The 72,089-nt window shown below is 41.6% G+C and overlaps 2 protein-coding genes, 1 long non-coding RNA gene, 1 other non-coding gene and 1 pseudogene across 4 annotated transcripts; 4 read left to right on the top strand and 1 right to left on the bottom strand.

Moving 5' to 3' along the window:
- Window positions 1-1,107: 1,107 nt before the first annotated feature.
- On the top strand, window positions 1,108-1,960 carry LOC148690538 (uncharacterized). The gene is made up of 2 exons (XR_015956297.1): window positions 1,108-1,189; window positions 1,280-1,960. It is a non-coding gene; the product is annotated as an uncharacterized LOC148690538 (long non-coding RNA).
- Window positions 1,961-4,572: 2,612 nt separating this feature from the next.
- LOC148690537 (uncharacterized) lies at window positions 4,573-5,592 on the top strand (annotated as a pseudogene).
- Window positions 5,593-39,043: 33,451 nt separating this feature from the next.
- LOC148690536 (uncharacterized) lies at window positions 39,044-47,595 on the bottom strand. Its single transcript, XM_088684939.1, has 4 exons — window positions 47,144-47,595; window positions 46,671-46,768; window positions 45,583-46,550; window positions 39,044-39,160 (listed from the first exon to the last, which is right to left on the bottom strand). Exons 1-4 carry the CDS (start codon window positions 47,593-47,595, stop codon window positions 39,044-39,046), a joined length of 1,635 nt encoding a protein of 544 aa, XP_088541065.1.
- Window positions 47,596-50,257: 2,662 nt separating this feature from the next.
- On the top strand, window positions 50,258-50,368 carry LOC148690535 (small nucleolar RNA R71). Its single transcript, XR_015957395.1, has one exon. It is a non-coding gene; the product is annotated as a small nucleolar RNA R71 (small nucleolar RNA).
- Window positions 50,369-65,343: 14,975 nt separating this feature from the next.
- Window positions 65,344-68,440, top strand: LOC137732684 (citrate-binding protein-like). The gene is made up of 2 exons (XM_068471981.2): window positions 65,344-65,613; window positions 68,051-68,440. The coding sequence occupies exons 1-2, from the start codon at window positions 65,344-65,346 to the stop codon at window positions 68,438-68,440; spliced, it is 660 nt and encodes a 219-aa protein (XP_068328082.2).
- Window positions 68,441-72,089: the final 3,649 nt, after the last annotated feature.

The following is a 72,089-nucleotide window of genomic DNA, read 5'->3' as shown; positions in this document are numbered from 1 at the left end:
GGAAATGAAAGGGAAAGCTAGAAATGTTAGGGAATGTGCACGGCAATGATGTTGGGAAATGAATGATTAAATGTGCATGTGGGTGAAAGTGAAGAGAATGCATGTGTTTGATGAAATTGCATTTGAAAAGGTTGGAAAGTGGAAGGGAAAGGCACGGCAACAAGGAAGTGTTTGGTGATGAATGCAATGATGAAGAGTGAATAAAAAATGCATGTAGGGTTAGCTAGGTTGGCTTTGTTTGGGTGCATGTGTGTTAATGGTGGTTTTGCATGTGAATTGATGGATTGTTTTTGATGGAATGGATGGTTCTTTGCATGGCTATAAGGGAGAGAATAAGAGAGAATGGGCTAGGCCCTTTGTTTTATGTCCAAAGTGAAAATAAGGCCTTCAAATTCGTCCAAACTTTGGCTCCATGGATAAGCTATCCAATCCATGCCCAAAAATGCTCCAAATGGCCTCAAAATGCACTTTCTTGCTCCCTAAGCCCTTAGAACCTGAAAACACACAAAAGAAGCATAAAGAACTAAAATAACTAAAGAAACATAACGTAAATGTACGAGAACAAGCCATTTAAGTTGCATGAATATGCTCCTATCAAGGACCTTGATGCCAATCAAGCCAAGTACATCCAAGAACTTTTCACTGGTCGATTCACTTAGTGGAAGAGCTACCTCTACAAGTATTTCGAGAGATTAGACGATTTGGCTGACGCTCTAGCACACGGGTGCTCCTTGAAGTTGGTGAAGCGCCTTAAAAATTGGGCCTGGCTCTGCACCAATTTTCAGGACGAAAAATACTTTAAGTGAATTATATAATTATTATAGATTAATAATATTTCATTAATACTTCAATTCCGTTTATTAATTTATTTTAATACTTTATAATTAATATTGGCACTAATACGATTTGTTTCTTTTTAATAAAAAAGAGCCAAGGCCAACACAATAAATAGGTTGAAGAAGAAGCTTCTCCACCATTGCAGCTCCTGACGCTTTTCATATGGGATGGAGAAGCGATGTCGGGTAACCACATTTGTTCCAAAAAAAAGTTGTTAGTCTTACTATAAATTACACAACTAATAACTAATTTTTATTATTTTTTAATGTAGGCGAGGTCGAAGTTTTTGAAGATTGACATGTTCAAGAAAGTGTACGTACAGCCTGAGGATGAGTTCATAGAGGGGTTCCATGTAAGTTTTTGTAATTTTTAAATTTATAACTCTTATTCATTTTAAATAAATGTTATATAAATATTAATTAACTTGCTTTTATAATTATAGGCTACTATGGTGGATTGGAACCAGGTTGTCCTTGAGGAAATGGCTTTCCAGCTTCCATTTGACACCCCGATAGAGGAGGTGCCCCCTTCCCCCTCCTCCCCTAAGGATGCAGGTATCCCCATATCATGATGGACACCCTCGACCAGGGACTCGGTCCTAGGCCAGGGAAGGTGTATCGGGGTGGAAAAATCCCGCCATCATGAGATAGGAGCCATCTCTTCCACCTCTACCTCGGGACAAGTCGCATCATTGACGAAGAAAGTAGCAGAACTCGAGCATCAAATGGCGGTCCAACATAAGCACATTGCAACGCAATTTGCCCATATCGCCACCCAGGAAGCTCATATTATTGACCAAGAGTCTAAGATAACCCAGATCATCACAGGGCTTTAGCTGCCCGCTGCTACACCTCATCCTTCTACTTCAACATCCCAAGCCCCCGACCCAGCACAGCCGAACGCAAAAGTTGACTTTGATGACTTTTTATTGTAGTTTTTTTTTTCTTTTTAATTAAACATTCATACATTTAAAAAATTTCCCTCTAGTACATACATTTTCCATATTTATTTTAAATTAATATTCTTCTTTATCAATTAATGTTCTTAATTAAATTTAACCAAACAAAATTATTTTGTTTTGAAATTCAGATTATAAACAATTAAAAAAAAATGATTTGCGCAACGCAATAATTCGTCATCACTATTAACTAGAGTGATGTTAGAGTTAAATCTTACGATAAAGAAACATTTGTCCCTTAAAACTTTATGCAACAAATGATCTCTTCGTCGCTTTGTTCTTGCGGCACGAACCCTTTGTCCCTCTAATATTCATGCGACCAGTCCTGTTTCATCGCGAATATAGATATACGATGAATAATCTTCATCCCTATTCGTTTTACGCTACGACCTCGTTCTTCATTGCGTAAGAAACCTTTGTCCCTTAAAACTTTACATGACAAAGAATCTCTTCGTCGCTTCGGCCTTGCGCCACGAAACCCTTTGTCTCTCTAATCTTCATGCGACGAGTTTAGTTTCATCACACCCACAACTATATGCGACGAATTGTCTTCGCCCCTATTAATTTGAAGTGACGACATAATTTTTCATCGTGTATAACTGTTTGCGCGACGAAGTGTTTTCTTTTCGTCATGCAATACCTTTCTTTACGAGCCTTGCGCAGAATAAAGAAACCCCTCAAAAATTAAAGTTAGATAAAGAAAACCAACTTGGGGAGACGAAGTTTTCGTCATTTATAATTTTATGCGACAAATTTCTTATTTACGTGACGATTTCTTGTTTGTCGTAATAACTATTTTATGTAGTAGTGGATCCCATCATCTCATTCTAAACTAACACCATCTTATCCTCTTGCCAATTTTCTTTCTCATCGACTTCTCTTTGTTCCTTACTTATTTCCCGAAGAGTTTTCTCAATTTCAGGTTCAAACTCAAGTAGTACACAATTCGACGAACGCATTCTAAGCATTCACTTTCAAGAAACAATTAAAAAGAGTGAGAACGCACCAAAAGAATTTAAACAAAAAATAATAAAAATATCACAAAAGCAAATTAAATTAAACTCGATCCTCGACAACAGCGCCAAAAACTTTGCGTGATAATTGCAAGCGCACAATATCATTCAAGTAATATAGTAATAAGTAAGTGTTGTTCCAACAAGGATCGGATCAAACTAAATTTAAAATTACGATAGATTCAAATTAAAAATAAATAACATGAGAATTATTATGGCAAAACTAAATATGTGAAGGTCTAAATGCACTTAATAATAACAGATGGAATAACAAGTAAAAAGTGTATTAATTATGAAAGATTAATGTTGGAAACACTAGGACATCAGGTCCCTTTTCCTTAATCCCATCTAATCCCGTATTCATATTAACAATCAACGTCTGAATTAGAAAACAATTAAGTAAGATTACACTATAATCGTCAAAGTTTTTAGTCTGTGAATACATGTGGTAAGGTTATAATCAATATAACAGAAAATTTCTAAAATTGACCTTTGCATTGGATGTCATATTACATTTTTAAGGTAAAATATTATGTGTGAATGTAATTACATTACAATTATCCTTAAAATTAAAGAGTATTTGCGCCCATTTTTTCTTTTAATAAAGGGTATGATTGTAAACATCGAAATTTCGGTGAAATAAATGTTGACCAATAATTAAAATTTCAACGCTTACATGTCACATAAATTTTACACGTAGCAGGTGATTCAATGAAAAATCGAAATAAATTAGAAAAGTCATCAAATATGACATGTGTCAACACCTGGTAGAAATGATTTATATTATCTGAATATTATATTTAAAATTAGGCCTTGAAAAAGTCTATAAATAGAAGCCAATTTCATTCATTCCACTTCACCAATTCACATCACACCAAAATCTTGAAGCTTTGAAACTCTAAAACTCTCAAGCAAATCCCGAAGGATCAAGAAAGCCCTCTTCGTTCTTCGTCAAATCCTCCTTCAAGATCAAGCCCCGACAGCCCTTGAAGAAACTTCCCTCAACCTTCAAGATCAAGCCTGGACAGCCCTTAAAGAAAGCGTTCATCGTTCATCATCTGTTCATCCTAAGATCAAATCCCAATGGCTCTTTGGATCAACAACGTCCACAAATTCACACACCAATTCTTCAAGATCAAGCCCAAACGCCCTTCAAGATCCGTTCATCCTAAGATCAAACCTTGTCAAGTCTCGATGGCCCTTTGGATCAACAACATTAATAAATCCACACAACTGTTCATCCTTAGATCAAGCCCCGATGGCCCTTTGGATGAACAACTCATTCACAAATCTGCACCTTACAAAGATAGAATCAGAGGATCAAATTGTAAAAGAGATTGTAACCCCAAAATCAATACAAAATATTATTTTGTACACGTGTTCTTGTTTCAGGAAAATTCGTGTTTACAAATTTGGCACGCCTAGTGGGACTATCTCTACCTCTCATCTCTATCTTCAAATCCACAAAAAGCACAAATGATATCAAGAAAGGATCAAGTTGTTCCCGCAATCAAAGCGAAGAATAAGAACATCCTCGCCGCAAGTGGTGATATTTTGGGCATCACAACCTGAAGCAAGGCAATAGCTCTTTTTGCCGCGGCTTCCGGCCTTGCATTAACTCTATTGAAGGAACAAAAGTACCTAAGGCACGAGCCTGTGATCACCCTAGCCTCGCTAAGGGCGCCAAGAGAAGAGAGCCCGAGGAAATATTCAGAGTCCCTACTCTTTGATGCCAACTCGAGTGGCAACACAAACATGCAAGTCATGACCACCAGAGCAACTTCAATTGAGAAGTAGCTAGCTCAAATAAATGAAGCAATCACAAAACTCACACGAACTGTGGAGGAAAAAGACTTGCAAATCGTTGCACTCGTCAACCAACTAGATACGCAGCTCAACGTGAAAGTCGACCCAAAAGTTGGTCCATTAAAGAAAGAAGTCGATGAAGAAGAAGAGCCTCCAGGGGAGAAAGTCGAAGAGAAGCTGAGGCCAGACCAAGCAACGATGTTCATGGGATCTTTCTTTATCCAGCATCTACAGGAGATGATCGCAAGCACCATCAAAACGCAGTACGAAGGAAGTTCACATGACTCCGTACTATACTCAAAGCCCTACTCCAAGAAAATTGATGCTTTAAAGATGCCAAGGGGTTATCAGCCACCAAAATTCATGCAGTTTGATGGAAAGGGAAACCCAAAGCAACATGTCGCCCATTTCATTAAAACTTGCAACAATGCTGGGACAGAGGGAGACTACCTTATCAAACAGTTCGTGCGCTCGCTGAAAGGTAACGCTTTTGACTGTTACACTGACCTTGAGCCCGAGTCTATCAACAGTTAGGATCAGCTAGAAAGGGAATTCCTCAATCGCTTCTACAGCACTTGCTGCACTGTAAACATGTTAGAGCTGAGGAGTACGAAATAGTGGAAGGATGAACCTGTCGTTGACTACATCAATAGATGGCGTTCCTTAAGTCTAGATTGCAAAGATCGGCTTTCTGAAACCTACGCCATTGAGATATGCGTTCAAGGCATGCGATGGGGGTTACATTACATCCTTCAAGGCATAAAACCAAGAACATTTGAGGAGCTGGCAACTCGTTCCCATGACATGGAGCTGAGTATCGCCAATCATGGGAAGAAGGAACCAATCATTAACTTCCAGAAGGCTAAGGTGTTCGCCCTAAATGTAGACAAGACTGGGAAGAAGCCCGCCAAGGAAACTTTTACTATCAACACTACCCCTATCAAGACCTCCTACGAGCCCATCAAGATCTCCTCCTAGAGCAAAAGAAAAGGAGATAAAGAAAGGTAAGCCTTCTCGCACCCAAGACAAGTACAAAAACACCTTGAGGGAACTGGAGTAGAATACGTTCCCTTTTCCTGAGTCTGACATGGCTGGAATGCTAGATGACTTGCTGGAAAATAAGGTGATTGAGCTACCCAAATGCAAGGGCCCTAAAGAGATGAATCGCGTAAACCATCTTAGGTACTGCAAGTACCATCGTATTGTGAACCATCATGTTGGCAAGTGCTTCGTCCTCAAAGAACTCATCATGAAGCTAGCACAATAAAAGCAATTCGAGCTCGACCTTGCAGACGCAACTGCAACGCATATTACTACAATTGCGTTTAGATAGTTCGATCCCGTACCTCTCCAAGTAACACTTGACCGTTCCCGTCAATGCTCAAGTTGTACAACACCTTTTATACAACCATCACTGGGGGTAAGCGACCAAGATGCACATACCGATGATGCAGAAAGATGGACATTGGTGACCTACAAAAAGACAAGGAAGCCAAAACCACGAGCCATACAGCCAAATGTGGAACAAAGAGGAAATCACCACCGCCATAACAATAGGAAACCTAAAAGAAACATAATGACTGATAAGCTAACATATGTTGGGGAACCTATGAAGCAAGAGCCACGCATTCCCGTTTCTTTGCATGAGTATTTTCCGAATGACTTTTTCCAACAGTGCACTACTGTCGCCTATCACATGGTTAAAGTAGAAATGGAAGAGCCCTCAAAAGGCAAAGCTATCACCACTGAGGGAGAAAAGACCCATACAGGCAAAGAAGGTCTGCCAACATACTTTAGCATCGATGAAGTGCTACGATTGCCAAAGAAGATGTGAAGAGCACTAACAGTGGTCTTGGCAAGTCTTGACCACAAAGTGTAAGAAAGCAACGACGAAGGCCTGAAGCTTCGGCCACAAAAATGTGCCACATGTTGTGTTGCCCATGACGCAATCAACTTCACTGACGAAGACTTACTGCTGGGATCAAAGCCTCACAACCGTCATCTCTTCGTCTCGGGGTACGTAAGGGAGCACAAAGTCAACCGCATGCTTGTAGACGGTAGGTTGGCCATAAACATTGGATCAACTTGGCGTCTGCAAAGTGTGATTCGGCTTCGATGAATGGCTTAGTATCACCTTGGATCACCTTTACTCATTCCCAGTAGAATTTTAAGCATTGGTGGAGGATGGATGGCACTACTCCATTCCCGTGGATCCAAGGTCTTCCCAAGAGCAAGCTATAGGAAATTCTTGCATCAATCACGTGGAATATCGTGCTTGATTTGAGTTTACCAATGGTCATCTCCACTCAGATCATACCCATCGCCCTTTGTCCTCCTTGGTTAAAACCCTGGATCAGCAGACAGCTTAGGGACAGTTCATCCACCTTGATGCCGAATCACACTTTGCAGATCCACGGGCAAAGCAGCACCTAAAAAGCAGGAATGGCAAGCCATGCCCAAGAAGCAAGAAGGGCAAGCTGTGTCATCTTCAAGCAAAAACGATGACGAGCTTGCTAAACCTGCAACAACCAAAGGGAGTAGGACGCCTTCAAAAAGACCGAACAAACCCATATTCCTATACATCCCGATGTCAAGAAGAAAGAATGGTCAATCCCTGTTTGAAATTAGAGCAAGAAAAGCCAATACACAATGGTACAAGGATAATGTGAAGTTGCTTAAAACGAATGCGATTTTGCCTCTGACACAGCTAGGCGACGATAAGGTTGCAAGACTACCACAAGGCTTCATAAAAGCTCTGCCAAATGAGCTGGAATCGAGCTTTCTTCCAACCAAGAGGATCGAGGAAGGTTTTCATCCAAACGCCTACAAGTTCATGTCGAATGCTAGGTACGACTTTGCTTCCTCTTCGAATCCTGGAAAGAAGGTTTCAAATACTGTAAACGACAAAGAACATAACCTTACCAAGACTCAAAAGAAGTTGAAGGAGCATGGTTACAGAGTTGACAACAACAAAGCTGGACTTGGCTTCACACCAAACGAAGCCGGATGATTGTCACGAACATGATGCGAAGGGTTCAAGATAAGAATCCTTAATGTGCACACCTTCTTCTCTGTATTTGGTCGAACAGAGTCTACCAGCTTCCAAGATACTTCAGAAGACCACAACTTAATATGCATGAAGTTGACTTTTGCGGGAAAAGCAAGCGTCTTAGGACCAGTCAGTGGCACGTAAAGCTTCAACGTCGTTCCCCTATCTTGCGAATCTAAAACACTTAAAAAATACTATGACTGCAACAAAAAAAAATAAAAATCAGCCACAAAACTTGAGCAACACGGCAAAAAGGGCAGCTATAAGACGGTCCTTCAAAGCACGTTACAGTAGCAAAGAAACCAAAATGCCACGCAATCTCACTACGCAACCTCGCATTAATTACGCGAGCAATTTCTTGCACCGCACATCGACGTCACCACCAAGAGAAAATTGTGACCAAAATGCATTACACAGCAAAGCCCCACTGCAGTCTCTTATACAACACCACACGGCAGCGCACCACCGAGGGAAAACTATGATCAAAAGGCACTACACAGCAGAACCCCATTGCAGTCTCTTGCACAAACACTAGGCAACATAAATCACATATACACACAAATCCTGCTCACTCCGCCACCAACTACCACATCTCTGAATAGCTTCATGAGGATCTGTTGACTCTAAAAATTACAAAACCTACGTGGCGCGCAGGCCGAGCAACTAATAAGCTAACTACATCCTTCGGTCGAATGCAGGGCGTGCCAACTCGTCGGCCGAGCTTGGCTGAGGAGTAAAATTTGTTGATGTAGCTTTGAGCGCGTCGTTGACTTCTTTATCTTACGATTGCGACCGAGGAAGGAACACTCTCGGTCTTTGGGTTCTACAGCCTAAAGACAAGGCTACTAATTCTGCGGAGTTCACAAATCGTCGGAGCCCGATTCGGTCATTGTGATTATATTCGTAAGAGTATAAGCACGTCGAATCGAGACCAAACTATATGGGCACAGGTACTCAAACGTGATGTATGTCCTGATGGTGAATGTAGTTCGGCCGTCGGAATGCTGAACCCTGAAACTTACTTGCGAGTATCTAATCATAAAACCACTCGGCGTCCAGTACGCCGAGTAATACAATTCATAACACCTAACTATGCCGAGAAGGCTAGTAAGGTGACCTCTGCCAACAAAGGTTCGAAAACCCTTCTCGATCGAGACTTAGATAGATAACCGGTCGACCTCGACGGAGTGCTGTTTATCCAAACTGAAGGTGCTTCTCGGTCGGCTGATTCTACGGCAGCAGTGCTGTTTATCCAAACTAAAGGTGCACGCCGGGTGCTTCCACAGTGCTGTTTGTCCAAACTGAAGGTGTGTCGGCAGGAAAAGAAAGGGAAAAATCTCAAGGTGTTTGAGAGGTTTTGCGCAGGGCAATTGTATGCTGATTTGAAGGGGGCTTTCTGTTGCATGATTTCTTGTATTTATAGTACCCCATTCCTTGAAACCAATTCTGATTTGGATTGGGAGTCCTTGTCCTATTTCGACTCTAACTCGAACAAACCTACTCGCACTGGGATTCTGAATTTTCCTTCTTTTCGAGACTCCATTCCTTGCCGGTCGAGAATCCTCGACCTTTTCTATTCATCTGGACTACTTAGGATAGGATTTGGCCGACCCTGCCATCTGGCCCAGGATTTATTATTCGGCCCATAGTATTTGTCATCACCTTGGGCCGAGCACATCCTGCTGCTCGGCCCAAAAATAGTATTTTGGGCCCAAACAGGATCTCAACATCCTGCTCTACTTTCTCAAAATTAAGGATTCCTAGCATTACAACAAAAAATCCATCAGTGGGGTATAGTGATGAAGGAATGCAACTAGTCTGGTGGATCCAATCGCGGCCAAGTAATGCGTTATAGTCGGTCTTGGAATCAATAATAAAGAATGTCGTCATGTGTTGACGCCCGGCAATGCTCACTTCCAATGGGAGCACTCCTTTGGTCTGAGATTTGTCACCAACGAAGCTGCTCATAGTGATCCCTGACGAAATGAGTTCATTATCAAAACGGCGTAAAGCCTTCATGACGGATATTGGCATAATGTTGACTGTGGCTCCACAATCGACAAACACTTTAGAAATGGGAAATCCTTCGATGTGAGCCGTGCCATACAACAGCTTCAGGTGTTGGAGATTAACCGAGGGGGAGCGGGGAAACAGCTCGGCCAAAGCTGCCTTAAGGTTGTCCTCGCTTCGGTTTTCTCTGTCGTCGTCGTTTGCGACGAAGTCTACTTGTGTTGCTTCCTCGGCAACTACGTCCCCGTCCAAGAAATTCGACTGGTGGGCACTTGGCTGGAATTCAGCTGGTAGGACGTGGACCATGCTGATCTCCATATGTTCGAGGACCGAGGGGCCCATTGGATCGTGGTCGTCGTCTTCTGCAGAACTAACCATCGTAGCAGTCGACGGAACATCCTCGATCAAACTTTTGAGTTCCTTGGTAAGAACCAGTATCTGAGACGTGGGAACCAAATCGAGTGCGGGTGGGCTATTTTCCTCGACGATGTTGACTGCCGAAGACTTACGTTGGTCATTTGTTACACGGGCTCGTTCTTCATAGGCTATACGGGCGTTCCTCGTGTCTAGATATGTATCCAACCGTGCTATCCGTTTTTCCTCGTCGGCTGTGAGGCCGAAGAGCGATACACCCGAGAAAACTTCGAAATGATAGCGCAAATGCTGGAGGTCTTTAAGCGAAAAGGGTAATTCGGCGGCGTCGATGTCTGTATAGGGATTGACCTCAAAACCAAGAACCCGAGCCTCCCGTATATATTGGAACCTAGATTTAATTGCTGGGTCGGAAGTTTTCTGGATAATTTGCTCGGCATCAGGGCAAGTTAAAGCTAAGTCGAGAGCTTTCTGACATGCCTTTGGTAGTCCGTACAAGTCATTGGCGAAGTATTTCTTATGAAACTCTCGCATGTATTCCAGGGATTCATCGAGGAATAGAGGGTGTAAGTTGCGCTGTATTTTAATAAACGGCTCGCGCGATGGTAATGGAGAAAGTTTCCTTTCGGCCTCTTGTCTAAAGTACTCTAGACGAGCTCTCGTTTCCCCAGGCCAGAGAAGGATCTTAATACGTTTCTCAGATTCCTCAATGGTGGTTTCGAAATCGGTCGCTGCTACTTTCTTCCCTTCGGCTAACTCGGTCATGATAGTCGGGGTTGGCCGTTCGCTAATGTCTTCCACGGCCTTCTTTGGTTGCCACTGGTTGGCCGGGCTGGCCTGCGCTTCTCGTCGCCGAGCCATGCAATCTATCCGTTGACGACGACGTTTTTGGGATTTGGACAGCGCCGTATATAAGCCAGTCAGAGAATTGTAACTGTACCAGCGTTGATCTGATGTCCTGGGTGGTTTGAAAGTTTTGCGATCGGCTGGTGAGCCCGAACTATTGGTATTGCGCGAGTAATAATCCTCATTGTAGAAAGGTGCGTCGAAATCCAGACGCCGCCTGATCGAGGTCTGGTCTTTCGGCCGTACTTGTGGGCCGAGTCGATCAAACACTTGATGTCGTGGACCGTTACCAAGTCCCTTCGGTGATGTTACAGGGGCCGTGAGGGGTGTTGAAGATGTTTTCTTCCCAGGTTCAACTGGTGTTTTACAATGATCACATAAAACTTTTGATTCATGAGTTCCGTCGGGACTTGATCTCGTCATAGGCTCATCGACGGGTGGCCCTGATTGTTCCGCAGGTGGTGCATTTGAAAACAAATCAAGCTTTAGTCTTGTTCGACCATTCCGTTGATGGATATGCTGCACCGGGACGTATTCGGCCTTCCCTTTGTTTTTAGGAATATGAGCATCCACCATACCAATTGTTGTTGTAGGGAAGGGATTAACGTTGACCGCCATCTGCTTTTCAGGAAATTTCAACTTTCCTTTCTCGATCCAACTTTGAATTGTGTCTCGGAACACGACATAATTATTGGTTGCATGCTTATTAGAATTATGAAACTTGCAGTGTATCTTTCCCTTTAATTCATCGGCCTTAGGGATAGTATGTCTCGGCCGAAGCTTGATGATTTTTGCTGCCAATAATTGATCGAAAATTGCATCAGCTTTGGTGATATCAAAAGTGTATACTTTCGATGACTTACTCATTTCCTCAGTGGCCGAACGGGTTTTGGTGTCTTTGGAACTCACTTGTGCCAAAGCCTTGCAAACATAGGGTTTGTCTATTACTATCTCGGCCCCATCCACACTAGCATACTAAGGGTCTTCACTTTCGGCCGATGCATAGCTAACCGTGGGATTCTTATACAACGTTCCCCGGGATGGTGACTTTGATATCTTTTCTTCTCGGAGCAGATAATCATATTGTTCAACGTGTTGAGCAAGTTCGTACATATCTCGGATATTTGCCCCCAGGAACTTCTTTTTGTACTCCACGTCTAATCCGTTGAGGGCGATCCTGACGAATTCCACTTCGGGGAGTGGTACTTGGCACCAATTCCTGGCCAACTTAAACCTTGTTAGGTATTCCATTAGAGATTCGTCGGATGCTTGAGCCATCCTGGCCAACGATGATACGGACATCTCCATCCCTGGCCGATAGAATTGTTCATGGAACTTTTCGACCAACTCTTCCCAACTCTGCACGGAGTTGGGTGGAAGATTAATATACCAGGTGAAAGCTGAGCCTGTCAGTGAAAAGTTAAACAGCCGTAATTTGTAGAAGTCGCTATTGACGTCTCCACACTGCGTTGTGAACCGAGCCACATGTTCTAATGAGGATAAAGACGATTCCCCGGCGAAAAGGCTGAAATCAGGGATCTTAAATCCTCGTGGGTATTCAAACCTTTCTACATAAGCCGGGTATGGATGGATGAATTTTGGAAACTTCGGCCCTTTCTTCAGGGCCGAATCAATCATTCTCTGGACTTCGGTCATGTTCACGGAAGTGGCTTCTTCTCCCTAGCTTGGTCCCTCGGATCTACTTCCTGGTCCACCTCTTCTTTCTAAGGTGATTGGTTGCGGCCAGGCAGACCCTCTCTCGGCTGGTGTTGGCACATTCGTCGAAAGCTGCCGAGGTGGGCCGACCTGGCCATCTTCGAAGGCTTTGCTAACCAATAGTTCAAGCATTCTGGTCTGTGTATCGTTATTACTTCGTATTGCTTCTAGCAAATCATTCATCTTTTGACCAATCGACTGCTCGACCTGACGATATTGTTCATCCAGTCGTCTTCGAAGGAATGTCCTAGTTGGTGGATCGGAACCTTCCCCACCATCGTCGTCGCAATCTTCCACGATCCCTTCTACGAACATGCCCGCCGTTTGATTCGGGATCGCTGAGTTGTGAGGTTGTCCGCCGAGACAAATTTCATTTTCTCGACGTGTCACACTTGTGGCCTCGGGCGGCGCAACAATGTTGACTCTAAAAATTACAAAACCTACGTGGCGCGCAGGCCGAGCAACTAATAAGCTAACTACGTCATTCGGTCGAATGTGGGGCGTGCCAACTCGTCGGCCAAGCTTGGCCGAGGAGTAAAATTTGTTGATGTAGCTTTGAGCGCGTCGTTGACTTCTTTATCTTGCGATTGCGACCGAGGAAGGAACACTCTCGGTCTCTGGGTTCTACAGCCTGAAGACAAGGCTAATAATTCTACGGAGTTCACAAATCGTCGGAGCCCGATTCTGTCATTGTGATTATATTCGTAAGAGTATAAGCACGTCGAATCGAGACCAAACTATATGGGCACAGGTACTCAAACGTGATGTATGTCCTGATGGTGAACGTAGTTCGGCCGTCGGAATGCCGAACCCTGAAACTTACTTGCGAGCATCCAATCATAAAATCACTCGGCGTCCAGTACGTCGAGTAATGCAATTCGTAACACCTAACTATGCCGAGAAGGCTAGTAAGGTGACCTCTGCCAACAAAGGTTCGAAAACCCTTCTCGACCGAGACTTAGATAGATAACCGGTCGACCTCGACGTAGTGCTGTTTATCCAAACTGAAGGTGCTTCTCGGTCGGCTGATTCTACGGCAGCAGTGCTGTTTATCCAAACTGAAAGTGCACGCCGGGTGCTTCCACAGTGCTGTTTGTCCAAACTGAAGGTGTGTCGGGAGGAAAAGAAAGGGAAAAATCTCAAGGTGTTTGAGAGGTTTTGCGCAGGGCAATTGTATGCTGATTTGAAGGGGGCTTTCTGTTGCATGATTTCTTGTATTTATAGTACCCCATTCCTTGAAACCAATTCTGATTTGGATTGGGAGTCCTTGTCCTATTTCGACTCTAACTCGAACAAACCTACTCGCACTGGGATTCTGAATTTTCCTTCTTTTCGAGACTCCATTCCTTGCCGGTCGAGAATCCTGGTTGCACCAGGATTTCCTCGACCTTTTCTATTCATCTGGACTACTTAGGATAGGATTTGGCCGACCCTGCCATCTGGCCCAGGATTTATTATTCGGCCCATAGTATTTGTCATCACCTTGGGCCGAGCACATCCTGCTGCTTGGCCCAACAATAGTATTTTGGGCCCAAACATTGCCCCTTCGCTTCTGAGGTCGCCGACTGTTAACTCTTGGTCGGGCCTCGGCCTTGAAGAAGCGAAAACGTTTATTGCTTATTGGGTTTTACTTCCTTAATGACCATTATTCCAGCACATTTATGAGACATGATTGCACTTTCCTCGTTGCCCCCAACGCGTGGCCACGTGTCGATTCTCCGCCGCTCTTAAAAGCTTTCAATCATGGGCCTCGAAACCGTGCACTAACTGAAACGTCTTATCCTCATTAATGCATTAAAACTGGCGCCGCACGCATTCGTGCGTCCTGGATTTTTGACTCCTCGAAACCATCTTCGCAGGTTCCCAAAATATCTGAAATGATTGGAACCTTTCCCGGTTAAATTTCCCCCCAATTTGAACCAGTGCTTTTCGAATTCCACTACTTTTCGAGTTCCAGACGTTTGATCTTCATTCTGAAAAGCCTATAAATACCCATACTTCTGTCATTCGCATCTTACGCTTTCAGAAATTCCAAAATCCTAATTTCATCATTCCTGTTCGTTCAAGCAAAAACCTTCCAGTTCTTCCTTCTGCAATTTCTCCTTCTTCCAAACCATCTCCTCTCATCTCTATCAATGGCCTCCTTTATTTCGAAGCTCTCTGACGAGATCAACAAATGCAAAGATTTCATCGATCGGAACGCGATCAAAACACTACGCTTCGAGAATGACATGGCCACCACTTTTCAGATTCTGGGCCCCCTCTTCAAGGATGCAATGCCGTCGTGCATCACCAATCTTCTCAAGGAGCAGTGCCTAACACCCCTGCTTCAAGGGTTCGACTGGTCGAAATGGTGCTTGGCTCGGCCTCAAGGAGCTTGGCCCGGCCTCAAGGAGCTTGGCCCTCGACCACCACAGCCTGGGTCGCCTGGGTGGATCGAATGAGATCATTCTTCGGCGAGGAGTGGAAAGCCCTTGGTATCTATGATGCCATCCTGCTCTCGACCATGGAGATTACCATGGACAAGGAGCTGCTTATGGCGGCCTTGACTCTATGGTGTTCGGCCACCAACACCATGGTCCTTCCATTCGGCCCTCTCGGCCCTACAATCCTCGACATCTCGGCTATTCTTGGGACTCCACCATCCGGCCTCCCAATCGACGCCGCTTTTTCTGGATGCCCCTCCCTCCTTGACCTGAAGGCGCTTTTCGACGAGCGGGCTGTCGAAACGCTCAGCCGAGGTGATCGAGAGCCTTCAAGAGAAGAAGTTCAGAAGCTTCATAAGAACTTCTTCAACTATAATACTCTGATTCTCCACTTTGCCGGCCGAGGCGAGGAGAGTCTCAGGAAGGGAGAACATGAAGCCTTCCTCTTCTATTGGTACAACAAATTTATTTGTTGTACCAGGTCGAACAAGTGCTTGGTCGAGAATATGCCGATGGCCCAGGCCCTGGCTAGTGGTCACTCTCTGGCGCTCAGCCCGGCTATTCTTGCCAACCTCTTTCGTTGCTTGGCCGAGACGACCATCAACAAGATTGACCCGTACCAGAACGGGCCCCTCTAGGTTTTCCAACTCTGGCTGCAGGTCTATTTCTCCACTCTTCGGCCTGAGGTCCCCGCTGTCTAGCGCTCGGCCGCCCTCGGCCCCCAACTGGCCTCTCGACCGGCTCTTCCTCACCGGGCTGACGAGGTCCTTAAGCACTTTTTCAGTCTCAACGTTCTTTCGGACGACGAGTTCCTGGTGTGCCGGCGCCAGGAGTACCCTGCTTCGATCGGGCTCCCGACGGCAGCTTAGGCCGAGGCCGAGGATGCGGGCCTCCGGCAGTCCTAGGGGTCAATCGTACTGGTTTGCGGCCTTCCCCTTGGTTGCGATGCCCGCCGAGCCAGTTGGGAGGTCTACCATCCCCACTTTGTTGCCCGGCAGCTCGGCTACCTCCAAGGTTGCCCCGTACCCCTGATCGTCTCTCGTTCCCTCCTGAGCCGGGGACGCCTTTCTGGTTCTTCCGAGAGGGAGTGCCGGACGACGGAGCAAGAGTTTCAGGATCGGTGCAAGAAGTTCCGTCTTCGGCCAACCATTCCGGAATCCTTGGGCACCGACACTTTTGGGGACTGGTGGGACGAAGAGGACCCTCGTCACCGAGCGGTCGGTCTCTGCCAAACGCCCCCACCGAAGGGCCGAGCCGGAGGATGACGCCTATCGCCGTTCTAAACACGTCTAGAAATTAGCGAAGAAGGGCGACCGGGAGATTCATGTCGTCCCCAGTGATACTACTGTGACGCCTGCTCCTGCCGGCTCTCCTTCGGTGCCGGCTGTCCCGGCATCTCCAACCCCGATTCCTCCAGCCACTCTTCCTGAGACCACGGCCGATCCCATCGCCGCACCAGCTCCAGCCTCGGAGCCGGTCGTGGCGCCTGCAGTGAGGAAGTCGGCTGTACCTGTCGAAGCACCCTCGACTCCAACGGTCATTCTGGAGGTATAACTCTACTTCCACTCTTTTCTCTTTGGGTTTCTTAGTCGTAATGCAAAATGTTTTTCTTTTTGTTCAGGATGTCGAGAGCGAGAGCGACGAAGTCCCGCTGGAACGCCGTCGTCGACCAGTCAACTCTCCTCCCGTCCATCCTCCTCCGGTCGTCGAGGCGACCGCTCGACCGTGTCCTGCGGCGGATCGCGGCAAGAGACCTATGGCCGATCCTGAGGCCACGGTCGAAACGCCGATCCACCCGCAGGATGAAGACCCTCCCATTCCTCCGCAGGAAGTCTCTTCGGCCTTTGTAAGTCTTGTTTCTTTTGTGTTGATTTTTTCGTGACATATGTTTTTAAAAGACTATTAAATGTCAGGTGCCCGAACGTTCATTTCACCGGCAATTTTATGCGCCGAGGGGCGTTGTCTATATTTCTTGGCCACCGTCGTGGCCATCAAATGTAGATGACCTCCATCGGCCGCGTGAATTGCAAAACGGTCTAAGGCACTGGGCTCGGCCATTAAGTTCTCTGGGTTCGAGCAATGACCTAGAGGGCATGGCCGAAGTCTCCTATCGACAGGTCTAAAACAAACCCTTTTTTGTCATGCACTGTATCACGATGTCTTTCTTTCCTTCACAAAGTTTTCCTTTCATGTGCAGCCATCGTGGCAAGTGGAGCTCGACGCTCTTCTTCAGAGCACGACCGGTGAGGCCGGTTCTTCTGCTGCTCCCGCTAAACCAGCGGGCGCCGTGCCCGAGGCCGAAGTCTTCGTGAAGCTGCACGAAGTCCTGTCTCTTAATGCCTCCCAAGCTCTCCGATGCAAGGGCCTTGACTCTGTTGGAGAGTGTCTCAATGACCTCGCCAGCGGTGGTCACCTGAGCCCGGAGGGTATCTCTTTCCTCACCGATCTCCTGGAGCGGACTCGGCAACACTTTCTTATCTTCGAGCGAGCCTTACAAGCCGAGGACAACTTGAAGGTGGCCAAGGTCGCGCATGAGGCTGGCCGAGTAGAGATAGAGGCAATCAAGGCGAAGAAAGCAAAGTTGACCGAGTTTGATCGTCAGATCTCTGACCTCCAACGTCAAATTTCTGACCTTCAACGGTAAAGGTCGGCTGCTGCTTCCGAACTTGAGAAGGACTTTGAGGCCAACAAGGCTCGGCTGACGGCCTTCGCTGCCAGCGCATGGCGTATCCAGCAACTGCAGTGCAACAAGAAGACAAGGCAGGCTGAGATTATTTTGAGCGAAGCGAAGTGGCTGGAGCTAAAAGCTGCCCTCGAGACTTTCCTCCCCTCGACCCCTTAGGAATCTATCATTATATTTGTATTTGTTCTTCTTGTAATGATTCTTTTGACATCAATACAATGGTCTTTTTGCTATCAATACAATGGTCGTCTTGATATCAATACAATGGTCTTACTCTTGCATTTCCCATGTAATTGGATAGTACTTCTTTAAAAATTTTCCATTAATCGGCAATTTGTGAACTGAACCCGTCCGATCTCTTAGATGATATGTTCCCTTGCCGAGGACTTTGTGAACGATGAATGGCCCTTCCCAATTCGGCGACCACTTACCAAATCTGGGGTCTTTAATCCCAACAGGCAACACAGTTTGCCAAACCAATTCTCCTTCGCCGAACGTTTTTTGTCTTACAGGCTGGTTATGAAGGAAAATTTGTGAAAAACAAGTTCATTTGAGCAACATCAACAACATGCAATTAACAATTAAAAGGCGGAATCATGTTTATATGCACTAAAAAACAAAACTTAACCCATGAACTTCAAAGCCTAGTAGATAGGTGAACCAAGACTCAACTCAAAACAAAGTGAGTTGAGAAATCAATACCTTTGTAGATTCCTCTTTGCATAAGCAAAGGCTAATCACCCAAAGAGAGGGCCTTCATTCCTTGCATCTTAGATCCATGGATTTGGATGGATGAAAAGGTTTCTCCAAGTTCCCAAAATTGAAAACCTCTAAGTCTCCACACCAAGGCATATTGTAAAAGAAATGAGTGACCTTGGAGGAGTTTGATTGCTAGATGATCCCTCCAAGGTGGCTGAAATTTTAGAGAGAAAGGAGAGCTTGTCTTCTCATCCTTTCCCCAAAAACAACCCTTAATGAATTTTGGCTATAAAGTCATACTTATTCCTTAATTCATTTGAGTGGCAAACTTGTAAATAAGTCCAAAACCACTCCTTCTTTAACATGGGATTTATTGGGCTATTTGGGCCTTTGTGAATCATTATTCATTAAGTTGTCACACAACTTAAGTCAATGGACTTGACGTTCGAAGCCCATTGGGCCTTAAGGTCCAAAACTATCCCGAGGTCTTTTAACGAACTTATTCGTTTGATTAATAATCATATTAATTAATCCTTGCCATAAATAATTAAACCATTTAATTATTCTTACTCATCTCCGTTGAATCTTCAATCTCTACCTTACACGGTGTACGATCCATTAGGTTCCTTTTAGCGAGGCAGTGGGCGATTAAAACTCTTTCTAATCGATTGTGAATTGAAACTTACTTTCAATTCTCCCGTTAGTGATAATACACTTTTAGGGCTTCCACAAACCATGGTTGACGCCTAGCAGCATGTCATGGTTACCCAAGCTAATCAGAAGAGGTGGAGAACCTATTCAGTTTTAGGATTACAAATGCAATACGGTCTTTCTCTAATACAATACTCTTGACCACATTGTTTGGTTTGATAGTTTATTCATGTCTACTATCCAATGTGAGTCTTGTGCTTATATGATTACCTTGAATGTGATTTGGAACACATTCCTAAATCTCATTCATACTCTGGCCAGAGATTCTAAATCATATCATAGAGTATTCTCCCTCAAACAGTTTGAAGGTTAGAGATTCCTTGTTGCGCATTCACTTGTCTCCATGGCTAAGTGGCTTAACCCCAACGATGCCGTGGACACCCTCCTGATGGAGTGACTTTGACATAATCAAAGATTAAGGACCTAACCACAAGGCAACTGTGATGCCTCAGGTCAAAAGACTAATTTGCATTATCCCAACCATGAGTTCTCATGTGACATGAATATGAGAACTCTTCGTTGATCGTGTTCAGTGAACTCATTCTCTATTGAGCACCTACGTACTTGTCTTGATGTCACACACACCAATGACTCGAGACTAGTCACTCTCCCTGAGAGAAGACATAGCACGTACTGATCTTAACGGACTGTCAATGCCCAATTGACAATCCTATGATCAGGAACGTTTAGGATGTGTCAACGAAAGAATGGTCTCATGAATCTAACTTCTTTAGATCGCATTCTTCCAATCACATATTCCTTGGACTTATCGTTTAAGCATATAACATTTATATGAGACGGCTCAAACAATAATCTTTGCCCTTTACATTAAACTAGATTAGTTTAACATGTGAAATGTCCATAAAGTATCATCATATGATTGGTTTTAGGGCACATTTCCAACAATCTCCCACTTGCACTAGAGCCAATCAGCTTAGTCATCAGTGATGATACCTCTTCTGTAGTCATTTCATAAATGGCTGAGTAGTAGGCCTAGACAATGGATATCTATATGTTATCCATAGAAGCAACCTTGAGAATAACGACGTCACCATTATACATGATTCTCAATCATGTGGGTCAGTCTCTCATTTGAGTTCGGACCATGATGAGACCTTGATTCCCTGGCTTGAGCTATCGCTGATGCGAGATTTACTTGACACTCAAATTAAACCCTCGTTTGACAATTGTAGTAGAATGGATAAGTGAGGGATCGTTCTAGACCGGGGATTAGGAGGGCTTGCTAAAACCTTCTAAATTGACTTAAAAACATAAAAACTAAATTAAAATACTCTTAACAAGACTACTATGACTCAGAATGGCTTTGAAAAACTCAAATTGTCTAAAACAATCAAATTGACTCAAATAGAAGCTAGAACTTGATTTAGACGAATTTGCAAGTGTTTATGACTCCAAAAGCTTAAAGATACAAAAATAAAACAAATACGAATGATTAAGACTTAACAAAATAGGGGGGGGGAATTGTGGTTGGACGATATTAAATTAAATGGACAGAATATAATTAAAGGCAAAATGTAAATATGAATGTGATGAAAAATATGGATGATGGAATAGCTAAGGGGTTTTTCTCCACACATGTTACACTTGCATACAAGATTGATTTTCGGTTGGTCTTTCGATAAATTATGAAACTCAATGCTCCAAGTTAATTAGGTCCGCTTACATTAACTTTCAGATTTCCCTAGATTCGTTGGATTGAATGGAATACGCATTACAACCAATTTATTCTTAATCAAAGTCCCTAACTATGGAATACGCATGATAGAGACATTCAACAAAGATCATTAAGTTCAACGGAAATCATAAACATTGACGAGGCATTCGTTACTATGGAATACGCATGAAACTTATGCCAAGAATTCGTTTAACGCGATTGTTTATAAGCAACCTCCACTACTTGTGAATATAAGTTCGTAACTAATAGGTGAAACTCACTTATATTCTAGCATCATATTCATTCAAACGGTTAAACAAATTGAATCCACAACTTATGAAATTCCAACCAAAAGTAATCAATTCATATTGCAAGCATAAACATGTATTTTGAATCACCCCCTAGCTAAAGGGGGTTTAGTTCCTCATAACTTTGAAATCAAAGAAACACCTAAACATTCCAACAACTCAAACGTGAATTGTATGAACGTTTAGGCACTCTTCTCTTCCATTCTTATACGTACAAAACAAAGAGAATTAAATTTAAACTTTGAAATCAAAGAAACACCTAAACATTCCAACAACTCAAACTTGAATTGTATGAACGTTTAGGCACTCTTTTCTTCCTCGTTGTTGTAGCACAAGGTCTAAGGTGAGCTTTGGGGATTATGTGAAGTGTTTTGGAGGGATGGGAAGTGGTTGGATAGTGGCTGCAATGAAGGAGAAAAACTGCACAGAAAATGGAAGGGGAATTGCGGCAATGGATGTGTATTTGTGTTGTGTGAAGTGTTGTGAATGGAAATATGAGATATGAATTGAATGGGGAGTGAATGAATGAATGCTAGGGTATTTATAGGGGTAGTGGAGGGAACATATGGCTGTTTGTTTAAGCTTAAGTGTGGAGGAATGATGGAAAAACAGCTAGGACACATGTGAAAACTGGAATTGCACAAGGGGAGCAAAGGGAACCCACGGCAATTAGAGTTTGTTTGATGATGATGCATGTGATAGGTGGGAACAAAGGGTGAAACATGGCACAAGGGGGCTTGAATGAATGATTGAATGTGCATGTGGATTTAAAGAATGAGTGGTGGTGTAATGATGAAGTGAATGCATGTGGAATTAAAAGGAGGAAAGCTGAAATTGTGAAGGGAAGGCACGGCAATGTGTTTTGTAAAAGGGAAGATGGTGTGTGAATGCATGTGAAGATGCTAATAAATAATGCATGTAGGGTTAGGAAATAAAATCATAATTTAAAGGGGAATGATTAAAGGGTTTTGAAAGGTTTTGCATGGCTTTGAAGTGAATGTGGATTGGGCTAGAGTTTAAGTACATGAAATGGACCCAAATTGCTCCCCCTTGCATGGCAAGGAATGGTGTTTGTGTTAAGCCCAAGGCAAGGTGAATGTGATTGGGTTAGGGCCATTGTTTTGTGTCTTCAAGTGCATACAAGGCCTTCAAATTCGTCCATCCTCTTGGCTTCATGGATAAGCTATCCAATCCATGCCCAAAAATGCTCCAAATGGCCTCAAAATGCACTTTCTTGCTCCCTAGACCCTTAGAACCTGAAAACACACAAAAGAAGCATAAAGGACTAAAATAACGAGAGAAACATAACGTAAATGCACGAGAACGAGCCATTTAAGTCGCATGAATATGCTCCTATCAATCGCCCCATTAGTGTCATACACTTTCTGGTTGGAACCGAATGGAGAGTTCATAAATGAACTTTCCCATCCAAACAACAATGTTGTAAGCTTCTATATGGCAATATATTTTGCATACATGATGGAACACATTAAAGTCATTACTTTTAACGTTTCCACCCAAATATCTCTTTAGTCATAATAAAGAGATATCTCATTATCACTTCATTCATAATGAAGAGATATTCTATGATGGATTAGATTCATAATCTAATACATTTACGCTTCCATTACGTTACTCTAATTCTTCCTCATTCTTGAGGAATCCATCCTTAGTATTTCTTAAATACCTAATGATTCACTTGACAGTTGCCATGGTTCTGATCCTGGGCTTGCACTGATATCATCTTGTACCGTTCTAGGTACAACTTATATCAATGTTTTCATACAATATGAAATACATAAATCACCTTTCTGCGTATGCATAAAGGATTCTATTTACGCATTATTTCTTTGGGAGTCAAAGGGTACATTCCCTTTGAGAAGAACAACTTCCTAGTCTCACTAGAATTGTCATTCTAATTGAAGTTTATCATCATATGAGAAACTTCCTAGCATCTCTTGTCTATTTTAGGGATTGATATAATCCAATTATATCTTGAAATATATCATTATAGATTTCCATCCCATAGACTATATCTCCCATATACATTCTATCATTATAGAATGTTTAAAGTCATAACTTTAACGATGAAGAATTCCTTTCAATTTCAAAATTAATATATATCATGTATATATATTCAAATTTAGGAATATGATTAACTCCCACTAATCTTTTGTAAACCTAGTAAACAAAAGATTCATTTACATCTTTATGAGAAATCAAACGATTTGATCCTTTTTCTCATAAGATGCTTATAGCTCCCACTAAGTGTAGTCATAAGGATTTTCATTCTTATTTCTTTCGAATTAAGAGGTGTAACTCTATGACATAGTCATAAAGTTCAAACCATTTAACTGAGACGGTTTATAAATCCTTCTGGACTACCTTGGAGCTTGTGGTATAGGAACTAGGTTGTCTTAGAAGTATATATCATATATATATGGGTAATTGATAATGTCCAACGAACTAAATCTTATTCATGTTCATTCTTCTCCTAATAGAGAAATTCATTATCTTACTATGCTACCTTCCTTGATATCTTTCAAGGAAATTAATCTAATGTGTTACTTTTTCCTTGGATCAAATCTAAGGAGGTAAATACTTTAGACGTCTTACTCATCTACTTACATTTCTTGAATTCTTTGAAACCTTTTGCAAAGTATTCGGACTTGTGTTTATTCAAAATAAACTATAGTCCAACCGAGAGTGATCTTCGGTGAATGTCATACAACATGAGTAGTATTATGTTGTGGACAAGTGCCACTAACATCTAAGTGAATTAACCTCAACAACTTTGTGATTCTTTCTTCTTTCCAAAAGAATAAAGATTCGAACATTTCGCCTCTATACAATTTTAACAAGAAGGTATTGGATCCGGATCTAACGATCCAAAGCATCCATCTATGACCAACTCGTAACTTATGTTTTAGAGGTATCACAACTCAGTTGGGATTAGTCACTACCTTGCAACCTTTTGGGTTTTAAGCATCATCGTATTCTAAACAGTTAAACTACCACATCATCTCTACTATAGAGACAACCAATTAAATTACAATAATCTAATTATTGATTAATAAGGAACAATGTTTTGTCAAACAAAACATTTATCCATCTCTACTATAGTGACGGATTTAAGTTCCTTAAAATTGGAATGTAAAGACAATCTTTAGTATTTTCCAATTTCTTTGGTAGTTCATATGAGGAAGTAAGTACAATCCATTTTCGCAGAGATCTATATTTTATTCACTTTCCGAATGTGAAGTACTTTCTCTTCTCTCATTAATCTTCTACTTTTTATTAGCACACTTTTACAACAATTGTAAAACATAGTTACTAATACGGAATCAAGCATTCAAGTAGAAGAACCAACTGTTTTGAACTATTTCAAGAACATATTACAACACCTTCGAAAGATGTGTTCTTGACACTTGCAAGACATTTCTTGCAAATACCCCTTCCAATGTCCATCCTTTCATAAAGAAAGTTTGTTCCCTTGGAGTTATCTTGCCTTCTTCATTTGACTTCTCCTTTGACTACAATAGTCATGGTCCCTAAACTCCCACTATCTCTTTTGAAACTTATTTCAATTGTGTTATACACATCAAACAATTTGGAGAGCGTGTGGTTATCGTTCATTATATAGTTTACAATAAACTTAGTGAACCATTAGGATAGGGACACAAAGGTGAAGTCATTGCCTAGTTTCCGTCTCGTTAAGTGGTTTAACACTTCAACACTCAATGATTCAAAATCATTATAAGTCCATGTTGATGGACTATTTTTGTCAACCAACCATTATGTTCTAAACACAATTACAAACTTTCAAGAGTTGTTCAAGGCAACTCTCATTTCTTCATACAACAATTTGTAAGTGAAGAATCATGGCACATAAAGTGTCCATGCCCTTATGCTTACTTCAAAAGTTCCTTGTTTATGTAACAAAGAAACAAGCACTAATGTTTGCATTGATTAAGGGTTGTTCAAAGCAACTCTTATTTCTTCATACAACAATTTGTATTTGAAGAATTATGACATTAAAAGTGTTGTCCTCTTTATGATAGACATATCTAACATATTCTTCCAATGATACATTATTAATAGGAAGATTGTGAGGATGAGACTACTTAGTTACATCTACAAGCCATTAAAGACAATCTATGGGATTGTAGAACTAAGTCCGGAAATTAAAGCATTCGGCTTTTCTTTGTCAAGTTTTGGATAGTGTTTGCAAATATATTGGTAAACAATTACATAACGAATATAAATTGATTGATTTTAAGCCATTTGATTCGGGTCTTTAAATCAAATAGCACCACCCACTATTTTTGGCAAATTCCATATCCCTCATCGGAATTCGAGAGTTATATTGAACTCTTAGCGAGGCATGGGAGACTCACCATTACCAAGCCCACCTCAGAATTATATCATGTTGGTTAGCAAAAATAATGATGAGAGAATAACACTTTAGTCATTTACAACTCTTGTAATTACCCATCTAGTTTGGCCTCTAGAGAATGAATGCCTCAGAATTATATCATGTTGGCACCATTGCACTTAGTTAAGTTATTCCCACCATGCTTAGTTTATGTAGAGGTTCAAGCACAACCTCAGAATTATATCATGTTGGTCATACTCGTTGTCTACACTCACCTCATCATATGTTTATGGACTCCTCCTAGATGTAAGCACATACTTTGTACTTCCCCATTATAGGGTGAAGCCGGTGCATGAGTCACAAACGATTGGAGCCCACCACGGTGGAAGGCCTACGAAGAAATGTTCAAAACATCTCTCGTTTATCAACTTAATAATGGTTTGTTGAGGGTTTTAGGTCTCATCACATATAAACATACATTTTAATCCAATTAAAACATTTTGGTCCTATTACAACTATTGGTCCATATGATTGATTTAGTAGTATATAATACTCCCACTATGCTTTTAAAACGGTTTTTAAAGCAAGACTATATGGTACTACTAACATAAGATTTGCATTCATTGATGGACTATATAGTTGCCTTAGGGCCTTAGGATGACTATGAACCTTTGATTCGATTCAACACGAGCCTAGTGTTGAATCTCGGTCTAGGGATGGTGATTGATTTTAGTTACGCGTTTAATCACATTAAGGCGTGTTGTCTTATTGGGCGTTGGACCCAACTACTCCAATTTCATGCATATCGAATAAAACAAGAAATGAGTACTTCAAAGTAAATAAGAGCTTATGCTCTTTTACAACAATTGATCAAATCAAATTACTTTAAAGTAAAGAAGAGCTTATGCTCTTTTACAACAATTGATCATATCAAATTACAACCAAAATTTAATCTACACATTCCCATGGTTCAAACAAATTTGAAACGGCCTTTCACATAGCTCAATTATAGTAGGCTTAGGTTCATAATCACCCTTTCTTTAATTAATTAACGCTTTAACTAATTAAACTTGAATGCAACATTTTCATTTGGTTTTTGTATCCATAGAATTGATTTAAATGGAGCTAAATGAAATGAAAATCCAATTCTCATTTAAAGAGACAAAACAATTTTGTTCTCTACCTAATTTGGGCCATTTTGCAAAAACTTAAACTTTTGGGGTCACTTTGTAAAAAACACAAAAGTCCACTACTTCATGTAATTACAACTAGAACCCAAAAATTTCCACAAAAGCTAAAACTTCATTAAAGGAGCAAAACAATTTGTCCTTTTAGTGATTTTGGACCTTTACGTAAAAACGTAAACTTTTGGGTCAAAGTACAAATACACAAAAGTATCAAAACTTTATGTAATTGCATAAAAGCCCCACAAGGACCCTAATTGAGTAGGGTGGCTGGTTTTGAAGCAAAGTAATAAAAAAAATTTCAAAGTTTTTGTAAGTGGGGTGGGTGAAATGGAATAAATCATTACACACCCACCCACTAAAATTTCTTTAATTTTTCAAAATAAATATCTAATATATTTAAACATAAGAAATATTTCAAAACAAAAACTTTATGAAATAAATCAAAACTTTGAATCAAAACACCAAACCTTTTGTTCTTGGCAAGAACATATCAAGAACAATGAAGAACATCCATGAAAACCCATAAGAGCTCCATGAACATTCTTCACCCAAAAACATACCAAAACCACTCAAACTTAAGGGAAATAACATACAACCATACTAGGGTACATAGGGGTTCCAAAAGTCACTTTAAAACACTTTTAACAAGTCAAACAAGAACCCAAAAATCCACCCTTTGGATTTGGCCGAATTTCCCCAAAAACATGGCACCAAAATTTAGCTCCAAAATTCATGCTCATATGAACTACATCTACAACATTTGAGATGGCAAATTTTCTAACAAAATTTACATTCAAAAAAGCAAGAATAAAGCTTGTAACAATTACAACATTCAAATCACAAACTATGAACTACAAAACCCAAAAGGATTCACCAACTACTAGACTTAGGCTCTTGATACCACTTGAAGGAAAATTTGTGAAAAACAAGTTCATTTGAGCAACATCAACAACATGCAATTAACAATTAAAAGGCGGAATCATGTTTATATGCACTAAAAAACAAAACTTAACCCATGAACTTCAAAGCCTAGTAGATAGGTGAACCAAGACTCAACTCAAAACAAAGTGAGTTGAGAAATCAATACCTTTGTAGATTCCTCTTTGCATAAGCAAAGGCTAATCACCCAAAGAGAGGGCCTTCATTCCTTGCATCTTAGATCCATGGATTTGGATGGATGAAAAGGTTTCTCCAAGTTCCCAAAATTGAAAACCTCTAAGTCTCCACACCAAGGCATATTGTAGAAGAAATGAGTGACCTTGGAGGAGTTTGATTGCTAGATGATCCCTCCAAGGTGGCTGAAATTTTAGAGAGAAAGGAGAGCTTGTCTTCTCATCCTTTCCCCAAAAACAACCCTTAATGAATTTTGGCTATAAAGTCATACTTATTCCTTAATTCATTTGAGTGGCAAACTTGTAAATAAGTCCAAAACCACTCCTTCTTTAACATGGGATTTATTGGGCTATTTGGGCCTTTGTGAATCATTATTCATTAAGTTGTCACACAACTTAAGTCAATGGACTTGACGTTCGAAGCCCATTGGGCCTTAAGGTCCAAAACTATCCCGAGGTCTTTTAACGAACTTATTCGTTTGATTAATAATCATATTAATTAATCCTTGCCATAAATAATTAAACCATTTAATTATTCTTACTCATCTCCGTTGAATCTTCAATCTCTACCTTACACGGTGTACGATCCATTAGGTTCCTTTTAGCGAGGCAGTGGGCGATTAAAACTCTTTCTAATCGATTGTGAATTGAAACTTACTTTCAATTCTCCCGTTAGTGATAATACACTTTTAGGGCTTCCACAAACCATGGTTGACGCCTAGCAGCATGTCATGGTTACCCAAGCTAATCAGAAGAGGTGGAGAACCTATTCAGTTTTAGGATTACAAATGCAATACGGTCTTTCTCTAATACAATACTCTTGACCACATTGTTTGGTTTGATAGTTTATTCATGTCTACTATCCAATGTGAGTCTTGTGCTTATATGATTACCTTGAATGTGATTTGGAACACATTCCTAAATCTCATTCATACTCTGGCCAGAGATTCTAAATCATATCATAGAGTATTCTCCCTCAAACAGTTTGAAGGTTAGAGATCCCTTGTTGCGCATTCACTTGTCTCCATGGCTAAGTGGCTTAACCCCAACGATGCCGTGGACACCCTCCTGATGGAGTGACTTTGACATAATCAAAGATTAAGGACCTAACCACAAGGCAACTGTGATGCCTCAGGTCAAAAGACTAATTTGCATTATCCCAACCATGAGTTCTCATGTGACATGAATATGAGAACTCTTCGTTGATCGTGTTCAGTGAACTCATTCTCTATTGAGCACCTACGTACTTGTCTTGATGTCGCACACACCAATGACTCGAGACTAGTCACTCTCCCTGAGAGAAGACATAGCACGTACTGATCTTAACGGACTGTCAATGCCCAATTGACAATCCTATGATCAGGAACGTTTAGGATGTGTCAACGAAAGAATGGTCTCATGAATCTAACTTCTTTAGATCGCATTCTTCCAATCACATATTCCTTGGACTTATCGTTTAAGCATATAACATTTATATGAGACGGCTCAAACAATAATCTTTGCCCTTTACATTAAACTAGATTAGTTTAACATGTGAAATGTCCATAAAGTATCATCATATGATTGGTTTTAGGGCACATTTCCAACAGGTTATACGCTCGCTCGGCAATTTTCTTTTGTGCAATCAATAAGTTACCCGCGTCGATTCGACTTTCTTCTAAGTCTTCTAATTCTTGTCGCATCGCTTGACTATATTCAATACTGAACAAATTACTCTGCTCGATTACTCGTAACGAGCTTATACTCAATTCGACTGATAACATAGCGTCGTGTCCATAAGTTAACGCGTAAGGAGTGGTTCCAGTGGCCGACCGGGGTGAAGTTCGGTATGCCCATAATGCTTCATTTAACTTCAAATGCCACAACCCGGGTTTCTCTTTTACCATTTTTTCAAGGATGCCGATCAACACTTTATTGCTTGCCTCGGCCTGCCCGTTTGCCTGTGGGTAGTACGGCGTAGATTGCTCGAGTCGGATATTCAAACCTGCCGCGTAATCCTTAAACCTATCGGCCGTGAATATAGTGCCATTATCAGTTATGATCGTTTCTGGCACGCCGAATCTGGTCACAATATTCTCCTCTACGAATTTGCATACCTCTTTAGCAATTAATTCGGCGTATGATCTTGCCTCGACCCACTTAGTGAAATAGTCAGTTGCTACAATTATCCACGCGTGTTTCGCTGCCCCCGATGACGGCGTGATCTTGCCAATTACGTCCATTGCCCAACCCCTGAACGCCCATGGTTTAGTAACCGAGTGTAGTAATTCGGCCGGGGCTCTCTGCACGGGTCCATGAATTTGGCATGGTACGCATCTCCGTGCATATTCGATGCAATCCTTTAATATATTGGGCCAAAAATAACCGTGTCGTCGGAGCAACCAGCTCATCTTTCGTCCGGACTGGTGTGCCCCACAAATTCCTTCATGTACCTCGGCCATTGCTTGGGCAGCTTTATGTGGGTCGAGGCACAATAGTAGTAACCCGTCCTCGCCCTTGCGATATAATTCATTTTGATACGACACGTAATTCGTGGCGAGCACCTTCGTTCTCCAGTCGTGTTTCCCATTGGGGTTATCGAGGTATCGTAACATCGTCCTTCTCCAATCATCTGGTTCTACTTCGACGGCACATACTTCTACGGGATCTCCTCGTTCTAGTAGGGATGGGAGAGACATTACCCTTGTACGTATTACATGTGCGCACTGGAAAGTTTGCTAATTGATCAAGGCGGGGTACGAGCTTTGACCCGTGGTTACAATTCCCACAATTCGACCTAGTTTGCCCCCCGTGAGTTGTGCTCCGGAGGCGATCTGGGCGAGTTCGTCGGCGTTTGTGTTCTGGCTACGTGAAATGTGTTCAAATGTAATCCATTCGAACGACTCGGCCAGGTAGGTAGTGACCATGTGATAGGGAGCTAAAGTACAACTCATGCAACGAAACACGCCGTTCAGTTGGTTAATCACAAGTTCGGAATCACCAAGGACGAGAACGCGGGGGGCCCGCAGATCGTGTACAACATGGAGACCGATAATGAGGGCTTCATATTCGGCCTGATTATTGGTACAGCTGAAATCTAACTTGAGAGATAAATACCATCGGCAGTGGTCAAGTGACTGAATAGCGATACCGATACCCGCCGAGGTCGAGGTACTGGAACCATCAAAATGCATAGTCCAATGGCTATCGCGTGTGGTGACTAAACCGATGTCAACGTCGCCTCCCTCAGAACTATAAGGGGAAGGGTGTTGGGCCAAGAAATCGGCGAGAGCTTGCCCCTTGACGGCCTTTTGGGGTACATACTGAAAGCTGAACTCAGATAAAGCGAGCGTCCATTTCCCTATTCGGCCTTTGACAATGGGCCGAGTGAGCATGTATCGAATTACATCCGTTTGGGCGATGACCTGCGTGACTGATGGGAGCATGTAATGCCGAAGCTTGGATGCGGCAAAAAACAAAGCTAAACAAAGTTTTTCGACAGGGGAGTAATTGACCTCTGGTGGATTCAGATTTCGGCTAAGATAAAAGATCGCTTGCTCACGCCCTACATTGTTATCTTGCGCGAGGAGACAACCAATGGATTCAGCAGTTGCCGAAATGTATAATTTAAGGGGTTTGTTGCGACAGGGTGGAACTAGCACGGGTGGGGTGGAAAGGGCCACCTTGATTTGCGTAAATGCAGTTTGATGCTCTTCGCGCCATTCAAATTTGTCGGTATCCTTAAGTTTTAGGAGCGTAGAGAATGCCTTCATCTTACCGGCCGAATTGGCGATGAAACGACGGAGGAAATTTATCTGTCCGAGTAACGACTGGAGCTGTTTCTTTGTCGTCGGAGGTGGGGCGCTAAGGATGGCGCGGGCTTTATTTTCGTCGACCTCGATGCCGCGGTGGTGTACCAAAAATCCTAGGAAATTACCGGTCGAAACACCAAAAGCATATTTGGCCGGGTTCATTTTGAGGTTGTTCTGGCGCATGCGAAGGAACGCTCGCCACAGATCGTCCAGGTGCGTTTGACGGCGTTTAGATTTTACGACCACATCATCGATATAAACTTCGACGATTGTACCGATTAAGTCGTGGAATATCATATTCATGGCTCGTTGGTAAGTGGCGCCGGCATTCTTGAGGCCGAATGGCATGACTACCCATTCGTAAGTACCAAGTGCCCCAGGGCAACGGAAAGCCGTCTTGTGGACGTCGGCTTCGGCGATGAAAATTTGGTTGTAACCCGCATGGCCGTCCATAAAAGATAGCAGCTCATGATTAGCTGCGGCATCAATTAATAAATCTGAGATAGGCATTGTATATTCGTCCTTAGGAGTAGCCAGATTTAGATTACGGAAATCGATGCAAATGCGAAGTGCACCGTTTTTCTTCAAAACTGGGACGATATTGGCCAACCATTCGACGTACCGGGCGGTCCTAATAAACCCAGCCTTTAGAAGCCGAACTAATTCGTCTTTAATGCCGAGTTGTACTTCGGTCGAAAATCGGCGAGGGGGTTGTCGAAAAGGCTTACATCCTTCCTTGATGCGTAGCTCATGTTCCACAAGTTTTCGGTCCAGGCCTGGCATTTCATGATAGCTCCACGCGAAGCAATCTTTAAATTCGTGGAGTAACTTCCGAAGTTCGACCTTCATGGACGGTGGGAGTAACGCGCTAATAAACAATGTTCAAGGATCATCGGCCGTGCCTACGTCAACTTCTTCTAGCGGGTCCTTGACTTGAGGCCGATGGTCTTTGAGTTCGGCCGGCGCAGCCTGAACTTTATCGAAAGATAGAACGGGGCCGTTATCTGCTTCGGCCAGAAATTCGATTAAATTGATGCCAGAATGTGGTTGCTTGGTAATGGCGTACCAATGGGCCAGCAGACGTTCCATTGTAGATGAAACCGCGGCCTGACGCCGTTCTTGCGTGGTGTGCTCAATCATCAGCATTGATGACTAAATCTGCCAGGCCAAGTCTCGCCAAATCCTGTTGGACAGTCTCGGCGCCGACCTCAATCACTTTCTGTACCGAAATTCTCGTCGGCCGCCCATCCTCGTTAAGGCCTTGGAGGGTGATGTAGCCGACGTGATCATCGTAATAGCGAGCCTGAATCATGTTGGTTTCAAATGGTTGGTTATCGGCTGGGTGGACTACGACCGATTTGCCATCCTAAAAGATGAGGACTTGGTATAGTGATGAAGGAATGCAACTAGTCTGGTGGATCCAATCGCGGCCAAGTAATGCGTTATAGTCGGTCTTGCAATCAATAATAAAGAATGTCGTCATGTGTTGACGCCCGGCAATGCTCACTTCCAACGGGAGCACTCCTTTGGTCTGAGATTTGTCACCAACGAAGCTGCTCATAGTGATCCCTGATGAAATGAGTTCATTATCAAAACGGCGTAAAGCCTTCATGACGGATATTGGCATAATGTTGACTGTGGCTCCACAATCGACAAACACTTTAGAAATGGGAAATCCTTCGATGTGAGCCGTGACATACAACGGCTTCAGGTGTTGGAGATTAACCGAGGGGGAGCGGGGAAATAGCTCGGCCAAAGCTGCCTTAAAGTTGTCCCCGCTTCGGTTTTCTCTGTCGTCGTCGTTTGCGACGAAGTCTACTTGTGTTGCTTCCTCGGCAACTACGTCCCCGTCCAAGAAATTCGACTGGTGGGCACTTGGCTGGAATTCAGCTGGTAGGACGTGGACCATGCTGATCTCCATATGTTCGAGGACCGAGGGGCCCATTGGATCGTGGTCGTCGTCTTCTGCAGAACTAACCATCGTAGCAGTCGACGGAACATCCTCGATCAAACTTTTGAGTTCCTTGGTAAGAACCAGTATCTGAGACGTGGGAACCAAATCGAGTGCGGGTGGGCTATTTTCCTCGACGATGTTGACTGCCGAAGACTTACGTTGGTCCTTTGTTACACGGGCTCGTTCTTCATAGGCTATACGGGCGTTCCTCGTGTCTAGATATGTATCCAACCGTGCTATCCGTTTTTCCTCGTCGGCTGTGAGGCCGAAGAGCGATACAGCCGAGAAAACTTCGAAATGATAGCGCAAATGCTGGAGGTCTTTAAGCGAAAAGGGTAATTCAGCGGCGTCGATGTCTGTATAGGGATCGACCTCAAAACCAAGAACCCGAGCCTCCCGTATATGTTGGAACCTAGCTTTAATTGCTGGGTCGGAAGTTTTCTGGATAATTTGCTCGGCATCAGGGCAAGTTAAAGCTAAGTCGAGAGCTTCCTGACATGCCTTGGGTAGTCCGTACAAGTCATTGGCGAAGTATTTCTTATGAAACTCTCGCATGTATTCCAGGGATTCATCGAGGAATGGAGGGTGTAAGTTGCACCGTATTTTAATAAACGGCTCGCGCGATGGTAACGGAGAAAGTTTCCTTTCGGCCTCTTGTCTAAAGTACTCTAGACGAGCTCTCGTTTCCCCAGGCCAGAGAAGGATCTTAATACGTTTCTCAGATTCCTCAATGGTGGTTTCGAAATCGGTCGCTGCTACTTTCTTCCCTTCGGCTAACTCGGTCATGATAGTCAGGGTTGGCCGTTCGCTAATGTCTTCCACGGCCTTCTTTGGTTGCCACTGGTTGGCCGGGCTGGCCTGCGCTTCTCGTCGCCGAGCCATGCAATCTATCTGTTAACGACGACGTTTTTGGGATTTGGACAGCTCCGTATATAAGCCAGTCGGAGAATTGTAACTGTACCAGCGTTGATCCGATGTCCTGGGTGGTTTGAAAGTTTTGCGATCGGCTGGTGAGCCCGAACTGTTGGTATTGCGCGAGTAATAATCCTCATTGTAGAAAGGTGCGTCGAAATCCAGACGCCGCCTGATCGAGGTCTGGTCTTTCGGCCGTACTTGTGGGCTGAGTCGATCAAACACTTGATGTCGTGGACCGTTACCAAGTCCCTTCGGTGATGTTACAGGGGCCGTGGGGGGTGTTGAAGATGTCATCTTCCCAGGTTCAACTGGTGTTTTACAATGATCACATAAAACTTTTTATTCATGAGTTCCGTCGGGACTTGATCTCGTCATAGGCTCATCGACGGGTGGCCTTGATTGTTCCGCAGGTGGTGCATTTGAAAACAAATCAAGCTTTAGTCTTGTTCGACCATTCCGTTGATGGATATGCTGCACCGGGACGTATTCGGCCTTCCCTTTGTTTTTAGGAATATGAGCATCCACCATACCAATTGTTGTTGTAGGGAAGGGATTAACGTCGACCGCCATCTGCTTTTCAGGAAATTTCAACTTTCCTTTCTCGATCCAACTTTGAATTGTGTCTCGGAACACGACATAATTATTGGTTGCATGCTTATTAGAATTATGAAACTTGCAGTGTATCTTTCCCTTTAATTCATCGGCCTTAGGGATAGTATGTCTCGGCCGAAGCTTGATGATTTTTGCTGCCAATAATTGATCGAAAATTGCATCAGCTTTGGTGATATCAAAAGTGTATACTTTCGATGACTTACTCATTTCCTCAGCGGCCGAACGGGTTTTGGTGTCTTTGGAACTCACTTGTGCCAAAGCCTTGCAAACGTAGGGTTTGTCTATTACTATCTCGGCCGCATCCACACTACCATACTAAGGGTCTTCACTTTCGGCCGATGCATAGCTAACCGTGGGATTCTTATACAACGTTCCCCGGGATGGTGACTTTGATATCTTTTCTTCTCGGAGCAGATAATCATATTGTTCAACGTGTTGAGCAAGTTCGTACATATCTCGGATATTTGCCCCCAGGAACTTCTTTTTGTACTCCACGTCTAATCCGTTGAGGGCGATCCTGACGAATTCCACTTCGGGGAGTGGTACTCGGCACCAATTCCTGGGCGACTTAAACCTTGTTAGGTATTCCATTGGAGATTCGTCGGATGCTTGAGCCATCCTGGCCAACGATGATACGGACATCTCCATCCCTGGCCGATAGAATTGTTCATGGAACTTTTCGACCAACTCTTCCCAACTCTGCACGGAGTTGGGTGGAAGATTAATATACCAGGTGAAAGCTGAGCCTGTCAGTGAAAAGTTAAATAGCCGTAATTTGTAGAAGTCGCTATTGACGTCTCCACACTGCGTTGTGAACCGAGCCACATGTTCTAATGAGGATAAAGACGATTCCCCGGCGAAAAGGCTGAAATCAGGGATCTTAAATTCTCGTGGGTATTCAAACCTTTCTACATAAGCCGGGTATGGATGGATGAATTTTGGAAACTTCGGCCCTTTCTTTAGGGCCGAATCAATCATTCTCTGGACTTCGGTCATGTTCACGGAAGCGGCTTCTTCTCCCTAGCTTGGTCCCTCGGATCTACTTCCTGGTCCACCTCTTCTTTCTAAGGTGATTGGTTGTGGCCAGGCAAACCCTCTCTCGGCTGGTGTTGGCACATTCGTCGAAAGCTGCCGAGGTGGGCCGACCTGGCCATCTTCGAAGGCTTTACTAACCAATAGTTCAAGCATTCTGGTCTGTGTATCGTTATTACTTCGTATTGCTTCTAGCAAATCATTCATCTTTTGACCAATCGACTGCTCGACCTGACGATATTGTTCATCCAGTCGTCTTCGAAGGAATGTCCTAGTTGGTGGATCGGAACCTTCCCCACCATCGTCGTCGCAATCTTCCACGATCCCTTCTACGAACATGCCCGCCGTTTGATTCGGGATGACTGAGTTGTGAGGTTGTCCGCTGAGACAAATTTCATTTTCTCGACGTGTCACACTTGTGGCCTCGGGCGGCGCAACAATGATCGGGTTTTTTGTAGGGTGCAAATCCTGCCCAAGGCCTTGCACTGGTAAGTCAGTTGTTGACTTTCCCATGGTTGTTTTCTTCTTTGTAGACCGTGTTTCAACGGTCATGAACTCCGAAGGTTTAGCACAAATGTCCCACTGGGCGTGCCAAAATGTTGACTCTAAAAATTACAAAACTTACGTGGCGCGCAGGCCGAGCAACTAATAAGCTAACTACGTCATTCGGTCGAATGGCGTGCCAACTCGTCGGCCGAGCTTGGCCGAGGAGTAAAATTTGTTGATGTAGCTTTGAGCGCGTCGTTGACTTCTTTATCTTGCGATTGCGACCGAGGAAGGAACACTCTCGGTCTCTGGGTTCTACAGCCTGAAGACAAGGCTAATAATTCTGCGGAGTTCACAAATCGTCGGAGCCCGATTCGGTCATTGTGATTATATTCGTAAGAGTATAAGCACGTCGAATCGAGACCAAACTATATGGGCACAGGTACTCAAACGTGATGTATGTCCTGATGGTGAACGTAGTCCGGCCGTCGGAATGCCGAACCCTGAAACTTACTTGCGAGCATCCAATCATAAAACCACTCGGCGTCCAGTACGCCGAGTAATGCAATTCGTAACACCTAACTATGCCGAGAAGGCTAGTAAGGTGACCTCTGCCAACAAAGGTTCGAAAACCCTTCTCGACCGAGACTTAGATAGATAACCGGTCAACCTCGACGCAGTGCTGTTTATCCAAACTGAAGGTGCTTCTCGGTCGACCTCGACGCAGTGCTGTTTATCCAAACTGAAAGTGCACGCCGGGTGCTTCCACAGTGCTGTTTGTCCAAACTGAAGGTGTGTCGGGAGGAAAAGAAAGGGAAAAATCTCAAGGTGTTTGAGAGGTTTTGCGCAGGGCAATTGTATGCTGATTTGAAGGGGGCTTTCTGTTGCATGATTTCTTGTATTTATAGTACCCCATTCCTTGAAACCAATTCTGATTTGGATTGGGAGTCCTTGTCCTATTTCGACTCTAACTCGAACAAACCTACTCCCACTGGGATTCTGAATTTTCCTTCTTTTCGAGACTTCATTCCTTGCCGGTCGAGAATCCTGGTTGCACCAGGATTTCCTCGACCTTTTCTATTCATCTGGATTACTTAGGATAGGATTTGGCCGACCCTGCCATCTGGCCCAGGATTTATTATTCGGCCCATAGTATTTGTCATCACCTTGGGCCGAGCACATCCTGCTGCTCGGCCCAACAATAGTATTTTGGGCCCAAACAGGATCTCAACATCCTGCTCTACTTTCTCAAAATTAAGGATTCCTAGCATTACAACAAAAAATCCATCAGTGGGGTATATGAATGTATGCGACCCCAGAATATCAAAGTCATCCTCGGCTTAAAGAAAATAAGCCTCGCTGCATAAAGGCTTCACAAAGGAATTTGTTGGCGACTGCCTTCGTTTCTTCCTCAACCGCAACCTTCAAACCTGTACTTGCAACCACTCTTTTTTGTCCAGCACCGAGTTCAGCAGGTAGCAAACGTGAAGAATGCAGTGCAGTGAGGAAACAGTGCACACAGTCGTGATTACAGTCAACAGTAGCGCAGGATTGCAAGATAAGGCAATCAGGATGCAAGACAACAAGCAATGCAGTGGCTATGCAATGGTTGTGCAGTGACGGTTCGATCCCATATATGTACATTATATATATATATATAGCAGAATCTGTAGAAGCAAAAGAAGTGCAGACTATGCAAATAATGGTGCGATAACTATGCAAACAGCAATCCCTATGCAGTGAAGAATGTAATAAGATAACTGTGCAAATAATGGTGCGATGACTGTGCAAACAATAATCCGCATGCAGTGAAGCATGTAATAAGGTGACTTTGCAAGTAAAAAGATGGTCCGCATGCGAGAAGAATGCAGTGCAGCGAGGAAGGCCACCAAGGAACCTAGCAATGTCAATCTATCATACTCATCATCAGAACATGTACACGAACACAAAAAGAAGGTGCAAGTTACTGTTAGCAAGTCAAGAAGGAAAAGGAAAATAGGTGGTGGCGACAAAATTATTGAAAAGAAGAAATTAGGGGAAGGATGGTGCACGGCACCACCTTGGAAAAGTATGATTAAATAAAATAAAATAAAATAAAATAAAAAAGGAAAGATAGAGAAGCCTTCCCAAAGGTTGTTCACGTGCCGCCACAGAATTTAGCGGAACTCCAGGGAGAAGAGGCCCGAGAGGTTGATTATTCGGAGCCTCAATGCTTGGTCGAGCTCCAGATGACAAAGGCAAAAAGTGCCTCTGGAGTACAGCCACAAACCTCTGATAGTCACTTTGAATCCGACCTTCAAAGTCCTGCAGCCGATCAAGCTTCCTCTTCATGCTCGTCGAATAATTATTTGCATGCAGGTGCCAATATCTATTCTCGCGCTTGAGCTGTCTGATCTCTTGTTTAAGATCTGCTATCTCGGCCGTCAATGATTCAATTTGGCGAGTTCGAGAAAGCAGACGTTGGCCCATATTAGACACAGCTCGCGCACTGAACCCTGAAAGCTAAGGAGTCTTGGACAGCTAACTCATCGGTCCGTCTCGAAAGTAGCCTATTATCTTTAGGAGTAAGGAGGTCTCTAGCTACTACCTGAGCCGATGTTGCATCTCTCATCACGGAGTCTTCAACTGTAAGAGGACCATTCAAAGATAAGAAGGATGGACACCATATATTTCCTTGACGCGGCACGCCTGTATCGTGATTGATGTTTTCCTTCTTCGTGCTAGAATATGTTTAGTATAATGGCACAAGTAAGGGTGTCGAATCCACAGGGACTAATTGGACCTATACAACTACTTGTTTTGCAAGAACTCTATAAGAGAAATAAAACTAATCAACTTAGGCAGATTTGTTGTTGTAACTTGAAAGCACAAGAAAATGAAGTAGACACAAATAAATGAATCAACAATTAATAAAATGAGATAGCACAAATGGAGATGAAGCTAGGGATTCGGTTTCACCATTGCTAAGCCAAGTCCATGCTTGTTAAGTCAGATTATACTCATCCATCTACCTATTTCTTGGGTTTGTTTCACTTAGATATGATCAACCATATGATGTGTGGATTTGATCAAATGTTCCTAATCATGAACCTAAGTGTGATGTGCAACTTTGGTCCCTAATCAAGAACATGATACGCACAAGAAACTTTCATAAAACCAAAGGAAACACTCGGCAGGTTGTTTGCAAAGCATTCCCTTCATTCATTCACATATCCACCAAGAGTATGCATGATGTGTGCTTTACTCTTGACTAAACAACCTGTGGTTAAATCAAATGGTGATCAAACATTAAAATCAACACACAAAGTCACAATTAAATCAGAGAATGAAACAAGAAATAGATGGATCAACTGAGCATTCTGAAATAACTACATGGCAATCTTGCAAGGCTACATCGAATCCCTAGAAAGAGATTAGTTACACTTCATGTTTACAGAATGTTTGATATAAAAATATACAACATGAATGAACATAGAATTAAGGAGAAAGAACCCTTGAAGCAAAACTGATGTTGAAATCCCTTAAGAGTTGCCTTCGGTGTTGGTGCTCCAAGTGTGTTGTAAATGAAGGTGGAGCGGCTAAGGTTGAATGGTTTCTGCGAATGGGAGAGTGTATGGAATGGAATGAAGCTGAGAAGAGATTGTGTAGAAATGGAAGGGGATTTGCGGCAAAGGGGATGTGTTTGTGGTATCTTGTGTATGAAAATGAGATGTGTTTAGGTAATGGGAATGCAAGGGTATTTATAGGAGGAGTGGAGGTGTATATGGCTGTTTGTTTAAGGTGTTTGTGTGGAGGAATGATGGAAAAACAGCTAGGACAACATGTGAAAGCTGGAATTGCATGTGAAGATGCTGGAATTTCAATGTGAAGTGCACGGCATGGGTGTTTTGGTGCATGTGTTGGCTGTTTTGTTTGTTGGTTAAAGCTTGTGTTTGCATGTGAATGTTGTTTGTGTGAAGTGTGTGAATGCATGTGGATTAAAGAGTGAATGGTGGCTGAAATAATGATGGAAAACAGCTAGGAGAAGTATGGAATGCATGTGAAATGTAAAGGGAAAATCTGGAAATGGCTAGGAAGGTCACGGCATAGACTTCTTTGGTGCAGAAATGGGTGTAGTTTGCATGTGAATTGAAGTTAGGGTGAATGATGATGAATGGATGTGGATTAAAGAATGAATGGTGGTGTAATGATGAAGTGTGATGGCTGAAAATGGCAAGGGAAATGCATGTGTTTGCACGGCAAAGAGGGAATGTTGGTGTTTTTGTGTTGGTTTGAATGGTTTAATTAATGGGAGTGCATGTTTGAATGATTAAAGTGCATATGGGTGAATATGTGGCTGATTTATGAAAGGAATGCATGTGTTGATGAAGTGGAATGACAACTAGGGTATGAGGGGAATGCATGTGATGCATGGCAAGGTTTTAGAATGGGCTTAAAATAGGGTTGTTTTTTATGGAATGGATGGTTCTTTGCATGGCTATAAGGGAGAGAATAAGAGAGAATGGGCTAGGCCCTTTGTTGTATGTCCTAAATTGCATAAATGGCCTTCAATTTCGTCCATCCTTTTGGCTCCATGGATAAGCTATCCAATCCATGCCCAAAAATGCTCCAAATAGCCTCAAAATGCACTTTCTTGCTCCCTAAGCCCTTAGAACCTGAAAACACACAAAAGAAACATAAAGAACTAAAATAACTAAAGAAACATAACGTAAATGTACGAGAACAAGCCATTTAAGTCGCATGAATATGCTCCTATCAAATACCCCCACACTTAGCTTTTGCTAGTCCTCGAGCAAAATAGAAAAACAAAACAAAACAACAAAAGAACACAAAACTAGACAAAACGAACAAAACACCACCTACACCTTCCAACAATCGTCTCACGGATTTCCAATGCACATGACAAGTTAAAAATCATTATTCCCACAGATTTTGGCCATCTTTACACTTAAGTACATTCTTAATCATAGTCATCACATACTAGTTCACAATTAAGCATTTTAAAACCATGATTTGAATGTAGTAACATGCTTTAGAGAATTTACTCAATTCCTTACTAAAATGCACTCTATTTTCACACAGATTTTCTGACTACACACCCTACACTAGTTATATGTGAGAGATTGATGTAAACATGAAAGACTAGTATCTCACATATGTTATAACAAAGAAAGCATTTTCTGGATTTACGATAATGACATGAATATGATCTCATGAATGGAATGCTACTACTTAGAATGAGAACCAGTGATTCCATAAGCTCATATCAAATCCAAACTCCACATTATTGAACACATAACGATCAAGATAGAAGTCAAAGGGGTGTAACGGGCTAGGGTATTGGCTAACAATGAAAGGTGAAGGATAAACAAACATTCTTAAAGCAATAGTGAGCAAAGTATTGAATTAGGCACTTAGAATTCCCTTAGAGCGCGGAAAACAACTTTTAGACTAATAGGGGAGATTCAAACAACTCTTATTTTTCTTTTCTTTTTCATATTTTTCAAATTTTTTTTTTCTTTTTTTTTTTTTTTAGCCGTGCCTATGGCACAACAACTCTCATCAATAATCCTTCCCCCACACTTATTTTCTGCAACATATTAATCAAAAGGAATTCATTTTCCGTCATGCTTACTATGCTTTAAGAACAAAGGCATGGATGGTCCTATTCTAGGCTAGGTAAGGATAACATGGGTTAACAAAGAACATAGGCTAAACAAGGCTCAAAGGGGTTAAAACTTACAACAAATACGAAATATGGGAAGTAAGGCTATTTGGCTATGGTGGCAACTACACAACTTTATCTTGATATATGTTATGCAATTCAATGCTTTGAATGAAATGGATATAAGTTCTAGCATTTAGTTCTAGCATGATACAATTGCATTCTAAGTAGCAACCAAGCAAGGAATAATGAGATCATGCAACAACTTTAGAAAACAAAGAATCACAGAAAATAACTCTCCAAAGAATGTTTAGGCTCAAGTCTCACAAGGTTGTAGCGTTTGTTTGAGTTCCTTCCTTCAAGCATGTTACAAAAACGAATTTTTCTTTTATGATTGCATGTGAAGTCATACATTATAACCATAACCAAGCATATACCAAGAGTAAATCAAACTTTCATCCATGTTTATAACTCTTTTTAACCGTCATGCAATTACAAACCAAATCCTTATCATTGTGTTGGAAGGTACCCTAAGACACAAACACACAAAAACGACTCAAAACACTCTTTTTAGGCTTTTCAAAACATTTTTTTTCAAATTTTTATGTGATTTTCGGAGTTATAAAACAAAACACACTAAAACACTCTAAAACAATTTAAAAAACACCTTAAAACAGCAAGGAACAACATTTGAAGTTATGGGTGATAAAATCCCACGAATTTGCATTAACAACATTAGTTACCACCCCACACTTAAATCAAACATTGTCCTCAATGTTTTAAGCATAGATTCACACAAAACATAAGTAAACACACAAAAAGCACTTAAACATACTAAACATGGCAAAATGTAATTAACAAAGAGAAGAGTTTAGGGACGCAAATCTGGTTATGGAGTGTAAATTCCCTCTTCTCCTTGGTGATTGCATTGAGGCTTTAATCTTGGTGATTCCACAGGCTTACTCTTGAACTGGTTTCCGCCCATGGTTGATTTTCCTTTGTGCTACTCTTGAACTGGGCAGCAGGATTCTTTTTGTCTTCCCCGAAGGTCTGAGCTTCCTCCTTTTATCTGTTTCTTTGTTCAATCTTCGCAAAAGTGGTCCCTTCTCTGGAACTGTATCAACCGTTGAAGATGACTACTCGAGAGCAACGCTAGGTAAGCAATCAGGAATAGATTCCAGGCAGTTGGCTCCAGAACAGAAGACTGACTCCAAGTGCCGGCTGATTGCTTCTTTCACTTTGCCATGCGAGTAAGAACAAGGACAAAGAAAAAGACAGGGAAAGAGCATGATATGAGATACTTTTGCTTTTGACCTTGATGATATGAGATACCTTTGCTTTTGAAGAAGCGGTGAATGAATCAGCACACTTCAATCCGCCGTTTCCTCCTGGGTCATCTGTACTCCAGGCATCTGGTATCATCTTTGGGGAAGAAGAAAGAATTGAGTATTTCGAAAGGCTTTGCTGGGAGTGCGCCCTCAGAGGTGAGGGAGAGTTGGGCATTTTCTTCAGGTTTTCCTTGCCATAAAAGACGAAGGTCGACATATATAGAGATAATATCAAGTGGTGGTACTGTTCTTTTACCATTGTCGACAAACGTTTTGATCCCGCAAATTCGGCTTTTTGAAATAGCAGGCGCCTCTTCGATTTCTGAACGACGCCCCTTCGATTTCTGAGCAGGCGCCCCTTTGCTTTCTGAACGACACGTAGTAGTGCGGATGCGGCTCCTTTTGACAAAGCTGCACGCGTTTTCTGAAAAGCAGAGAAAGCGTCACCGAACTTTGCGCCTGTCGGCTAAAGATGTGTAGTTGTGATGATGGCCTCCACGTGTTTTCTGAAAAGAAGAAATCTTTTGACAAAGTTGAACACGTCTTCTGAAAAGCCGAGAAAGCGTCGCGAAAATTACGCCGGAAATTCCGGCGTTTTGAATCGGTGGACGCGTCGCCTTGGCTTTTTATAGAGGTATCGATCACCGCCAACAAACACACTCTGAAGGTTTCCCATTCTTGAAAATCGACTCCGGCCCTTTGAAATTTAACTCCATCCCTTCTCTTTGAACACTTTTGAAAAATGGCAAACCCATCGAACCTTAGCTTGGAATTGAGCCTTAGCAGTGATACGGGCGCGCCGCGTCAAGGTAACGTATGGCGCCCTTCTTTCTTATCTTCTAACGGTCTTCTTACAGGTGAAGACTCCGTGATGCAGGACGCCACAACAACTACAATAGTAGCTAGGAACCTCCTCACTCCAAAAGATAGTAGGGTGCTGTCAGGACGGTCCGATGAGTTGGCCGTTCAAGAGTCCCTCGCACTTAGTGTTCAGTGTGCGAGTTCTGTGTCCAACATGGGCCAACGCCTGCTTGCCCGCTCCCGTCAGGTGGAATCATTGATGGTAGAGGTGGAAAGTCTTAAGCAAGAGATCCAGCAGCTTAAGTACGAGAATAGAAGTTTGCATGTGCTTGCAAATAACTATTCGTCGGGCATGAAGAGGAAGCTTGATGAGCTGCAAGAATCTGAGGGTCGAATTCACAGTGACCGTCAAAGGCTTGCGGCTTATCTCCAGAGGCACCTTTTTCCTGGGTCATCCAACGTTTGGCCAAGTATTGAGGCCTGGAATGCTCTAGCTCCGATGCCTCCCGCTTCGATGCCTCCTGCTTCGATGCCTTCCGCTCCGACGCCTTCTGCTCCAACGCCTCGTAGTGGGGCTTCAGGTAAACATCCTTTGTGAAGGCTCCATCTTTTTGCCATGTTTATTTTTATTCTTTTTTTTTTTTTTTTTTTTTTTTTATTCAAATCAAACGGCATGGAATTGATCTTTGAATGGAGGGTGACACTTGAAATGATCCGGTAATGGTTTAAATTCTAGAGTTGATGCCTGAATCATTAACAACATATTAGTATAAAAGAAAATTGAAATTCGGGGAGGCGGCTTACCTTTGTGCTCCGACATGAACTTAAAAATAAACACCCCTTCGAAAGTTATGACACGTCCCGTGTCATAAAACCCTTTTTCATAGCAACCCAATAGTTTGTCTACAAACATAGCCCTCATATACATTCGTATTAGTAAGCAAAAACACACTTAAAACCAAAACTAACACAAAAAAAACACAAACCTTCCATCCCACACCCAAACCTAACCAACGCATTGTCCTCGATGCTTAAAATTGTATGTAATGCAAGTAGGCAAAGAATATGGAATGGTGACAACATAAACACAAAATGAGGAAAGAACACAAACCACACTAGGTTGCCTCCTAGTAAGCGCTTTATTTAATGTCTAGGCAAGACATGGTAGCTTGTTCACGGTGTTGTAAACTCAAGAAAATCTACAACTTGATAAACTTGCTCTTCCTCCACTTTCTCCAAATATGGTTTCAATCGCTGCCCATTGACTTTAAAAGAGGTGCCATTCTTCATGTTCTCTATCTCCACAGCTCCGTGGGGAAATGTTTGCAGCACCTTAAATGGTCCCACCCACCTAGACTTCAATTTACCTGGAAAAAGTCTCAAACGTGAGTCATACAACAGTACTTTCATACCTTGGTGAAACTCCTTCCGTAGGATGGCCTTGTCATGATAGAGCTTAGTCCGTTCCTTGTAGATTTTGGCATTCTCATATGCTTCATTTCTGAGTTCTTCCAACTCATTAAGTTGGAGCTTCCTTGCTATTCCAGCATCTTTGTAATCAAAGTTGAACTTCTTGATGGCCCAATATGCACGGTGTTCAAGCTCTATTGGCAAATGACAAGCTTTCCCAAACACAAGGCGATAAGGACTCATGCCAATGGGGGTCTTATATGCTGTTCTATATGCCCATAGTGCATCATTCAACCTCAGTGACCAATCCTTCCTTGTAGGGCTTACGGTCTTCATCAAAATGTTCTTGATCTCCCTATTGCTAATCTCCACTTGTCCTGAGGTTTGAGGATGGTACGGGGTTGCCACTTTGTGGTTGATGTTGTACTTCTTCATCAAGGATTCAAAGGGTTTGTTGCAGAAATGGCTGCCACCATCACTAATAATAGCTCTTGGGGTTCCAAACCTACAAAAAATCACATCTTTAAGAAAATTCAAAACAACCTTATGATCATTAGTTATTGTAGCAATGGCTTCAACCCATTTGGATACATAATCTACTACCACTAATATGTATAAGTAACCAAAAGAGGATGGAAATGGTCCCATGAAATTGATTCCCCAAACATCAAAGAGCTCCACCACCAAAATGTTGTTCAATGGCATCTCATTTCTTCGGCTAATGTTCCCCATTTTCTGGCACCTATCACACTTAGAACAAAAATCAAAAGCATCTTTGAATAAAGTAGGCCAAAAGAAACCAGATTGTAAAACCTTTAGAGATGTCTTTTTGGCACCAAAATGTCCTCCACATGCCAATGTATGGCTGAACGTTAGAATGCTTTGTTGCTCACTCTTTGGGACACACCTCCTAATGATTTGGTCAGGGCAATATTTAAACAAATATGGTTCGTCCCAAACGTAGTGCTTTACCATGGCAAGGAACTTCTTTCTTTCCTGAAAAGAAAGGTCATTTCTAATTATACCACAAACAAGATAATTAACAAAATCAGCATACCATGGTTCTTTTTCTTGAATAACAAGGAGTTGTTCATCTGGAAATGATTCATTTAGAGGCAAAGGTTGTCCAACTCCATGGTTTTCATTGAGCCGTGACAAATGGTCAGCCACAACATTATCACTTCCCTTCTTATCTCGAATTTCCAAGTCAAACTCTTGTAGTAAGAGTATCCATCTAATTAAGTGTGGCTTAGCATCCTTTTTTGTCATCAAGTACCTAAGGGCTACATGATCAGAAAACACAATAACTTTAGATCCAACAAGATATGACCGAAACTTCTCTAAGGCAAAAACAATAGCAAGCAACTCCTTTTCAGTTGTGGAATAGTTAAGTTGAGCATCATTTAGAGTCCGGCTTGCATAGTAGATCACGTGTGGGAGCTTGTTCACCCTTTGCCCTAAAACTGCACCAATAGCATAGTCAGAGGCATCACACATTAATTCAAAAGGTAAAGACCAATCTGGTGCCATAATAATAGGGGCCGAGGTTAATTCATGTTTCAAAGTATTGAATGCATCCATACAAGCTTTATCAAAATGAAATACAACATCTTTAGCTAACAGATTGCATAATGGACGAGTGATCATTGAAAAGTTCTTAATGAAACGACGATAAAAACCCGCATGTCCCAAAAAACTTCTTACTCCCTTCATGGTTGTGGGAGCTGCCATATTGGTGATGATGTCAATTTTGGCTTTGTCCACCTCCATTCCTTGGCTAGAGATTACATGCCCCAACACAATTCCTTGTTTCACCATAAATTGGCACTTTTCCCAATTGAGAACCAAATTTGTTTCCTGACATCTTTGAAGTACTAAAGAGAGATGGTTAAGACATTCATCAAAAGAGGAACCAAACACTGAAAAGTCATCCATAAATACCTCAATGAATCTTTCTACCATGTCAGAAAAGATTGCCAACATGCATCTTTGGAATGTTGCTGGAGCATTGCAAAGTCCAAAAGGCATTCTCCTATATGCAAATGTGCCAAACGGGCAAGTAAAGGTAGTTTTCTCTTGATCCTCCGGAGCAATTGCAATTTGATTGTAACCTGAGTAACCATCAAGAAAACAATAGTGTGAGTAACCTGCCAATCTCTCAAGCATTTGATCTATGAAAGGCATAGGAAAGTAATCTTTTCTAGTGCTAGAATTCAACTTCCTGTAATCGGTGCAAACACGCCAACTAGCCGTGGGCTTTGTGGGCACAAGCTCTTTGTTTTCATTCTTCATCACCGTGATTCCCACCTTCTTAGGTACCACCTGAATAGCACTCACCCATTTGCTATCAGAAATGGGATATATGATCCCCACATCTAACAACTTCAACACTTCATTCCTCACAACTTCCTTCATGTGTGGATTGAGCCTCCTTTGTGGTTCACGGGTTGACTTTGCTCCTTCTTCCAAAAGAATCCTATGCATGCACATGGTAGGGCTTATTCCCTTGATATCTGCAATAGACCAACCAATAACTGATTTGAACTCTTTTAACACCCTAATTAGTTTATCTTCTTCATTTGGGGTGAGGTCAGAAGTTATGATAACTGGAAGAGTTTCAAATTCAGCTAGATATGCATACTTTAGATGTGGTGGAAGTGGTTTAAGTTCAAGTTTTGGTGCCTTAACAGTGGAAGGGGTTAAATGTGACCTCGATGGTTCTAAAGGCTCTAAAAGAGGTAAAATATTCAAAGGATACGGTGCCAATGCTTCCAAGGCAGCTACCTCTTCCATGAGTGCATCTTCTTCATCAAACTCATCTGGATATTGACTCAAAACAGTTTGTAATGGTTCATTAGATTGTGCCTGCAAGAACTTAGAGAAAACAAGCGAATCAAGCACATCAATGGCATAACAATCAAGAGATGAAGAAGGATGTGAAAGAGACTCAAACACTTTGAATTGAACGGTCTCTCCTAGCACTGTCATAGTGAGGAGTCCATTTTGCACATCAATGATGGTCTTGGCCGTGGCCATAAACGGTCTCCCAAGCAAAATAGGCAATTCTCGGTCATGTATAGGAGCTTCTTCCATGTCCAACACTACAAAATCCGCAGGCAAGATTAGTTTATCAATTTGAACTAGAATATCCTCTACTATACCTCTTGGATATTTCACGGATCTGTCCGCAAGTTGTAATGAGATGGTGGTGGCTTTCAATTCCCCCAAACCTAGTTGAAGGTACACGGAATAAGGCATTAAGTTGATGCTAGCACCTAAGTCAAGCATCGCCTTCTCTACCTTCTTGTCCCCTATGGTGATGTTGATAGAAAAACTTCCTGGATCCTTGAGCTTTGGTGGAAGTTTTCTTTGCAACACGGCACTTACATTCTCGGACACCACTACTTTCTCATGTGGTCCATACTTCCTTTTGTAGTTGTTTAACTCTTTGAAGAACTTCCCATAAGCTGGCATGTTCCTAATGACATCAAGCAAAGGTAAGTTAACATTCACCTTACTTAGAATATCAAAAATCTCCTTAAATGACTTATCCTGCTTGCTCTTGGCAAGTCTTCCAGGGAATGGTATTGGTGGAGTGTAAGGTTTCTCGGCCTTGTGAAGATTTGGTGCTTCAAACGAGGGAGTAGCATGGCTTGGTTCCTCATTTGGTTTCTTATTTTCTCCTTGAGTAACCCCTGCATTCACATGATCAGATTCATTAGTAACTTCATTGCCAACTCTATTATTGATAACCTTACCACTTTTAAGTGTAGTGATTGCTTTGGCTTGCTCTTGGTTCCTTTGGAGTATCACGGGTTGGCTTGGAAACTTTCCAACCTCTCTTTGGCTCAAGGCATCTGCAATCTGCCCCAATTGTGTCTCCATTTTGGTTAGAGCCGCCGAATGTTGTTGGAGAGTGCTATTGGTGGTTTGTTGGAATTGCAAGGTATTTTGGGCTAACAATTTAACCGTATCCTCAAGAGTAGGTTTTGGTTGGAAGTTTTGGAATTGATTGTTGTTCTTCCACGAAAGATTGGGATGATCTCTCCAACTTGGGTTATATGTATTGGAATACACATCATTCATTGGCCTTTGATTGTAAGAATTCATGAGGTTCACTTGCTCTTGGACATACTCAGGGTAAGCCTCCCTAGATGGACATTGATGAGTAAGGTGGCTTGGTATGTTGCAAATGGCACACACTTCACTTGCTTTTGGCACCATGTTGAGCACGGATTCAAGCTTCTTTTCTAGGTTAGCTACCTGCAAAGAAAGATCATGATTAGAGCTTGTTTCATATACTCCAACTCTCTTACCCCTTACATCTTTGTGTTGAGCATTAGATCCCAACATCTCATAAATGTTATATGACTCTTGAGCATTCTTTTTCTTCAAAGCTCCACCTGCTGCATTATCAACAGTTGATTGACATGTTTGGGTTAGTCCATCATAGAAAATTTGCATTTGTAAGTGAAGAGGTAACCCATGGTGTGGACATTGCAACAAAAGGCCTTTAAAGCGCTCCCAACACTCATTGAAAGGTTCTCCATCATCTTGTTTGAAGTTGAAGATTTGTCCCCTTAATGTGGCTGTCTTTTGAGTGGAAAAGAACTTTTCCAAAAACTTCTTAGCCACGGCATCCCATGTGGTGAGTGAACCAGGTACTAGAGTCATCAACCAACCCTTGGCCCTATCTTTCAAGGTGTAAGGGAACACTCTCATCCTCAGATTTGCTTCACTTACTCCCTGTAAAGGTAAACCACTCACAACATTGTAAAATTCTTTAATATGAGCTAAAGGATCTTCATTAGGTAAGCCATAAAAAGAAGGAAACATATGGAAATATGAAGATTTAAGATCATAGTTTCTAGCTTCTGTAGGCAGCAAGATGCATGAAGGTGAATTTGGTATGATTGGTTGAGCAAAATCCTCCAAAGCTCGAAGATCATCTTGGTTGCCCGCCATCTCTTCTTCTCTTTCCCAATTAAAGTGCTCAGATCCTTCACTTGTTGGACTAGACGGTTTCCCTTCCTCTTCTTCACGGACAATGGAGGAACTTGTTGGCACAAAGCTTTCCAAAGTGTTGCCCTTTAACCGTTCAATTCTTTGGCCTAATTCAGCAAGTCTATTTGACATATACTACCTGAAACAAGATAAAACAAGTTTGAATAAAAATCAGAAATCTACTTAAAATGAAAAGAACAATGTTTAATATCAAAACAAGCAATTATAAGGGACTGAAATCAGTCCCCGGCAACGGCGCCATTTTGATTGATGTTTTCCTTCTTCGTGCTAGAATATGTTTAGTATAATGGCACAAGTAAGGGTGTCGAATCCACAGGGACTAATTGGACCTATACAACTACTTGTTTTGCAAGAACTCTATAAGAGAAATAAAACTAATCAACTTAGGCAGATTTGTTGTTGTAACTTGAAAGCACAAGAAAATGAAGTAGACACAAATAAATGAATCAACAATTAATAAAATGAGATAGCACAAATGGAGATGAAGCTAGGGATTCGGTTTCACCATTGCTAAGCCAAGTCCATGCTTGTTAAGTCAGATTATACTCATCCATCTACCTATTTCTTGGGTTTGTTTCACTTAGATATGATCAACCATATGATGTGTGGATTTGATCAAATGTTCCTAATCATGAACCTAAGTGTGATGTGCAACTTTGGTCCCTAATCAAGAACATGATACGCACAAGAAACTTTCATAAAACCAAAGGAAACACTCGGCAGGTTGTTTGCAAAGCATTCCCTTCATTCATTCACATATCCACCAAGAGTATGCATGATGTGTGCTTTACTCTTGACTAAACAACCTGTGGTTAAATCAAATGGTGATCAAACATTAAAATCAACACACAAAGTCACAATTAAATCAGAGAATGAAACAAGAAATAGATGGATCAACTGAGCATTCTGAAATAACTACATGGCAATCTTGCAAGGCTACATCGAATCCCTAGAAAGAGATTAGTTACACTTCATGTTTACAGAATGTTTGATATAAAAATATACAACATGAATGAACATAGAATTAAGAAGAAAGAACCCTTGAAGCAAAACTGATGTCGAAATCCCTTAAGAGTTGCCTTCGGTGTTGGTGCTCCAAGTGTGTTGTAAATGAAGGTGGAGCGGCTAAGGTTGAATGGTTTCTGCGAATGGGAGAGTGTATGGAATGGAATGAAGCCGAGAAGAGATTGTGTAGAAATGGAAGGGGATTTGCGGCAAAGGGGATGTGTTTGTGGTATCTTGTGTATGAAAATGAGATGTGTTTAGGTAATGGGAATGCAAGGGTATTTATAGGAGGAGTGGAGGTGTATATGGCTGTTTGTTTAAGGTGTTTGTGTGGAGGAATGATGGAAAAACAGCTAGGACAACATGTGAAAGCTGGAATTGCATGTGAAGATGCTGGAATTTCAATGTGAAGTGCACGGCATGGGTGTTTTGGTGCATGTGTTGGCTGTTTTGTTTGTTGGTTAAAGCTTGTGTTTGCATGTGAATGTTGTTTGTGTGAAGTGTGTGTGAATGCATGTGGATTAAAGAGTGAATGGTGGCTGAAATAATGATGGAAAACAGCTAGGAGAAGTATGGAATGCATGTGAAATGTAAAGGGAAAAGCTGGAAATGGCTAGGAAAGTCACGGCATAGACTTCTTTGGTGCAGAAATGGGTGTAGTTTGCATGTGAATTGAAGTTAGGGTGAATGATGATGAATGGATGTGGATTAAAGAATGAATGGTGGTGTAATGATGAAGTGTGATGGCTGAAAATGTAAAGGGAAATGCATGTGTTTGCACGGCAAAGAGGGAATGTTGGTGTTTTTGTGTTGGTTTGAATGGTTTAATTAATGGGAGTGCATGTTTGAATGATTAAAGTGCATGTGGGTGAATATGTGGCTGATTTATGAAAGGAATGCATGTGTTGATGAAGTGGAATGACAACTAGGGTATGAGGGGAATGCATGTGATGCATGGCAAGGTTTTAGAATGGGCTTAAAATAGGGTTGTTTTTTATGGAATGGATGGTTCTTTGCATGGCTATAAGGGAGAGAATAAGAGAGAATAGGCTAGGCCCTTTGTTGTATGTCCTAAATTGCATAAATGGCCTTCAATTTCGTCCATCCTTTTGGCTCCATGGATAAGCTATCCAATCCATGCCAAAAAATGCTCCAAATAGCCTCAAAATGCACTTTCTTGCTCCCTAAGCCCTTAGAACCTGAAAACACACAAAAGAAGCATAAAGAACTAAAATAACTAAAGAAACATAACGTAAATGTACGAGAACAAGCCATTTAAGTCGCATGAATATGCTCCTATCATATCGCTCCCGAGACTCAAATCTAAGCAGATGTTAGACGGGTAGGCCATTTTCAAAAAAAAAAAAAAATGGTAAGGGAAAAAGGTTAGATGGAGTAAAATCTCATAAATACACCAGAGACAATTTTCACTAGCAGGCAATCTTCAAAGTGTACATGTTGGATTTGATCAATACCTTTATAAAAGGAGAGGTAATGCAGCAACTAATCCAAAAATCAAAGAGACACTACTATCCGAATTTCAAAAGCCGGATTTTCCTGCATAAAATCCGTCAACACTTTTCAGACGCAACTTCAGCTTGTCAGATAACACGTGCAACTTTGTCAAAGATCTCTGGCAAAGTTGAAAACGCGTGGAGTTCACTATTCCAACTACCACACTTTTGCCGACAAGCGTGGGTGACAAAGCCGTACCCGTACCACTACCTGCTATTAAAATCCCTATATATGTCAACCTTCATCTTCCATGGCAAGGCACACTTCCAAAACACCTGGCTCTTCTTCTTTGCCAGGAATGGATCTACAACCAAACATCTCAACATACTCAGTTTTCTTCCCCCCTTAAAACACCTCTTCAACTAGGTCACACCAGAGCAAAAGTATCTCATAGCATCAGGGTCAAAAGCAAGAGTATCTCATAGCATGCCTTCTCCCTGTCCTTTTCTTTGTTCTTTCTCTTCCCTGCAGGACAAGAAGAAAGAGAGCAATCAGTCAACACTTAGAATCAAGCTACCCGTCAGGAACCGACTACTCCAGGGAGAAGAGGCCCCAGAGCTTGATTGTTCGGAGCCTCAATGCTTGGTCGAGCTCTAGATGACGAAAGAAAAAAGTGCCTCTGGAGTACAGCGACAAACCTCTGATGGTCACTTTGAATCCGACCTTCAAAGTTCTGTAGCTGATCAAGCTTCCTTTTCATGCTTGTCGAATAATTATTTGCAAGCAGGTGCCGATCTCTATTCTCGCGCTTGAGCTATCGTCGAACGTCAATGATTCAACTTGGCGAGTTCGAGAAAGCAGACGTTAGCCCATATTAGACACAGAGCTCGCACACTGAACATTGAAAGCCAGGGAGTCTTGGACAACCAACTCATCGATCTGTCTCAAAAATAGCCTATTATCTCTAGGAGTAAGGAGTTTCCTAGCTACTACCTGAGTCGATGTTGCATCTCTCATCACGGAGTCTTCAACTGTAAGAGGGCCATTTGAAGAAAAGAAGGATGGACACCATATATTTCCCTGACGCAGCACGCCTGTATCGCTCCGGTGACTCAAATTTAAGCAGATGTTAGACGGGTAGGCCATTTTCAAAAAAAAAAATGGTAAAAGAAAAGGGTTAGATGGAGTAAAATCTCATAAATACACCAGAGACAATTTTCACTAGCGGGCAATCTTCAAAGTGTACATGTTGAATGTGATCGATACTTCTATAAAAGGAAAGGCAATGTAGCCACCGATGCAAAAATCAAACAGACACTACTCTCCGAATTTCAAAAGCCGGATTTTCCTACATAAAATCCGTTAACACTTTCCAGACGTAACCTCAGCTTGTCAGATAACATGTGCAACTTTGTTAAAGATCAAAGAGACACTACTCTCCGAATTTCAAAAGCCGGATTTTCCTGCATAAAATCCGTCAACACTTTTCAGATGCAACCTCAGCTTGTCAGATAACACGTGCAACTTTGTCAAAGATCTCTGACAAAGTTGAAAACGTGTGGAGTTCACTATTCCAACTGCCACACTTTTGCCGACAAGTGTGGGTGACAAAGCCGTACCCGCACCACTACCTGCTATTAAAATCCTTATATATGTCAACCTTCATCCTCCATGGCAAGGTACACTTCCAAAACACTTGGCTCTTCTTCTTTGCCAGGAATGCATCTACAACCAAACCTCTCAACATACTCAATTTTCTTCCCCCCTGAAAACACCTCTTTAACTAGGTCACACCAGAGCAAAAGTATCTCATATCATCAGGGTCAAAAACAAGAGTATCTCATAGCATGCCTCCTCCCTGTCCTTTTCTTTGTTCTTGCTCTTCCCTGCAAGACAAGAAGAAAGAGAGCGATCAGTCAGCACTTGGAATCAAGCTACCCGTCAGGAACTGATTACCTGGAATCCCTTCCCTGATTACTTATCTAGCATCGCTCTCGAGTACTCATCTTCAACTGCTAATGTACTTCTAGAGAAGATACCAAATGCTTGGAAAACAGATAAGGCAAGCAAAAAATGATGCATCGAAGCATGTGGAGACAAGTGCAACAAATACATGTGTTGATTCATCCGCTACTTCTTTAAAAGCAAAAGTATCTCATATCATCAGGGTCGAAAGCAAATGTATCTCATATCATGTTTTTTTCCTATCTTTTCTTTTGCCCTTGCTCTTGCCTACAAGACAAGGAGAAAGAAAGCAATCAGTCGGAACCCAAAATCAAACTTCCGATCTGGAATTGATTGCCCGAAACCTTTGCCTGGTTGCTTACCTAGCATTGCTCTCGAGTGCTCGTCTTCAGCTGTTTGTGGGTCTCAAATTTCCTCAGTGAATACCCCAAAGACAATTGATATGATGTTGGCTCTTTACAATGAAGCTGCCAAGCACGGATGAGTTGTTGAAAAGTGATGCTCTGAAAGACCATTTAAATGCAAAAAGTTGCGCACCACTCCTGCTATGCAAAAGAAACAAGGGGAGAAGAATGCAGGATGATGAGCTGTAACAAATCACTATAGCACGATGCCCTTCTTTGTAGAACCGCATAATCCAAATAGAGGAGTCTAAGTCAAATCCAAGCTCGACATCATTACTCTAATCGAAAAGCTCGAGAAGCCTCAATGGCCCTTGAAGAAATCACAAGTCCGATTCAAGATCAAGTCTCCACCACCATTGAAGATCATAACGTTAACCAAACTGTTTAGGTATGAATTGGAAAAATTGAACAAAGAAACAGACCATCACCTTCACCTCGTGCCTGCTTGCCATGTGTCTAAATCCTAAAACCGCTTGTGGTCCTATTTAAATTCAAGATCAAGCCCCAACGGCCCTTGAAGAAATCACAAGTCCGATTCAAAATCAAGTTTCCACCACCCTTGAATCAAATTCAGCTTCACATAAAAGGAGTAAATTCAGACATTTGGTGCAAGTCTGGCAGAAGAAACCCCCCAGCCCAGTTCATGAATAAGCCTGTGGAAAGTCAACAATCGAAGGAAACCAGAAAATCCTCCAACCCAATTTAAGATCAAGCCTCGACGACCCTTGAAGAAATTTCAAACAAAATTCAAGAACAAGCCTCAATGGCGTTTGAAGAAAGCTTTCAGCCCAATTCAAGATCAAGCCTCAGCGGCCCTTGAAGAAATTTCCAGTCTATTTCAAGATCAAGCCTTGAAGGCCATGGAATTGACATCTACATTAAGGGACTTCAAAATGCATCTCCTACACGTGGCAAGCACATGTATACGACGCGCCTTGAAGTGGGAGCATTTGTGGACATCGAAATTCTGGTGAAATAAATGTTGACCAATAATTAAAATTTCAACGCTTACGTGTCACATAAATTGTACACGTAGCAGGTGATTCAATGAAAAATCGAAATAAATCAAAAAAGTCATCAAATATGACATGTGTCAACACCTGGCAGAAATAATTTATTTTATCTGAATATTATATTCAAAATTAAGCCTTGAAAAAGTCTATAAATAGAAGCCAATTCCATTCATTTCACTTCACCAATTCACATCACACCAAAATCTTGAAGCTTTGAAACTCTAAAGCTCTCAAGCAAATCTTGAAGGATCAAGAAAGCCCTCTTCGTTCTTCGTCAAATCCTCCTTCAAGATCAAGCCCCGACAACCCTTGAAGAAACTTCCCTTAATCTTCAAGATCAAGCCCCGACAGCCCTTGAAGAAAATGTTCATCGTTCATCATCCGTTCATCCTAAGATCAAGCCCCAACGGCCCTTTGGATCAACAACATCAACAAATTCACACACCCATTCTTCAAGATCAAGCCCAAAAGCCCTTCAAGATCCGTTCATCCTAAGATCAAGAATCGACGGCCCTTTGGATCAACAACATCAACAAATCCACACAACTGTTCATCCCTAGATCAAGCCCCGACGGCCCTTTAGATCAACAACTCATTCACAAATTTACACCTTACAAAAATAGAATCAATGGATCAAATTGTAAAAGAGATTGTAACCCCAAAATCAATACAAAATATTATTTTGTACACGTGTTCTTGTTTCAGGAAAATTCATGTTTACAATGATACCCTATTTTATTCTTTTATCTCGTGATATAAAAATTAATCAAATAATGAGTTTTTTTTCCTTCTAGGAGCACTGTTCTAAAAAATGCCCTAGGCGGCGCCTTGGAACCGAGGCGATTTTGTGCAAAACGGCTGGAAAAATCAGGATGGCTCTAGGCGGCCCTAGGTGGTGCTAGGCGGTTGGGTGGTTTTTTTATTTTTTTTATTTTTTTTATTTCTTGTTTGAAATTTGTTTAAAGTCTAAGTTCTAATTATACCTTAAAATTTTGTTAATTTTATAGAAAAGGTGTGTTGTGTATCAACTTAAATTCCGGGATCCTAAAAATAAGTATCTTACATTACTAAATTTCCTTATTTTCCTCCTATTTTCCTTTTTATGCTGTTTTAAATTATGAACTTGTGGTACATGTGTCATCCTACAATACTCCTCACTATGGTTATATGGCATATCTGCTTAATGCGTTTTTAAATTTTGGACTTGTTGGATACTCTTTTTACATTTTATCATTCTTTTATTATCTTATCCATGGATTTCATACAAGTATAATTTTTTGTAAGTGTCAATATGCACTTATTTACCAGATATACAAGAAATTTACCTAAATCCGACTAGCGCCTAGCATTTTTAGAACCTTGTCTAAGAGTGTCTTCAATTGTTTTTAAAGAAAACTAATGAAAAATGTTTGAAAACCATGAGTTTAAACGATAAGGAAAAAATAAAGGGTAAAGTGAATAGTACCATGATTGACTTTTTAGTGCAAAAATATAATTTTTCATTAAAGTGAACAGTGTCAAAAGTTTTTCGTTAAAGTTCTCTTGTTTTTATCATAAGATTGAAGGCACTCGCATAAGGAGCGTTCTCTTCTTTTTTTTTCCGGAATCTAGACATGCTTTTATTTTCGTCTCAGACTTAATTGTACTTGTAGTTCCTCCCTTTAATTAATTCAAGCAAATTAGTAAACTATATAAAAGGAGATACAAAGACTTTAATCGACATTTTCTTGTATATTGATGGGATTCAAATATTCAATGATCACAACTTGTTACTTGCTAGTACATTTATTGCCAAAAGCAAAATATTCAATGACATTATCTTGACTTTTGTGTATTTAATCTAACAAAATATATCGTTTCACAGAAAAAAGAAAAAAAAAAAAAAAAGGTTCCTAGTTATAAGAGTAACTATTATAATTAATTTTAGTTTCCCTATTATTCAGGATTATACTGCCTTGTATCGTATAAATATCATCCCCTTGTATTGACTCCGGTTGTTTAGTCTGACGCCTCTGATTTTAATACTGGAGCATTGCTAGATGAACACAACTATGACCTATGTGAACCTCTCGTTGAGATGCACATAGCTAGACCAAAAGAAGATGGGATATATTCGTTGCTCGAGTAAGGCTCCAGCCAAAGACAATCCCAAGTACGATGAATAATACTCCGAGGACTAAAAAGTCAAGAGTTGGTTTCTATCCTCCATGAAGCCAGAACTGATGAAGCGATATATTAGCTTATCGATTGCAACTGACATCTAGAAAGCCTTGTAGACTGCCTTCTTTGATGAGAAGAATGAAGTGTCAGTTTATACCTTGAAAAAGAAGGTGTCACGCCTCCAACAGAATGGGAGGCCTGTGTCTACCAACTTTGGTGAACTCACTAAAATTTTCAAGAGTTAGATCACTTCACTAAGGTAGCCATGAGTTGTGAAAAAGATATTAAGATTTATCAGGCATCACAAGGAGCAGCAGTGAGTTTTCCTTTTCCTGGGAGGCCTTGATGATGAGTTTGAACCAATTCGTGGTGAGGTTCTGCCCAAAGAACCAACCCCGAGCCTTCAAGCATCTTATGACTATGTACGTCGCGAGTCAGACATGAAGGATGTTATGAAGGGCTCGGGGAAGAATGCTAAAACGAAGGTTGTCCGTAACCGTCTCCCTCAGAATCAGTTTAATTCATCTAGTTTAGGTGGCCGGCCTTATACTGCTTCATCCGAAAGCACTGGACATGGCAATTGTGCCCAATGCAATTTTCCTGGTCACTCAAAAGCCAAATGCTACGAGCTAATTGGTTATTATGAAGGGTGGAGAACAAAACGAGATGTTCACAACAGCAAACAACATGCTGCCCTTGCTAAGACGAAGCGTGAACAAGAACTTGTGGCGGAGCAAGCCACAACCTTGATCACTTCTATAGGTAAAATGGGTAAAGCTTTAAAAGTTTCTGATTCTGTTGTAAATAATGCTTGGATAACTAACTCCAATGCTACTGCATATCACTGTTCTAAAAATCCCCATCTAGGCGCTAGGCGGCTCACCACCGTCCCGATTAATGCCTAGGCATCTGAAAATTAAGAAAGGGGGCCTACATCTTTTGAGCCCGCCCAGACCCGCCTTGAGACCCGCTTAGGTTGCAACTCACTTAGACAGAAAATAGATAACTTTTCATTTTGCATTTTTATTTTTTTCAATAAATTGTAAGACTTGTTGCATACTTAAATGAACACACTTATATCCTTGTTCCCCATGTTTTCATTATGTTTTAATACTTCATAATATGTATGTCATTCTATTTGGTAGTTTATGATGCAATTATATATATTTTAAGTATAAGTAGACACTTATTTACATGAAATATAATAGATTTACTTAACTCTGCCTAGTCCGCTTAGGCGCCTGCCTAGGCCCCACCTAGCCACCTAGGCACTAGACCCCAACCCGCCGCCTGACTAGCACCTAACTTCTTTTAGAACCTGGCTACACATATGACATTTGTTTCTAAAGTTGTTGGAAACATAAGACCATCTACTTAGATTGATGTTACCACGTGAATGGTGGTGCCACCCCTGCTCTTGGAAAGGGTATGGCGCCCCTTACTAATAATATTAGACTTGTTACTATTCTTGTGGTTCCGTCACTTCCTTATGATCATTTTTATGTGGCTCAAATAACCATTACCTTACACTGTTGGGTTGTCTTCTTGCCTCATTTTTGTGTGTTTAAAGACATTCAAACTCGGAGGACAATTGGTTATGGAACTAAGAAGGGGAAGTTGTATTAACATGACTTGACATCAGAGAGAAATCGTCACTTAACTCAAGCTTGGTCGGTTGATAGTTCTCAAAGGGAGCCGAAATGTATGTCTGAGATTTGGTTGAGACATCATCGTTTAGGACATGCCTTGTTTGGTTATTTTAGAAACTGTCTTTGAATTTGTTTCCGAAAGTGATGTTTCTAGCTTTAAGTGTGATGTTTGTGAACTGGCTCATGGCCACCGTGTTTCTTTTTAACCCAATTTGAATAAAAGTTCAGTACCATTTATGTTAGTTCATTCTAATTTCTAGGGTCCATCTAAGCTTACAACTTTAGGCGGTGTCCATTGGTCTGTAACTTTTATTATGATTGTACTCGCATTACGTGGGTTGTTTTGATGAAAAACAAGAGTAAGGTATTTTCTGTATTTTATAAATTTCATAAAATGGTGACTGTTCAATATAAAGTACAGGTACAAGTACTTCATAGTGATAATGGCAGAGTATGGATAAATAATGATCTCCGAACTTTTCTCGATGATCATGGTATTGTCCATTAGACTACTTGCTCGTATACACCATAACAGAATGTTGTTGCTGAGTGAAAAAATAAACACCTTCTCAATGTGGTTCAAGCGTCTTTGCTTCATTCAAATGTGCCGTCTCCCACTATTGATTCCAAACTCCACATGATACTCTATAGTCACTTATTGCCGAACCGCCTACACCGAGTATGCCTACCACATGTTTTTGGATATGTTGATTATGTACATTTGAATAAGCAACAACACAGTAAGTTGGAACCTAAAGCTGTGAAATACATCTTTGTAAGGTATACATCCCATTAAAAAGGATACCATCGCTATCATCCTCCCACCAAGAAGACATTTGTCACCATAGATATGTTGTGCATCAATTCTGTTATGTATTATCCAGCACCTGAGTCCTCACTTTAGGGGAAGAGGAAACATGAAGTGCAGACGCTTGACTATAGTGTCATGCCCGATACTGTTGAGAGATGTAATGATGATAAAATAGTTGATATATATAGTGATGATGTAACCTTAGTTACTACTAGCATCGAGCTACCAGCACCTAATAGGGAATCAGTAAGCAGTTCTAAGTTCAACAATTAACATCGAAGTACAAGTAGCTAGCACTAAGCTAGCAGTGCAGCCAGAGACATAGGTACCAACGATTTTCCTTTTGCCTGATCCTTACAGCCACAACCAATCTCCTCCACTACTGTTACCACCACAACGGCTTCCACCAAGAAGTAATTGAGGTATTTGAAAACCCACGTATGAGTCTGATCCTAAATGCAAAGAAAAATACCCGATGATTAATTATGTGTCCACTGATCATTTGTCAAAATCAAATAGAGCATTTGTAAGTCAATTATCCTCTGTATCTATTCCTAACAGTATGTTGGAAGCTTTGGTCGATCCTGAATGGAGTGCCGCGATGGAAGAGGAGTTGAATGCACTGAAGAAGAAAAAATGACAATTGGCGAATTACTGATTTGCCAACTGGCAAGAAGTCGGTAAGATGCAGGTGGATATTTACAATAAAGTATCTGACATATAGATCCATAGATCGATATAAAGCAAGACTAGTGTAGTGACAAAAGCATACTCACAAAAGTATGAGATCGATTGTAACGAGACCTTTGCACCGGTTGTTAAGATTATTTTTGTTCGCGTTTTATTATCTCTTGCAGCAAACCTTGAATGGCCCTTACACTAGTTTAATTTGAAGAACGCATTCCTGCATGGACAGTTAAAAGAAAAAGTCTATATGGATCTTCTTCTTGGATATAGTTTCTAGGTTCTGAAGAAAAGAAGATTTGCAGACTATTGAAGTCCTTGTATGGTCTTAAGCAATCAACTCAAGCATGGTTTGGGAGGTTTACACAGGCTATGAAATAGTTTGGTTATAAACAGAGTAACTCAGACTATACTCTATTTATAAAACGAAAATGAAGAAAAAAAGTTACAGCACTCATAGTTTATGTAGATGATACGGTGGTTACTAGAGACGATGACAAGGAACAATTGACACTTCAGAAATATCTGTCTTCAGAGTTTGTGATGAAGGACCTTGGTCCATTAAAGTACTTCCTACGCATCAAAGTATCTCAGAATAAATCAGGGATTTTTCTTTCTCAAAGGAAATATACTTTAGATTTGTTACAAGGGAACTTGATGTCTGCTTGTCAGCCAATAGCTACACCAGTAGAATAAGGGGCTTAAAACTCACAATAGACCCGAATCACGACAACTAATTAATTTTAATATCCTAATTCAAATATATAAAAAATCCAACCTACGTTACCCACTACTGTCGACTCTTGGTAGGAAGAATTCTAAATTCTAGCACTGGCATTCTTTTTCTAAGGCACGCTAATGGGGTTCGGCGTTGTCCAGTCTTCTTGTCTGGTTCTTCTTGTACCATCGCATTAAGCTTAACCTATTATTTGCTGAAATCACTGAATTAAGACAACACAACTGACTTAACGATTTCAAAATTCGACGTTTTGTTTAATTTTGCAATTTTTGTTTTATTCATTTGTAGGATCAGACAAGATATATATGAAACCCGTGACCCTGAAGTCGAGATAACTTTTGTAACAAAATTAATTAACGTCATTCGCTAAAGAGTTTAAAACACATAAACTGCACATGCATCATCCATCAATCACCATGAAAATAATGGAAATTAAATACGGAAATCAAACGCATGAAGACAAAGTTTAAAAGGAACCAAACTGTTGGAAGTTCTTATTGGGGGTATTAGCTAGCAAAAATTGTGTGTAGTAATATAGAGTTGTTAGGGTAATTTTAATTATAAACGTGCCATTATTTTTTTCATGTTAAAAATATTACAAAGAAAACCATCGTGGGATACCAAGATTCCATCAATTACTTCCAACAGAACCATCAAAATTAAGTTTAAGATATTCAAATTTGGAGGGCTCCAGAATATGTTAGTACTATCTGGGGCTCTTGTTTTTCTGTTTCTTTTTTTGTCCAAAAATCTGAAAGAATATGTTTAATTTGAAAGACCATGTATATTACTTATGTTAGGCTAAATATTATTAAAAAAATAAATTAACCTGATCTCCCATTTTCACTGTAAAAAGTTTTTCTTAATCTCTATTAATTAACGAAACCCTCTTTGTCAACCAAAAGAAGGTAAAAAAACAACTCAGTCTTTTATCACACAAAAAAAAAGGGCAATAATGCAATTTCACATGTTCAAATTTTATTATTTTTTATTAAAGTTTGACCTACCGGTGATGTTAAATATCTCTAATATTTAAAATTAAAATTAATAAAAATAATAAAAAATAAAAACCAAAAACAAAAACCTCTCACTCCTCCCATGTTCTCTCTCTCTCTCTCTCCCTCTCTCCTTCTCATTTTTTGAACACACACAAAGTGTGTAGGCAAATGCTAGTATAATTGAAGAAAAGACAACCATTGAGACAGTATCCACTGGATTAAATTACAATTTAATTTGGTCGTAAGTCCATAAATTGTCCTAAGATCATAACTGTTGAACATTGAAGCGTAACCTTTGACGCTTATTGTGTAACTTTGCATTTCTTGTAATTTAGACGTTTAATGCTAACATCATGTTCATGTTGTAACACTATTACACACAAAAATTGAGTTCAAAATTGAATAAACGACGATGCGTAAATCCATATTGTTTACTAATAATAACATATATTTTAGAGAACTGTCATTTGCATTCCTTATAAGTGTATTTTTCTTTCTAAATAGAAAGTTTAGAGTACAAAATGAGAATTTTGGAATGTCAACAACAATTCTCATACTTTGTCTTGTAATAAGACAAAAGAGATCAATAATTTTTTTGTTGGGTACTATAGAATTTCCTTATTATATTAACTTTTTTTTTCAAGGAATAACCCCACAAGGGAAAGACCACACCATCCATTAATGATCTTGCAATCGTCGGCAAAAACCCCTCTATATGAGTCACCTCCAATGACCGTCGATCTTTCTCTGCATAATCCTTGTCAAGGATACAGGATCACAAAATCACCACCTCAAATTTGAACAACAATTGTCACTATAAGATTCAGGGTTGAACGGAATAAGTTATGACCTACTACAAAAGCTCTCCTCCTCAAAAAGAAAGTGACCACAACCACAACTACAAAAGCTCTCCTTGAAAAAAAGGAGAGAACGACCACTTCTAAAACAGAAAAAGAAAGAAAAGGATCAAGAATGATTGCTGCCGACTCGAAGGTCAAAGACTGAGGTCTGGGACGGCAAGGGTTTTCTTTGGTTTTTTTTTTCCCTTGCATTATATAACTTTAACCATTAGGTAACAAACGAGCTAATAAGTACTTATAGATAGCTGAAAATTGCCGCTTTTTCCCGTCTCTGCAGCTAAAAATTGCCTTTAGAATCTACCAGGACACCAAATTTTATGACATGGCTTATTTGATTGATTCAAAATTATATATTACAAAACATGTATTATTGACGCACATAAACTAAGCTAAGCAACAGTACTTTTTTTGTCAAATGATAGATTTTGTTAGATTAGATGTTAGATTAACCACCCATAAGGTGATCTCACATTTTTATACCAAATTTGTGTATCATATGATGTGGCAAGTGATACGTATGTGCCACGTCAATTAATAAATTTTTCTCATTAGACGTAGAATATATAGACATAACTTCATGTGTATATATGTTAATTCTAAACCACCAACAATAAGCAATTGTAGGTAATAAAAATTTACACAACCCAAGTTTTCCTTTGCCATTGTATTAAAACCAAACAGTGGATAACTACAGCTTTTTTAGACTATAAGGTCTAGGAGAACGGGGCTCTATAAATACATTCTTTCTTCATCATTCAAAGTATCCTATACATCCACTTTCAGTCAAGGGAGAGGGAGATGGGTATTCTTAATCACATTGCTTTGATAAGCGCAGCTTTTGTTATCCTACAAACTCGTTGGTCAAGTAGTTGGCCTATGGATCCAACCCTTGGCTTCCTACGACTCCCACTAAACAAATCCAACTTTCACATCCAAAAACCATATGATTTGAAAGAAAGTGAGCGCTACAGCTTTAAACATGGAGTGCACAAGATGTGGGTATACTTCGCAGACAAGCCCCTCTATCGTAATAGTCCTACCCATCCTCGAACTGAGATCCGAATAACGGTACGTAAGTATTTGACAAGACAAACTAAACTTCTACATGCATCTTCATAAATTCTTTTTAAACCTCCCTTTACTATGTGTCATATATTTTCTGGTCGTAATTTGATTTAATCGTGTGCTTCTGCGAATATATTATGCAACCACAATTAATTTTGTAAGGAAATCTATTGCGCCATGACGGTGGGGATAGGTTTGGATTGGACTACCCCCTACATTCATGAAGGAGATCGATGCTCACCACACCCTATTATTTATCGTTAGATAAGTTATATGTGTTTATCTATTATACAAATTTTGAAATTTAATTTTCTACTTTTGTCGAGATTTTCTTCTCTTAATTCATCCAAGCTAATCATAAACACCAAACATGCAAGACCTCTTACGCTTAGGAAATCAATTCGATTTTGAGCGCTTCTTTCTCCCGGATACCTCAGTAAAGCAATGATGAGTGCACGAGTTACCCCAAGTAATAAGGTTGGAATGATGAGGTTAAGTTCATGACAGGCCGAATATTCTATCACTTCTGCACTTCTCCAGTGAAGTAACGATCGAGGTATGGGGTTGTATGCATGCAGTGATAAAATGAGAGTACTAAAATCTTATGGGATATTACTAAAATTATAAATAGATTTAAACTTCATGAGAATATCATTTCGTAGTTAAGGGGATTAGAAGTATGTTAAACCTTAAGCCGTCTTACTTTACAGTTAAAAACATCAAGGGATTCTGTTACACAAATAAAGATTAGGAGATTGTGTAAAGACAAGATAAACCTACGTTACTTTTCATAAATTTTACCATTAAAACATGTCACCTGAAGTAGTATTTTCGTGAATTAAAATAAATCAAATCTCCTCATAGTTTAATATTTTACCTGCACTACAAATTATGTTGGAAAATAAATTATGTTTCTATATTGCCCAAAAAACAACTCTGATGCTATATTTAAACTTAACTTGGCCTACGTTTTCATTTGATGAGTAGAGATGTGAATTTCACAAAATCTCTTATGAAATTAATTAATTAATATTATTAACAGGAAATTTAGACTTACAATTGGGGGTTAATTACACAAAACCTCTTGAAGTTTACCCTGTTTTCACAAAAGCTCCTCACATTTGAGAAGTAACGCTAACACCCCTTGAGGTTTTAATTCACTTTCACAAATACCCCTTTAGTTGAAAATCAGTCCCTAAAAAGACAAATTTACCCTTATAATTAATTACTTAACAAAATAAAAACTATTAGAAATAATTAAAAAAAATAAAAAATTACACAAAACATTTAAATATAAAAGAATGATAAATCCTATTGGAATCCAAACATCTAACCTATGTTTGTTTTTCCACTACTGCCACTAACATCAACATGCACTCGACCCACAAACCCATTCCCGTCAACTTCTTACTCCTAGCAACCCCCTCTCGATCTTCTTCTCCGTTAAACAATCCCAAAGCTTTGGACAAAAGAGATGGCAAGGTCGACGAGAAGATTTTCTGGAAAGTGTGAAACTAAGATAATAGAGCGAGAGAGATGGTGATGTCGACAAGAAAATTTCAGAATGAAAGAGATGGGGATGTCGTAGTTAGTGGCGTTAAAAACATGAACGGAGGAGGTAGCGGAGAACTGGCCGTGCTCTCCAGTTTCATGAAGAAAATCGGTTCTTTTTCGTCTTCTTCTAGTGTAATTAACACATATATGTATGCTTACTTTAGTTCCAACCCCTGGTGATTTTAGTGAAAGCCATGAGATGATTAGAGTGCTCCGATCTCCTACACTAGAACCATTAATAGGTTAATAGTTGTAGCCTGTATCATTCATTATTAATTCTCAACAAAATAAAATCTATGTGGCAGCATAATAATTATTCCCAATTGAATTGATTTTATATGTTCATGTTCATGCCCCCCTACACCCCAGTTCAAGACCAGAACGTCAATGAGTGTTGGGCTGGATTGAGATGGTTCAGAGCGAGAAAAAGAGACGAGGGGAGGAGTCTTTTGGAGGCAATAATACTTTTGAAAGATGGTGGCTGAAAATGGAAGGGAAAGAAGATCCATCGGGTTTCTTTTTTTTCTTTTTTTCCGTTTAAATTTTTTCAATTTATGAAAGTTTTTTTTTTTTTTACTTTTCAAGTAATTAATTATAGGGGTAAATATGTCATTAAGGAGTGATATGAAAGAAAATTAGAACCTCAGGGGGTGTTAGTGTTACTTATCAAACGTGAAGAGGTTTTGTGAAAACAAAATAAACCTTATGAGACGTTAGTATAATTAACCCACAGGTCAAAATAAATTCAAATATATTCCCAATTAGAGTTGCTAATATCTACTCAACTTTCTTAGGAAAAGCTATAAATCAATATTTGTGTTTGTAAGATAGATTAATTAGTGAAACTACCTCAAGGTACACTTATCAAATAATTGTGTATCAGCAGGGATATGATTATTCTTCGGGTGTATGGCAATTCGAAGGATACGGGTATGTACCATGTGGAACAGCCAATGTCACCATAATGCAAGTGTTTGGGGGAAGCCCTCATGCAACAACGTTTATGCTTAGAGTTGACCAAAATGGTACCCTTACATATTATAGGAGTGTTGTTTTGGCTTCAAACATGTACGACAGGTGGTTCAGGCTTAATGTGATCCATGATGCCAATGCTTCGCATTTGAAGGTTTATATTGATGGAGTTCTCAAGTTTGAGGCACCTGGTCGGGGAGGGACCTCGCATTATTTCAAATGTGGTGTCTACTCGCAGCCAGATGGTTCCTACTACATGGAGTCTCGTTGGAAGGGAATCAAAGTACTCAAGAAATGTGGATGATTGGTGCCTAAGGGTCTACAGAACCTTAATGACGTGCTGGTTGGCTCGACGCCTCAATTTAAATGCATGCAAGTGAAATATTTTATCGATTTACGTTTTATTTTTGCAGAGTTTTGTGAAATGTTATATTTTGTAAGAATGTGTTGACCCTAAAAATTTCAAAACCTACGTGGCGCGCAGGCCGAGTAACTAATAAGCTAACTACGTCCTTCGGTCGAATGCGGGGCGTGCCAACTCGTCGGCCGAGCCTGGCCGAGGAGTAAAATTTGTTGATGTAGCTTTGAGTGCGTCGCTGACTTCTTTAACTTGCGATTGCGACCGAGGAAGGAACACTCTCGGTCTCTGGGTTCTACAGCCTAAAGACAAGGTTGCTAATTCTGCGGAGTTCACAAATCGTCCGAGCCCGATTCAGTCACTGTGATTATATTCGTGAGAGTATAAGCACGTCGAATCGAGACCAAGGTGTATGGGCACAGGTACTCGAACGTGATGTATGTCTTGATGGTAAACGTAGTTCGGCCGTCGGAATGCCGAACCCTGAAACTCACTTGTGAGTATCCAATCATAAAACCACTCGACGACCAGTACGCCGAGCAATGTAATTCGTAACACCTAACTATGCCGAGAAGGCTAGCAAGGTGACCTCTGCCAACAAAGGTTCGAAAACCTTTCTCGACCGAGACTTGGATAGATAATCGGTCGACCTCGACGCAGTGCTGTTTATCCAAACTGAAGATGCTTCTCGGTCGGCTGATTCTGCGGCAGCAGTGCTGTTTATCCAAACTGAAGGTGCTCGTCGGGCGCTTCCACAGTGCTGTTTATCCAAACTGAAGGTGTGTCGGTAGGAAAAGGAAAGGAAAAAATCTCAAGGTGTTGAGAGGTTTTGCGCAGGGCAATTGTATGCTGATTTGAAGGTCCTTTCTGTTCGCATGATTTCTTGTATTTATAGTGCCCCATTCCTTGAAATTGACTCCGATTTGGATTGGGAGTCCTTGTCCCATTTCGCCTCTTCCTCGAACAAACCTACTCCTACTGGGATTCTGAATTTTCCTTCTTTTCGGAACTTCATTCCTTGCTGGTCGAGAATCCTAGTTGCACTAGGACTTCCTCGACCTTTCTATTTATCTGGACTACTTATGATAGGATTTGGCCTTCCCTGCTAGCTGGCCCGGGCCTTATTATTCGGCCCATATTATTTGTCATCGCCTTGGGCCGAGCGCATCCTGCTGCTCGGCCCAGCAATAATATTTTGGGCCCAAACATTGCCCCCTCGCTTCTGAGGTCGCCGTCCGTTAACTCTTGGTCGGGCCTCGACCTTGAAGAAGCAAAAACGTTTATTGCTTTTTTGGACTTTACTTCCTTAATGACCGTTATTCCTGCGCATTTATTGAACATGATTGCACTTTCCTCGTTGCCCCCAACGCGTGGCCACGTGTCGATTCTCCGCCGCTCTTAACTTTCAATCGTGGGCCTCGAGACCGTGCACTAACTGGAACGTCTCATCCTCATTAATGCTTTAAAATTGGCGCCGCACGCCATTGTGCGTCCTGGATTTTCGACTCCTCGATCCCCTCTTCGCAGGTTCCCAAAATATCCGAAATGATTGAGTCTTTCCCGGTTAAATTTCCCCCCAATTTGAACCAGTGCTTTTTGAATCCCAGACGTTTGACATTCATCCTGAAAGGCCTATAAATTCCCATATTTCTGCCATTCGCCTCTTACGCTTTCAGAAATTCTAAAACCTCAAGTTCCCATCCTTGTTCGTTCAAATCAAGCCTTCCAGTTCTTCCTTCTGCAATACCCTCTTTTTCCAGAAACATCTATCTTCTCCACAAATGGCCTCCTTCATTTCGAAGCTCTCTGATGAGATCAACAAGTGCAAGGATTTCATCGATCGGAGCACCGTCAAGACGCTGCGATTTGAAGAAGACATGGCCACCACCCACCAGATTCTGGGTCCCCTCTTCAAAGACGCAGTGCCGTCTTCTGTCACTAACCTGCTCAAGGAGCAGTGTTTAACACCCCTGCTGCAGTAGTTCGACTGGTCGAAGTGGACTTTGGCGCGGCCTCAGGGAGCCTGGCCCTCGACCACCACGGCTTGGGCTGCCTGGGTCGACCGAATAAGCACATTCTTTTCCAAGGAGTGGAAGGCTCTCGGCATCTATGATGCCATTATTCTGTCAACCATGGAGATTGCCATGGATAAGGAGCTGCTCATGGCGGCCATGAGTTTATGGTGTTCGGCCACCAACACCATGGTCCTGCCTTTCGGCCCTCTCGGCCCGACAGTCCTCGACGTCTCGGCCATCCTTAGGACTTCCCCGACCGGCCTTCCTATTGATGCCGCCCTTTCCGGATACCCTTTTCCTCTCGACCTGAAGGCACTATTCGACGAAAGGGCCGTCGAAACGCTAAGCCGGGGTGATCGGGAGCCCTTAAGGGAAGAAGTTCAGAAGCTTCACAAGAACTTCTTCAACTACAACACTCTTATCCTTCACTTCGCCGGCCGAGGCGAAGAAGGCCTTAGGAAAGGAGAGCACGAGGCCTTCCTCTTCTACTGGTACAACAAATTCATCTGTTGTACCAGGTCAAATAAATGCCTGGTGGAGAACATGTCGGTGCCCCAGGCACTGGCTAATGGTCGCTCGCTGGCGCTCAGTCCAGCCATACTCGCCAACCTCTACCGCTGCCTGGCCGAGGCGACCATTGGCAAGATTGACTCGCACCAAAACGGACCCCTCTGGGTGTTCCAACTCTAGTTGCAGGTCTACTTCTCCACCCTTCGACCGGAGGTTCCAGCCTTCCAGCGAACGGCCGCCCTCGGCCTTCAACTGGCCTCTCGACCAGCGCCACCTCACCAAGCCGACGAGGTTTTCAAACACTTCCTCAGCCTCGACGTCTTCTCGGATGACGAGTTCCTAGTGTGCCGGCGCCAGGAGTACCCATCCTCGCTTAGGCTCCTTACGGCAGCATGGGCCGAGTCTGAGGATGCGGGCATCCGCCAGCGCTGGGGGTCGTTTGTCCTGGCTCGCGACCTTCCTCTTGGCTGCGATGCCCGCCGAGCCAGCTGGGAGGTTTATCACCCCCATTTTCTCGCCTGGCAGCTCGGCTATCTTCAAGGCAGCCCAGTCCCCCTGCTCGCCTCTCGGTCTCTCCTAAGTCGGGGACGTCTTACTGGTTCCTCTGAAAGGGAATGCAAGACGTCGGACCAGGAGTTCCAAGAGAAGTGCAGGAAATTTCAGCTTCGGCCGACGGTTCCTGAATCTTTGGGAACCGACACCTTCGGGGACTGGTGGGAGGAATATACCGGAGACTTCTTCGGCGCCCCGGCCGAAGATCTGGTGAGGAAGATCTTCGGCGATCGTCCCAGATCAGCATCCTCGACTCAACCTAAGGAGCCGGCCCAAGGTAGTATTTCCGCTTCTTTCCTCTTTGTTTTATCTATTATCTCTGTTATTAATTACTTTGCTCTTCAGGGGGTCGTGGGTCGAGGACAGTCGAAGTGGTCGCTGCGGTGGCAAAGGCGACGAAGCTGGTGCCCAAGAAGAAAACCCTTGTCACCGAGCGGACGGTCCCTTCCAAGCGCCCCCACCGAGAGGCCGAGCCTGCGGAGGAGGCCCCCGCCCTTCTAAACCCGTCAAGAAATTGG

The sequence above is a fragment of the Pyrus communis genome, chromosome 15, assembly GCF_041283825.1.
Source record: "Pyrus communis isolate YQ-2024b chromosome 15, ASM4128382v1, whole genome shotgun sequence".
Lineage (NCBI taxonomy): Eukaryota > Viridiplantae > Streptophyta > Magnoliopsida > Rosales > Rosaceae > Pyrus > Pyrus communis.
This window is presented reverse-complemented; position numbering and strand designations above follow the sequence as displayed.

Coding starts and splice junctions, on each gene's coding strand:
- LOC148690536 (XM_088684939.1), bottom strand. CDS start 47,595: ATGGTGAAACAAGGAATTGTGTTGGGGCATGTAATCTCTAGCCAAGGA. Junction 46,551..46,670: donor TAGGAGGTGTGTCCCAAAGA/GTGAGCAACAAA, acceptor CTTTATTCAAAG/ATGCTTTTGATTTTTGTTCT. Junction 39,161..45,582: donor AGAAAGTGGAGGAAGAGCAA/GTTTATCAAGTT, acceptor ACATCGGCTCAG/GTAGTAGCTAGAGACCTCCT.
- LOC137732684 (XM_068471981.2), top strand. CDS start 65,344: ATGGGTATTCTTAATCACATTGCTTTGATAAGCGCAGCTTTTGTTATC. Junction 65,614..68,050: donor GAACTGAGATCCGAATAACG/GTACGTAAGTAT, acceptor GTGTATCAGCAG/GGATATGATTATTCTTCGGG.